This window comes from Hemiscyllium ocellatum, chromosome 44 (assembly GCF_020745735.1).
Source record: "Hemiscyllium ocellatum isolate sHemOce1 chromosome 44, sHemOce1.pat.X.cur, whole genome shotgun sequence".
In the NCBI taxonomy this organism is placed as follows: Eukaryota; Metazoa; Chordata; class Chondrichthyes; order Orectolobiformes; family Hemiscylliidae; genus Hemiscyllium; species Hemiscyllium ocellatum.
In genome coordinates, this window is record NC_083444.1 from 33,825,949 (window position 1) to 33,898,037 (window position 72,089).

The window sequence follows — 72,089 nt, forward strand, 5'->3', positions numbered from 1 at the left end:
GGAATCTTCTCTAGTCCACACAATGTTGTCTGTCTCTGTCAGGTTCTCCAATCCCTGACACCCTAATCCCTAAACTTCTCCAGTAGATACTAAACTCCTTCATCCCTGTAAGTGCCGAGCCCTGTCTATCCCATTAAACTCCTCCTACCAATGCCACCCTCCATATAAATATATTTTGTCTCTAACCTCTCCATCTATCCCTATCTGGGTAAACTTCTCCAGCTCTTACAACCCTTCCTTACCTGTGAAAAAAATTGTAACCTCCTTTTTGTTCTACTAATCTTCGATCTTAATCTATTTAAGCTTCACCCTCTCCCCACCAACCCTCCCGACCACAGGAACCTCTTTCATTTTGTGCAATTTGTGTAACTGTCTTCAACCCGGTAAACCTGGCATTCTCCATTGCCTTCCTATCTATGCAGCCTCCAGAACTTAGAAGCCTTCTTATATCTGTAAACATCTGCAGTCACTACGAACTTCCATATCTCTGTAAATATACACAATAATCTCCTCCTGAAACACTCCCTGTCTGTGCCTCTCAGTCTGCCTGCCTCTCCTTATATCCATCCCTATCCGTATATCCAGAATCTAATCCAGCTCCCTCTACCTCTGTAAATTACTCCATTCCGCAAACCCAATTGTCCCATGAACATTATTGCCTAGATTTAGCTCGAAAATCCTCGAGTCACTGTAAGCCTCCCTATCTCTGTAACCTCTATCCATCTGTTCAACCCCCCACTACTGAGGAATGTTCTCCTCTCAAACACATGTAAGGCAAATGGAATGATAATGAACAGATATGCTGGAACCGTCATTGTGGAGATGTAGCTGCAGAATGACCATCGCTGGGAAGGGAATATTGAAGGGTTGTTGGGATCTAGGCAGGATAGGCACCAATCTAACAAGTTGTGAAGAAAGTATGAGATTAATACATTAATGAGATAGCCACGTGGAACTGAAGATCAAAATTTGGAATCTATTTGGATGGAGCTGGGAATGAATAAGCAGCAGTAGCAATCATTGGCTGGATTTTTTTAAAAGGAATCAACCAGTGATGGGAATGTCAATATGGTTACAGTCAGGACACTGAATGTACTTGTAGCAAGGGCAGTACAGAAACTGTGTGTGACAGTGGTCTCCATCCCGACTAGGTTAACTATTGAGTATCAGGGCTGTAATGGATGGAATCCTGGATTGGATACGAGATGGTTTTATATAACATCATATCAAGGAGCCAGCAACAAAAATGTCCATTGGAGTTCAAATGCTGTGTAATAATAAATATCCAATTGTCCCATTTTAGAGGAGTTTTGTGAGGAAAGACCCATAGTGTTATAATGCAGACATTGAGTTCGAGTTAAGACCATAAGATGTTGGAGCAGAATGAGGCCATTTGGCCCATTGAGGATGCTCTGCCCTTCAAGCAGATCACAGCTGATCTGATACTCTGCAACTCTACATTCCTGCCTTTTCCACAAAGCCCTTGTTCCCCTAATCCATTAACATCTGACCAGCTCTGCTGTTAATATTCTTAATGACCCAGCCTCGACAGCTCCCTGTAGTCAGGAATTCCCACAGATTCCCTACCCTCTGAGTGAAGACATTCCTCCTCATCTCCATCTTTAATGGCTGAGCTCTTGCTGAGATTTTCTGTCGTCTGGTTACACATTCTCACACAATTGAAAGGGAAGGAAGTGGCAAAGGTAATTATTGCAGATGATATGAAAATTGGTGGAGTTGAGGTGAACGAGCAAGGAGATCCAAGGTTGCAGGAGGTTACTGATCAGTTGGAAAGATGTGCAAAGAAATGACAAATTAAGTTTAATCTGTACAAGTGTGATGTCTTATCAAATTCAAGAAGGAAGTTAGGATACTGAGGGACATTGAAATACAGAAGGATCTTCGTGCACTGAGTGACAGGTTCCTAGGGAGTGTCACTGAACAAAGAGACCTTGGAGTCCAGATTCATAGTTCCTTGAAAATAGAATCCCAGATAAATAGGATAGTGAAGAAGGCGTTTATTCTGCTTGCGTTTACTGATCAGAGCACTGAGTAGAGGAGTTAGGAGGTCATGTTGTGGCTGTACATGACATTGGATAAGCCACTTTGAAATATTGCATGGAGTTCGTGTCTCCTCCCTATCGGAAGGATGTTCTATTAATTGCAAGATTTCAGAAAAGATTTACAAGGATGTTTTCAGGATTGGAAGATTTGAGCTAAAGGGAGAGGTTGAATGGGCTGGGTCTACTTGAGGCTGAGTGATGACCATATAGAGATTTGTACAATCATGAGAGGCATGGATAGGTTTCACAGACAAGTTCTTTTCCCTGAGGTAGTGGAGTCCAGAACTGGACGGCCTAGGTTCAGGGTGAGAAGGGAAATATTAAAAAAGGAACCTAAGGGGCAACTTTTTCAGGCAGAGGGTGATGCGAGAATGCAATGAACTGCTAGAGGAAGTGGTGGAGGCTGATACAATTACTGCATCTAAAAGGCATCTGGATGGGTATACGAACAGGAAGGGTTGAGGGGGGATTTGGGCCAAGTGCTGGCAACTGAGAAAAAATTATATTAGCGTATGTGGGCAGCGTGAACGAGATGGGCTGAAGAGTCTGTTTCTGTGCTGTACATCTCTATGACTAAGTGTTTTACACTGTCCATTTCCAGCCACACACTTCACTGTTTCCCCTGATTACCTTGGTCAGTTCTCCTCTCAAACACATGTAAATGGCTTTGGTTGTGATTGAAGGGTGTGCTTTATGGTCACTTTAAAAATCCATCATCTCACAGAATTCCACTACACTGCATTTTCCCAGAGGATATCTCAGTGTGACATTGCTCCTTCACTCAGCGTCATCACCCAACGGTCGATCTGAGATAGTCACGTCCCTGGCCATTTATGCAATGTGTTATTCAAAGAAAGACTGAGACAAACACTTGAAAAGGAGTTCGGAGAATATCATTTTTGACAAAGATTGAAGTCTCCCAAAATGATCACATTGCCTTTGCATGACACAGGAATTCAATTGGAAAGTGTAACAGTGTTGACTAATGAAATGCTGTCAGGCAGCCTAAAAACTGTTCTCCTGCTTGTGTTTCTGACTCGTGTTACACATAATCTGCATTCAGGCTGATTCAGCTGCATAATTAGATGCCAAATGCTTTCTCTGTAATGTTTTTGTTACCCATTACTGTCAGGATTACCCATTCTGCACTCCCTGAGACCCCTCAAGGATGTGTACAATTGTTCGACGTTTTGCTTCTCCTCTAACCACATCTTCCTGTTGACTAAATCTTATTTTTCTCTGTGTCACAAGTCTATTACCTCATTGCAGATACTTTGTCCATTCCAAAAAGAGAACATTGTATTTGACTTTTTCCCAGAATGTTCTGTCACAGCCTAATTCATTGATGTACAGTTTTAATTAAACTCTGTCCCTTCCTGTTCCATTCTGCTTGTCTTCAGCCCCATTCCCATGCTGTTACAATGTGTCCCCTTTTCTCTTTGGATTTGGAAAGCTCCTTTCACCTGAACTCTGTCCCTGCATCTTCTCTGTCAATTAAAGCACTGTCCATAAACCCACCGACATGATTTGCCAAGACACTGGTCCCAACTATGTTGTTTTAATTCACTCCATGGGATGTTGTTGTCTGTGGCTGGCCAGCATTTCATGCCCACCCTCGAGCTGCCATTGAGCTGAGTGCCTTGTGAAACTATTAGAGAAGGCAGTTTAGAGTCAACCCCATTGCTCTTGGTCTGGAGTCACATGTAGGTCAGACCAGCTGCCTATCGCAGATTTCATTCCAGAAAGGATATTGTGCACTCAGATGTGTATCCCTGTCACCGACATTAAATTCTGGACGAACAGTCTAGTGAGAGTAACACTAGGCCATCGCCTGGCCCCCTGATAGCACCCTCGTCCCTGAGTACTGATCCCAGTGCACCATGAATCAAACCCCCTTTTACCTGACCGTGGTTTGATCCTGATGCCTTTTTGCAATTTGATGCTATCACTCAGTCTCACTCCATGTGGGATCTGTCACTATGAGGGTCTAATCGCAGCCAGACTACTGCGACCCTTAGGACTCATAACAGCACACAAGCCAACTTCCACACTCAGACAACAACTCACTAGAACAAAGGACCCAATAGCCAGCACGAGCCAAACTAACGTAGTTTACAAAATACCATGCAAGGACTGCACAAAACACTGTATAGGACAAACAGGAAGACAGCTAACAATCCGCATCCATGAACATCAGCTAGCCACAAAACGACACGACCAGCTATCCCTAGTAGCCATACACTCAGACAACCAGGAACATGAATTTGACTGGGAAAACACTACCATCATAGGACAAGCCAGACAGAGAACAGCCAGGGAATTCCTAGAGGCATGGCATTCATCCACAAACTCCATTAACAGACAGATGGACCTGGACCCCGTATACAAACCACTACAGCTGAAACTGACACCCGGAAGCGGCAAGAACATCCATCAACAGGCACATCGACCTGGACCCCACATACAAACTACTACAGCTGAAACTGACACCCGGAAGCGGCAAGAACAAACCACTATAAATACGGAAGAAACATCACAGCAGCGCTTCACAGGAGGCTCCAATAGCACTGATGATGTTCCCTAGCCAGGGAACGAAACGTTTGCAGCAAAAACTTCCAGCTCGGCGAACAGAACCACAACAACGGACACCCGAGCTACAAATCTTCAACCAGATTTTAAACTGCAGTTTTTGTAGTTACTCCAGATCCTGAGCCAACAGAACTCTCCACTCCAGAGAGACGCAGCAGCACAGACCAGCGATGGAGACTGGGGTATTCCAGATCTCTGTGGTACTCAGCGCCATTCTCCCTGTGCAACCCTGACTGCATCAGTCTGATTTCCCATTCTGTCTATTTCTCTGCCTCCTGCAGGTACTCAGGATATTCCTGACTCAGTAAACCTCCCAATTGCTGGGTGTTTCATTTATCATCTCATTGAACGCAATTGGTCAGCCAGAGGACAGGGAGATCTGGTTTCTTCAATAAATCCTACAGCGAAGTAAGATCACTCACAGTGAACAGAGCAGAGCGAATTTAAGGGATTGAAGTTTAGTCCGGAAGACATGACACAGATAGAGTGTTGAAGCTTGACTACAGAGCATGATGAGTCCAGACTCAATCCACACTCTCTTGTTTACTTTCATCACTGCTGTACTGAGCCTTCCTCTGACAATATAGGAAGTTCACAGTTGTCAATCCAGGCCTGTGCTGCCTTAGTGAGGATCAGGACAACAGAGGGGAAAGCAGGCCTCGCTTAAGAAGGTAGTATTAAAACCTGGGGTCTTTCTGTTCTATATTCCCCCTCTCACAGTGTCACTTGTCGTGTGATAGAGTCATACAGCAATGAGACATACCTTTCTGTCCAACGCATCTGTGCCAGTGTCTTGAATGGTTGTAATTTCCAGAAGAGTTCCAATTTCCGTAATCTCCACCCCTCCCATAATCCTGCTGTTTATTTGGAACCTACTCCAATGCTGACGAAGCTCCCTATGTGTAATTTGCTCCAAACTCGGTAACGTGCCCAATCTCAGTCACTTCATCTTGCACTCAATGCAATAATCTCTATTTCTGTAGTTTTTCACAATAACTACAGTCCACCCTGTCTCTGTAAAATCCTCCAGCCTGGACCAAAGTACCCACCTGTGTACTTTCCCCAAGCCCCAAATGAACATGATATCACTGTAACCTTCTGCAAGCCAGATCACATTCCTGCCTCCTGGCCTATAGCACCAGATGAACTCTGTAACCATCTCCCATCCCGACCGGACTCCTTATCTATATAAACACCTCCAGACCCTTTTCCAGCTGCAACAACACTTCCCAACTCTGTGTGCTCCTCCCTGCCCCTCAAATACTCTCTCTTTGTGTGGCTGTGCAGTTTGGGGTGATTCAGTGGTGAGCACTGCTGCCTCACAGCGCCAGAGACGCAGGTTCAATTCCAGCCTCGGGTGACTGTCTGTATGGAGTTGGCACATTGTCTCCGTGTCTTCATGGGTTTCTTCTCACAATCCAAAGATGTGCAGCTCAGATAAATTGGCCATTCTAAACTGACCGAGCGTTAGGTGCATCATTCAGAGGGAAGTGGATCTGGGTGGATTACTCTTTGGAGAGTTGGTGTGAATGTGTTGTGCCGAAGTGCCATTTCCATATTGGAGGGAATCTAATAAAATCTAAACTCTCCATCTGCGTTCCATATTAATGACCCTAAAAATATCCCTCGAACAATTAAACAACTCCAAACATCCCAAAATCTGTAAACTACGATAGCTCCAACATCCCTCCTTATCGGTGTAACCTCTTCCTGAAAACCTCTCAACATGTGGCGACCCCACAATCCTCCCTATCTATGTAATCCAACAGGTCCCTGCATTACTTCTGATCTGTAGAACCCAATCCAATGCCTGTGACTCTCCCAATCCAGTTGCTGCAAGACTCACTATCTGTGTAACATTCTCCCGTTACTATCACCCACCCTGTCAATGTAAGCGCCTCTAGTATCTCCTTCCATCTAATCATCTCCATAACCTTCTCCAGCTCTTGTACCCTATCTAGTAAATGCCATCCTCATCTACAACCCTCCCTACGGTAGGAACCTTTCGACAGATTAGTCACCTTCTGGCTGAATAAATTCCTCCAGATCTCCATTCTAAAGGGTGGTCCCTTCACTCTGAAGCCGTGCTTTTCAGCCCTGGTCTCTTCAGCAGTGAAAACATCTCCCCACCTCCGTCCACTCCATCTAGGTCCCTTAGTATTCTGTAAGTTTGAATGAGATGTTGCCACCACCGCCTCTGAAAATACATCAAGTACAGGCTCAGAGACGTCACCAGCTGCTCATATGATAAACATTTCATCCTGGGCTCTTTCTTGTAAAACTAGTTCTTGTACCCCCTCACATCCTTTGTCCAGACTGTTAATCCATAACATGTACAGCGTGGCCCCAACGCTGACCTCTGCGGAGTTCCTCTCGTCACCAGTTCCCATCGTGAAAACGACCCCTTTATACCTACTCTGTCTTCTACTAATCAGCCAATCCTCTATCCATGCCAAGCATGTTGTTCTGAAACTGAAATTTCCTTTCACAAACCCTGCTGGATTTGTTTTTCTGTCTGGCTGTGAATAAGCAGAGTAGATAAAAGGGAGGAATGGTTTGTCGGGATTTTCAGAAATATTTCAACAAGTCCCACGGAAGAGGTGGATGCGAAATATTGGCAAATGTGGGATTGGAGGGAATGTACTGGCATGGATTGGGAATTCTTTAATAGAAAACTAATTGGGAATACATGGATTAGTGCTTGATCCCTAACTATTCCCAAAGGGATTCGATGCATTTGATGGATGGACAAAATCTACTGCTTCCATGTTTGTTGCTGACACAGAACGAGATGGGAATGTGGGTTGTGTGGAGGAAGCAAAGGGGACATGAACAGTCCAAGAGTTTCCCGTGTACAAATACATTGATGAGATGTGGCCAACACTTGCTTGGACATCATTACCTTTCCAATTGTAATTCCCTGGCGAATGTGGTGGGGAGCTGCCTTCTTCACCCACTGCAATCCTTTAGGTGTAGGGATAGACACAGTACTAGGAGGATGGAGTGTGGCTTGGAGGACACCTTGAAAATGCTTAAGTTACCGTGTACCTGGAGCTTCTGTCCTTCCAGGGTATAGTTTCTCCAGGGTTTGTGAAGTGGTGCTGAAATGGCCACCCTGAGTGACCTCAGTGCTGCTTGTAGATACTTTATTTATTTATTCACTCGTGGTTATGAACATTGCTGGATGCATTGTTGATTTGGAGTTGTCCCTGAGAAGGTGGTGGTGAGCTGCCTTCCTGAATCACTACATCAGTCATTGGAACTATTGTTATCTGTGTACCCTTCAACAGGCGCTACAACACTCCTCACATCTGTAACTGCATACATACAATGCAACTCTTCCTGTATATGTGACGTCCTCCTCTGCCGACAACTCTTATTGTTCATCAGAATGTCTCACCACCTCCATTGCCATCTGTGCTAGTGATCTCTCAAATTTCTTTATTCTTGTTTAAACTTCTGATCACCTATAACCTCTTCCTTTCTAAAATTGCAAGTCCTCAGTATCCGTAACGCTCCATATAACTGTATTCAATGACAGTGCAGGTTCCCTTCCTTAAATCTCTGAATTACAGCGGCTGGTTGTGCTAAATTGGTACCTTTCATCCTGCTTATCCATATTAGCTCTTCCAGCCCCGACAATCCCACTATTTGGAATGTTCCCATTCTCTGTACCTCCTTACGTTCTGAGGGTCCTTGAACACCACGAGTGCTTCAAACATTTGTAAACCTCACCCCGCCCCCCCCCACCCCATTACTGCGAGTCTTATAACTCTGTAACAACCAACAGTCTCCAGTGCCACACAACAGTCCCTGGCTGTCAATTTGAATTTGTTGAAGTTTTCACATCTCAGTAAGCAGCTTACAAAAAAGCCCTTTAGACTCTACAAGGCCCCGTCACCATGTCTCTATTTCCTTTGCCTCCCTCAGTGCCTACAACTTTCCCTGTATCTTCCAGTAACCTGCTTTAGGCACTGCAGGTCTGCCTACCTCCCCAGATAGCCTGTTCCATCCCCAACAGCTCCCTCAATCAGTGTAACACCCTCTGCTCTGTCTAATCCTTCTCTTTTCCACTGTCTTCCAGGCACAGCGGTGATCCTGTGAGTGACCAGTGTGCAATGGGATGTTATACATCTCAGCTGAGGCTTGAGGCCTACCATTACCTGGGAGTCACAACGGGAGAGAACCTGAGAGTGAGCAGCATAGAGCTGGAGGAATATTAATCAGCATTGAGGATCGAGGCCGACTGGGACTTGGAGTTGGAGAAACAGCAGAGCAGGCGGCTCGAATTCAGCACCGAGTCACAGAGGGAGTGACCATGAGAGGGAGTAACTTGAAGCAGGAACATGAGGTTCACTCACGCCTGGGAGTTACAGAAGCACCAAAGTGAGAGGATATAAATCAGCACTGAGGATCGAGGCCTAGTCATACCTGGGAGACACAGAGACAGTGAGACTGTGAGGGAGCAGAGTGGAGTGGGAGCTGGAGGATTACACGTCCCTGGGAGTCACAGAGACGGTGACCCTCTGAGGGAGCAGAGTGGAGTGTGAGCTGGAGGATTACACGTCCCTGGGAGTCACAGAGACGGTGACCCTGTGAGGGAGCAGAGTGGAGTGGGAGCTGGAGGATTACACGTCCCTGGGAGTCACAGAGACGGTGACCCTGTGAGGGAGCAGAGTGGAGTGGGAGCTGGAGGATTGCACGTCCCTGGGAGTCATAGAGACGGTGACTCTGTGAGGGAGCAGATGGAGTGGGAGCTGGAGGATTACACATCCCTGGGTGTCACAGAGATAACTTTCTGCTGCTGGGACCTGCCTGCACTGAGTTTGAAACAAGTGCAAGAGCCATCACAGAAAGTACTGTAAGTTCATTGGCTGATACATTCACTGTTATTATCGACTGTCAGTTGTTTGCTATAAGTTAGCAATTATTTTTCAACTTCTGAAATAAGGGTTGAACACAGAAATAAGAGGGAGAAGTAAAATTGTGAGCGAATATAATAAATTACCCTCAGTAAGCCACAGTTGAATAAGGGATTTAAGCATATTGTTATTTCCTGGATGTTAACTTCATTCTAAGTAATTAATTAAGAAACTCAAGACAAAATGATTTTAGGACATGTTTGTCAGATGGAAAATGTGTTCTGTCATAGTCCCTGTTCGTGTCCTAGATGGATACTGGGTCATGGAGCTCAGACAGTGACTAGAGACTCTATGGGGCATCTGTAATGCTGAGAGTTAGGTGGATAGCGCACACACACACACACACACACACACACACACACACACACAGAGCAGGTCACCCTGCATACATGACGGCCTGGAAGAAAGAAGGGTCTGGGGACTAGGCAATCGGAGAGAAACAGTCAGGGAATACAAGACTATCCTTGTTCCCAGTTTGGAAGCTGATGAAGGTGTAGGCTACTCAAGTGAGGGCAGTCAGACTCATGTCTGTGGCACCATAGCAGCCTGACTGTACAGGAGGGGAGGGAGAAGGAAGGAGGGGCAATAGTCACAGGGGAGACAGGGAAGTGAAGAAGGTGTCAGCGTGTCTGTAATTCCAGGATAGTGGGGTTAAGAACATTACTGTGTCTGCAGGGCATTTGTCTGGGGGACAGTGAGCAGTTAAAGGTTATGTCCATGTTGGTAGGAATGACCTGGGTAGGAAGGGAGATGTGGTCTGGGAGTCAGAATTTAGGGAGCTAGGTGGATGGTTAGCAAGCCGGTCCACAAATGTAGCAATTTCAGTGCCGTGTCTAAGTGAGAACAGGACTCAGAGTTTTAGGTAGATGAGAGTGTGACTGGAACGATGGTGCAGCAGGAAGGGCTTCAGATTCCTGGGACATTGGGACTGGTTCTGGGGAAGGCAGCAACTGTACAAGCTGGATGGGATAACGTGACAGAGCTGGGACTGGATTTCTTATGGGTTTTTTTTGGGAGGGATTGTAAATCACTTGGTGTGTGCTTAGGATCCAAAAAGAAATAGTAGAGGAGAATACCAAGATTCTCAAAGTAATGGGAGATACAGTTGGTAATAATTTACAACACGATTAACAGTGGAAGACGGAGTGAGAAAGAAAACTTTAATCTGAGGTATTCTGCATGAACCTGAATACTGGGAGTGTGCGGAGTTACAGACACAGTTTGGTGTGTGAAAATCTGATGTACTGATCACCGAGAGCTGGCTCAAGGAATGGCAGGACGGGATGGTAAATATTGCTGGGGATAAAATATTCCAAAATGATTGAAGGGAAGAGAAAGGATTAAGGTAGAAGTATTGGTTTAGATTAGCGTTAGTTAAGGAATCCAAGAGAAAGAGGATCCGTTCAAGGACAGAATGAATTTGGCTGGAGCTACAGAATAAAAAGTATACAATTACACTGTGAGGTACAGTCTGTCAGCCAGCAACCAAAGAAATGATGGAGAGAATAAATATGCAGGTGCATTTGAGAGCGATGACAGTATTACAGATTAGTTATAATGAGAAACTTAATTTATTCAGATATTGACTTGGTTACTGGTGGTGCAGCGTCCTGAGGGACGAGTGTTCCTGGATTACATGGAGGAGAGCTCACTTCAGGAGTATGTGTCCAGCCCAAGAGAGCATATACTGTTGGACCTGGTCCTTGGGAAGAAGTGGGGCAAGTGGATCCAGTGTCAGTAGGGGAACGTTTTGGGGGGGCAGCGATCATTTTATTGTAATGTTTAGGATAATGATAGAGAATGCTATGCAATAATTGAGAGTGAGAAACATTAGTTGACTGAGAGCAGCCTTCAATGGAGCAACAATGAAGCTGGGAACGTTTCAGCGATGCCAGTGAAATGTTAGCTTTAAACAGTGTAAACCAGTTCAGGTGTAGCTGCGATTATGGAGATGGGGTTGCAGTGTGACCATGACTGGGAACTGGATAATTAAAGGTTTTCTGCATTTCTACAGGAAGGATAAACAGGCCAACGCAGTGAAGTAGCATTGTGTATAAAGGATGGAATCAGTATTATTGTGATGCTAATCAATTCACACACTGCTCCTCCCTGCCCTCACCCTCATCCCTGCATATTGATCCTATCAGATGTTGGTAACCTTTGAATACTTCAGAAAATAGCAGTATAGACAAGATCAATCTGTCCACTGTCTGCATTGGACAAGAGGTAACGTTGTTTTTTAAAGTCCTAGTTCTGTCTCCCCGGATACTATCGGACTTCAGCTGCAGATCCCGGCACCTTTTTAAAATGGTTTGAGAGTTTCTGCCTCTACTCCGCTTCCCTGTGTAACTCCCAGATCCCGACCATACTCTGGGTGAAATAATAACTTTCCTCATCACTTTTCTGATATTTCAGTCAATTATATTAAATATTCACCACTGGTAAAGCAGTTTACCAACAGGAACAAGATGTTATTTCCCTCTGTACGCAGGCCCCTGACAGCACGTGGCACCCCAATCAAATCTTCTGTCAGCTTCCTCCATTCCCATCTTTCCTCAGAACTGCACTTCCACTGTCACTCGGTGAAGAATCTCCTCTGTACCCTCTCCAGTCCAACTCCATCCTTCCATGTGATGGCGTGACCAGAACTGCACACGATCCCCAAGCTGTGACTGAGCTCATTACTTATGCAGTTCCAGCATACGCTTCCTGCTCTTCTGCACTTTGGCTGATAGCATCATTTCCTCTATTTGCTACATTAACGAGATTATTGAAGTTTCCAGCTTCCTTCATTTATCCGCCCACACTGACTATGCTCTCATTTATTGTGTATTCCTCTCTATTGTTGCTGTCCCCAAATGCCTTGCCTTGCACCTCTCCGGGTTGTTTGCTCCATTCACCTGGATCCGATAGTTTCTGTTTTTTAAACCGTCTGCCATGGGATCTCTCATCATATCCAAGTAAGTCCCATGCAGTTACAGGTTACTGCCTCAAACCGACACAGTCAGATTAATTATACACGACCTCGCATGAACAAATCCAGACCGACTGTCCTGGAGTCGCTGGGACTTCCTCAGTGACCATTTATCCACTGGCTCAGAATTCCAGCCGCGACATATTCAGTCAGTCCACATTAAACAAAGTTGTGGTATTAGCCATTCTCCAGGCCTCCGGCACCATTCCAGCATCCAGTGAGGTTTGGATAATATGGGTAACTATAAGGCAGGGGATTTTCCCCGGCTCCTTTTAACAGTCTGGAACATTGTATTACCCCTTTTTAAAGATTTGAATCTCCTGTATAATTCTCCGCTCCAAGTTTGTTGCTCCCAATATTTCACATTGCATCCCTACTTTGATTCAGACAAACAGAGGCCTAACCCATCTTATGATTCGGTCAAATCTCATTTTAGTCAGGTTTTATGGAGGGTTTCTCTCCACAAGATGAAGTGCATTTTCTCTTGACACCATCCCCAACCTGCCTCATTAACTACCTTCCCTGCCCACGTGGTTATCTTCTCATCTGACACTAACGCAATGATTTTCCCCTTCGTCATAACAACTGTCCACTGCCTGGATATCCCAGAATGCACCGGCCTCCCTGTTCCAGGTGCCATTAGTAAAAAGTCATTACACTCTTACATTGCCAATCCGAAACTGCCCGAGACATGGCAGAGGGGGTAAAACTGGGGCTTCACTTTGAGACCAAGCCGCTGAGGTTCTGATGGATGGCATGGTGCACGAGAGGGATATTATCTTCCTCCAGGACTGGCAGGGGAGGCCATGATACTATACCCTTCCAGCTTGGTTGGTGGTTGACCTCTGTGTCAGTGAGGTGCCAGCCTGCTAGGTGAATGCCCAGCAGTGTTGGAGGGAGGTCAGTGACCTTCTCCACTCCACCATGGTATGTACCACCATCTGCACTTTGTGAGCTCGTCCTCACTGTCTCTCTGTTACTGCACCCACCTCCAAGAAAGGCTCATGGTCTCCCACTCTCTCTGAATGCAGCACCTTATCTCGCTCTGTACCAGTTGTAACAAACAATTCCACCTCCCTTAATACCGCTTGGTAATTGTCACATTTCGAAAGGAACCACCCCACACGAGAGGAGAAACAGGGAAGAGGGATAGGGGGCTTCCAGCATTCTGCTCCTCGCCCCCTAACTGGGGAAGGATCCTGACCTTAACAACCACGAGAGGCTGTCTGACCGTGTCCAAGCTCCTGGACTGGGATCTGAGACTCCCCCCGAGTCACTGTGCTGGGCACCGTGACTGACCGTGTCCGAGCTCCCGGACAAGGATCTGAGCCTCCCCCTGACTCATTGAGCTGGGCACCGTGACTGACCGTGTCCAAGCTCTCGGACTGGGATCCGAGACCCCCCTGACTCACTGTGCTGGGCACCGTGACTGACCGTGTCCAAGCAGCCGGACTGGGATCCGAGACTCCCCCTGACTCACTGTGCAGGACACCATGACTGACTGTGTCCAAGCTCCCGGACTGGGATCTGAGACTCCCCCTGACTCACTGTGCTGGGCACCGTGACTGACCATGTCCAAGCTCCTGGATTGGGATCTGAGACTCCCCCTGACTCACTGTGCTAGGCACCGTGACTGACTGTGGACAATGATACCAAGCTTCCTGGGTTTGTGTCTGCGCTAAACATTAAGACAATGCAGCAGGCGTGTGAGCCCGTTAGCTCTGGCTGACGGGAAACACTGCTAAAGGCAGGGTAAGGCAAGGCAATAATTCTTGAGCATTCAAGTCAGCTCAAAGTGAGTGTGTACAAACACGGAGTGAGCAGCCCAGAGGGACGGTCCATGAGCTGGGTGTGTGTCCCTGAGCACAGTGTCCTTGCAGCAGCATTGAGTGTGTACAAACACGGAGTGATCAGCCCAGAGGGATAGTCCATGAGCTGGGTGTGTGTCCCTGAGCACAGTGTCTTTGCAGCAGCATTCCAATGAGAGTTGTCAGTGCACCATGAGATGCAGCATTGAAGTACAGAAGCGTATTGTCAGTGGGTCAGAGATGTGCTGGGAATGCATGGTGAAGCTGGCATGTGTCAGATGTCAGCATTGGTGGGTGTTCATGCAGTTTCCCCCGAGACGTTGGTGTCCAGGATAGAAGTCTGCAGGAGCGAGCAGCGAGATGGAGTCACAAAGTACCAGGTCTGACTTTCATGTCAAATTCTCTATATTGAGTTTCCCCGGGGCGGGGGGGGGGGGGGGGGAACGATATGAAGCTGCAAGTTGATGGGGGAAGGGGGGGGCGGATCCACAATAATGTGACTATTGATCATCAGTAATCATTCAGTGAGCATCTCGCCACTCCCGCTCTCAAATCCTCTCATAAAGAATAGTCCAGTACAAGAACAGACCTGTCAGCCCAGCAAGCCTGTACTGACATATGACGCCTTTCTAAAGTTAAAACAAAAGTTTTTGCTCCGACACCCTCTATGTCATTCTGTTCCCTACTTACTCATACTTGTGCCAAGATCCCTCTTAAACCTTGCTATATTGACTTCTTTCCCTCTATCAGTGCATTTCAGGCACTTTCATATTCTGTCCAAAAGCAAAAAAAAACGCTTACCGATCACATCTCCTGAACATTCTCCCTTTTTACCTAAAACCTCCGGTCCTGAGTAATTGATATTCCTACTCTGGGGGAAAAAGCCAAGAACTGTCCTTCTCTCTCTATTCCTCTGATAATTTTGTAATTATCTATCCGGTTGCCCCATAGGCAATGATGCCCAGGTGCAAACAAACCATGTCTGTACAATTTCTCCTTTTGGTTGTAACGTCGAAACCAGACGACATGCTGGTAAATCTTTTCCGTACCCTCTCCAACACTTCAACATCGTGCGGCAACCAGTACTCTACACAATATTCTAAATGTGTCTCGAACTAAGTTGCTCTACAGCTGCAATATGACCTGCTAATTTTCATACTGTATGCTCTGATGCATGTCTGCAAGTTTACCATCAGTCTTCTTGATCACCCTATCCCCCCGTTTTGCCACTTTCAGGGAACTGTGGAGCTATACACCTTGATCCCTTCAGATGTTGATGCAATCAGTATTTTTCCATCCACTTTATACTTCTCTCCAGCATTAGACCTTCTAAAATGCATCACGTCGCAATTGTCCAAATAAAGTTACATCGGTATTTTCTCTGTCCAAGTCTGCAGCTTACCTATATCCTGCTATATTATCTGGCAATCATCCTCACAATCTGCAACTCCGCCAATCAATTTGCAGATCTCCAGTCACACAAACACTGTTCCCTCACTACTCTCTCTTCTATGGCCAAGTAGTTCTCTATCCATCTTACTAACTGACCACCGATACAATTTCACTTCACCTTCTGTATGAGCCTGCCATAAGGAAGAATATCAAAGGCCTTGCTAAGGTCCAAACGGCCAACATCCAACCCCACGCCCTCATCAATAAATTTTATCACTTCCTTGAAACATTCAATCAAGTTTGTGAGACATGATCTTCCCCATGCAACTGTGTTGCCTGTTGCTAGTAAGTCCATACTAGAGAGCTGTTGGAGCTGCACTCATTCAGACAAGTGATTATTCCATCATATTCCTGACTTGAACCTTGGAGAGTAGATTAGATTCCTTACAGTGTGGAAACAGGTCCTTCGGCCAAACCAGTCCACATCAACCCTCCGGAGAGTAACCCACCCACACCAATTTTCCTATGACTAAAACACTTCGCAATTGAATGTGGCAAATTCACCTGACCTGCACATCTTTGGACTGTGATAAGAAACCATGCAGATGTGGGGGGAATGTGCACACTCCACAAAGTTAGTTACCCAAGGCCAGAATCGAACCAAGGACCTTGGCGCTGTGAGGGAAGCAGCGCTAAACACTGAGCCACCATGCCGCTCTTGATGGCACCCGTGGACTGGGAAGTATATTGGGCCGTGACGGTTACTTACAGAGGGAGGTATGTCGGGCCGTGATGGTTACTGTACAGAGGGAGGTATGTCGGGGTGTGATGGTTACTGTACTGTAGGAGGTATGTCGGGCTATGATGGTTACTGTACAGTGGGAGGTATGTCAGGCCGTGATGGTTACTGTACAGTGGGAGGTATGTCGGGCTGTGACGGTTACTGTACAGTGCGAGGTATGTCGGGTCGTAATGGTTACTTTAGAGTGGGAGCAATGTCAGGCCGTGATGGTTACTGTACACTCGGAGGTATGTCGGGCCGTGATGGTTACTGTACAGTGGGAGGTATGTCGGTCCAGGAAGTTGCAGACTGTATGTTTTGTACAGAATATGATGCTGCTGCCGCCGCCAATGGGCCAGTGTACCGCATGGATGCATCGTCATTAGTTGCTTAACCTGTTTAAAGTCAGTACCATTCAGTACATATCATTGTGTGGAGGGTCTGCAAAATGTGAAGATAGCCTTTGCTCCCTATAAGGTCTATGTAGTGACCATTCATACAGATATATGAAATAGACAGGTGTATCTAGAGGAGACAGATCGGTGACAATGCGGTCGATTATAGGTCTCCCTTTTACTGATTCCAGCAAAACCTGCTGCAGAGCAGTCACAGGACCCAGCATCAATGCTGAGCACTATGATTAGAATAGATTCCCTACAGTGTGGGAACAGATCCTTTGGCCCAACCAGTCCGCACTAACTCTCCCCAGAGCAACCCACCTGGCCAATTCACCTGAGCTGCACATATTTGGACTGTGGGAGGAAACCCACGCAGACACGGGCAGAATGCGTAAACTCCACACAGGCAGCTGCCTAAGGCTGGAATCGAACCTGGATCCCTGGTGCTGTAAGGCGGCAGTGGTAACCGCTGAGCCACCATGCTGCCCTATATGCCAAGGACCTACCCTCTTCTGCCTGGCTGTGTCCTTTACGTGAGACAGAACCTGCCAGAGAGGGTGGTGATGTTGCCTGGGACATATTCCTGTTCACATAATCTTGCTTTCCAGGCAATATTGATTGTTACTTGATTAGTCTGAGGGAAATATGCAGCAGGTCAAATTTACATTTTGTATAGTGAAGAGTTAATATCACTTTATGTCTTACATATTTTAAAATAAACCTAACATCAATATTTTTCAGTTGAAAACAATTGAAGCAAACAATAATTGAAATACCAGAGTGCACACCTAACTATTACACAATTCAGTGACTGTAGTAAACAACTGATTCATGTTCAGATCAGTGAACACACCATCTTGCAAGCAGCAAAGCTGTTGGAAATGACTTTGAGGAAAAGCCTGAATTCAGACACAGTGTTACTGGCCCGCACCATGACCTCCAAAACACTGGCCATCTCCAAAATCTGTCCAGAGAGCTTCCAAACTGGAACTGGGCAGTAATTCACACAATCCGTCACAATAGCCAGGTTAGAGATACACCTGAACAACGGGGAGATGTGTGTGGGGCAGACTGCTCAATGGACTCGCACATGGCGCTGGTCCAGACGCAGTTCAGTATTTATAACAATGACCTGTAAACAGCCATGTCTTGCAAGTATATTTCTTCCGGTGTGTCCCTAAACTCTGTAATTCTGCACCTTGGATCCGATCCTGAATGAAGGTGTTATAAAGGTGATGGTCTCCCGCAGCACATGGCAGCTTACATTGAACCATCATAACCATATCCAGTGTATGTTAGCCCCACAATGTTTGCATCCAAACAGAATTGTACAGCCCCATTGATGGCCAGTATGATCCCAGCCCAACTTCCTTGTGTGTGACTTGAGCTGGAAATCTCTCTGTAAATGTTTGCAGCATTGTTCTAACCATTAACAGCAAAGTCTCTTTACTGAAGTTTCGACATCCTTTCATAATACCAGATTTTAGATTGTCCAATATGCACAAAATCCACCCATTTATTCTGTTCACTTTTATAACAACAATATGATGAAAAACGTGCCCAACTCACAGTAAGGAACATTGAAATGATGAATATCATTTCCCACAACCAAGACCATATTATTATTAAGTGCCATAACTTTGAAAATATGCAATTATTTTCCTTTGTGTTAATGTTATGAACTAATATTAGTTCATATTAGTGGGCGGCACGGTGGCACAGTGGTTAGCACTGCTGCCTCACAGCGCCTGTAGACCGGGTTCAATTCCCGACTCAGGCGACTGACTGTGTGGAGTTTGCACGTTCTCCCTGTGTCTGCGTGGGTTTCCTCCGGGTGCTCCGGTTTCCTCCCACAGTCCAAAGATGTGCGGGTCAGGTGAATTGGCGAAGCAAAATTGTCCGTAGTGTTAGGTAAGGGGTAAATGTACGGGTATGGGTGGGTTGCGCTTCGGCGGGTCGGTGTGGACTTGTTGGGCCGAAGGGCCTGTTTCCACACTGTAAGTCTAATCTAATAGTCAAATCTCCTGCTCCTCAGATGCTGGCTGTGCTTATTCAGAACCATATTTTTTTTACTCTGATCTTCAGCATCTGCAGTCCTCACTTTCTCCCTGGTAATATTCAGTCATAATCATTTTTGTGGTAACAATTTCACTGTGTGTTTAAGCACGTTAGTCAGATATGAATACATTTTGAATTACTTAAGTCTGTCTCAGAGCTCAGTAATGTTGGGTGTGAATGTCAATGTCTGTGTGATGCTCGGTATGTAGGCCATGCCTCTGAGAGACTGACAGGTTATCCATTCAGCTGTTCACAACAAGCAAGTTACGGACTGAACCCAACCAGACTGAGCTCACAAAACCCAAAGCATAGTGTCTAGCATTGGGCATGTTTGGACATTATTTTTCATTTTACTTTATTCATAGAATATGATTGGGCCAGTATTTATTGTCCGTCTCTTGTTGCCCTTGAGAAGGTGGTGGTGAGCTACCACACTGAACCACTGCAATCCATGTGTTGTAGTTAGACTTACAATACCATTCGGGAAGGACATTGAAACAGTAACACTGAAGGAACAGCAATATACTTCCCAATCATAATGGTGAATGGCTTGGTGAACGCGAACATGGTGGGGGTCCCATGTATTGGCTACCCTTGTCCTTTTTGATGGTCGGGCTTCAGAAATACGTTGTAAGGAGACTTGGTAAATTTCTGCAGAGCACCGTGTAAATGGCAGGTGTTGCTACTACGGAATGTCAGTGGATGAAGGGTGAAGCTGCACTCACCCAAGGAAATGGGTGAGTGTGGGGGGGGGGGTGGGTTGGTATTTCATCACACCCATATTCAACATGTGTCTTATTGATAGGGTACAGGCTTTCGGAGATCATGAAGTGAGTTATTTCTGCAGGATTCCTAGCCCCTGGCATATTCTTGTGGCCAATTAATTTACATACGTCAAAGTGTGGCGCTGGTAAAGCATAACAGGTCAGGCCACATCTGAGGTACAGGAGTGTCGATGTTTTAACATAAGCCCTTCACAGGAATGGGAAATGAAATCATATGGTCAGTCCAGTTCTGGTTAACGGTAATCCCCAGGATATTGCTAGTTGGGTGTTCAGTGATGGTGGTGGCATTGAACGTTAGAGCATACGGTTCAATTTTCTATCGTTAGAGGTAATCGTTGTCTGCCATATTTGTAATGGAAATGGTACTTGTCACTTTTAAGCACACACCTGCATATTTCCAGGTGTTGTTCCATTTAGACATGGAATGCTTCAGTATCTGAGTAAGTCATGAATGGCATTGAACATTGGCAAACATCAATGGCAAACATCCCCACTTGTGAATTTACATTGTCTGGATGGTTATTTATGATTGGGCCTAGGGCAGAGATCACTCTTATAGCTCACTGATACTGTCCCTCTCTCTGATTTAGGAAGTTTGCTTCTGGTTCCACCTGCTCCAGAGGTGTTTCACAACATATCTGAATGGAATAATATTACAATATCTACTACAAGGAGCTGAGTGAGGACTCGGTTAGCTCAATCAGTTGGACGGCTAGATATTAATGCCAACAATGTGGGTTCAATTCCTGCACTGACCGGGGTGACTAAAGGACTGTCCTACTCAACCTTTCCCTTACTTGAATCATGATGACTGTCCAGTTAAACTACCACCAGTCGTATCGGTCTAACGAGACAGCAGCCTGATCATTCCATAGGAGTATGTTGCCTTACCTTTCCATTTCTGATTTACGGGCTTACCCAGAAACCTTCCCCTGGAGAATTGCTGCAGAGCTGTCCTGGAGTTGAGATGGCTGCTCTCCACCAACCCCAACCACCGTCATTTGTACCAGGTATAACTTCAGCCAGTGCAGACGAGACTTATTTGCTCTAGTTTTGCCGTTAATCCTGGATACGACACTTGGTCAAATGCAGTTATGATAATGTTAAAAATGCAGTCACTGTCGCCTCACCTGTAGAATTCAGCCATGTATTTTCTTGCTGTACATCGTTAAACCAAGGCTTCAATGCGCCCAAGGGATGAGTTTCAGTGAGCAGCTTCGTGCTGAGGAAGTGCTACTTGATCCCACTGTAGATTCCAATAACATTGCAACACTTTATTAGTGATAGGGTTTAGAGCAAAGGGGCAGTCATTGATTGTCTGATGTTTTGTCTGTGTGTGTACAGGACCCGCCTGGATAGTTTCCCAGATTGTCAGGTAGGTCCCAGTGCAATATCCCTGAAGGCACAGCTTGAATGGAATGTTCTCAGGGCCCACAGGTTTTGCATTATCCCATCCCTCCAGCCACTTGGAGATACCATACAAAAATGAATTGAATTAGCTGACGACTGCCATCTGGAGGAGACTAAAATAGATAATCCCGTCGATACTTCTGTCTGAACATTGTTGTGAATGTTTCAGCCTTATCTTTTCTATTGTTGTGTTGGCCTCTTCCATCACTGACGAAGGTGATATTTGTGAGTCCTCCTCTTCCGGTGAGTTGTTTGATTGACCACACAATTCGCACAGATTTCATGTGACAGGATTGCAGAGACTAGATCTGATTTGTTGGTTAGAGCTGTCTGTCACTGGCTGTTTATGCTATTTGGTGAGTAAGTGGTCCTGCAGGCTAATGTCACCTCATTGTGAGGTGTAGCTGGTGCTGCTCTTGACAGGCCCTCCTGTATTCTCCATTGAACAAGGGTTTATCCCCTGGCCTGATGGGCAGGGTAAAGTGGAGCAAATGCCAGGTAGTGACAGTGGAATTTGTTTTAGAGTACAATTTTGCTGCTGTTGGTAATGATCTGAATCACCTCACATAGGCCAGTGCTGAGATCTAGATCTATTCGAAATCTGTCCCGTTTAGCATGGTGATAGTTAGTATCTCCAACATGTGTGTGCATATATGTGTGAAATTGTCTCCCGGAATACTGTGTGAGGTAGTCACCATTCCCAATATGGTCATCAACAATGTATCTGCAGCAGTAGGTTGGTAAAGATAAGGTCAAGTGTGTTTCTCCCTCTCCGTCCTTCCCCCCTGCCCCGGTGCAGACTCAGTCTCGAAGCTATGTCCTTTTAGACACGACCATCTCGATCAACAGTGCTGCTGCTGATCTCCACTTGGTGGGGTTTGAAATGGCCCACCCAGTATACATTCACCAGCTCTGTCACCCTCTCAGTGCGTCCTCCGCGTGTTGCTCAATGTGGAGGGACACTGATCCATCAGCAGAGGGAGGGGAGTCAGAAGGAGGTTTCTGTGTCAGGGTTTGATCTGACACCATGACGCTGAGGGAGGGGAGTCAGCAGGAGGTTTCTGTGTCAGTGTTTGATCTGACCCCGTGAGGCTGATGGAGGGGAGTCAGCAGGAGGTTTCTGTGTCAGTGTTTGATCTGACCCCGTGAGGCTGAGGGAGGGGAGTCAGCAGGAGGTTTCTGTGTCAATGTTTGATCTGACACAATGAGGTGTTTTTATGTCACATTTTTGTTTAAGCAGTCTATAGGACACCTCTCCCAAATCAAGCCCTTTCCCCCAGACATTAGGAAGGAGGGATTTCCAGGATCTGCAGGGCTTTTTATTTGTGTCGCTGTCAACTGAAGGGCCTGTCCTGTGCTGTATGACACTGACTCTATTTCTCTCGTGATTGGACAATCCAAGGTCTCACTCCTTCAGTTCCTCCCAGTGCCTTGTCTATTCCAAAGATTTCTATAATATTTTCTCTATTAAGACATCGCTCAATTCCATTTATAAACTAGCTACGTGTATGTCTGTATCTTTCCCTGTCATCTCCTCCAGCTGATGCATCCATCTGTATCTCAGTAACTCTCCATATCTCCACAATCTTTGTCTAAAACTCCAGACCCATCGATCGCTGTAAATTCTGCCAGCCCCTACACCTCTCCCCATCTCTATAACTTCCAGCTGATACACCTCTCCCTGTGTCCTGTGACTGAATTTTAAAATGCCTCACTAACCTGTTCTAGCATGCACAGGCCACGCTATCTCTCGGCCAACTCGAGCCATGTTTTCCTATCTCTGAAACATCTCCAGCTCTGCTGTCCTATCGCTGTAATATCTCCAGCCTTGCTTTCCTATCTCTTTAACATCTCCGCCCTTGCCTTCCTATCTCTGCAACATCTCCAGCCTTGCTTTCCTATGTCTGTAACATCTCCAACTTTGCTTTCCTATCTCTGGTAAATCTCTGGCCTTGCTTTCCTATCACTGCAACATCTCTCGACTTGCTTTCCTCTCTCTGTAACATCTGCAAACTTGCTTTCCTATCTCTGTAACCTCTCTGGATTTGCCTTCCATCTCTGTAACATCTCCAGCCTTGCTTTCCTACACACCTCAGTGAATTGGTTATATATCTTCTCCTGTATTTTCATCTTTCTGGGGCTCTATAAAATATCCCCAGCAGTGTGTTCTGTCATCGTTTTGATCCTAACCTCGGTCGATAAACCCTCATTTGAAGACACTTCCAAGATATTGTCCCTCCTTACTGCAGTAACTGACTCCTTAATTAATAATACAACACCACCTTCGATTCAACACCCTCTCATGTCCTGCCCATATTTTACAGTATAACGGAATATTGAGTTCTTAGCCCTGACCTCCTTCAAACACGTCTCTGTGATGGCAAAAATGTCACACGTCCACATATCAATTCATTCCCTTACCACATCAGTCTGTCTGATAATATTCCCAGCATTAACGTAAGCTGGAATATACTCTGCACATCGGAGTTTTTTTTTTAGATTAGACTTACAGTGTGGAAACAGGCCCTTCGGCCCAACAAGTCCACACCGACCCGCCGAAGCGCAACCCACCCATACATTTACCCCTTACCTAACACTACGGGCAATTTAGCTTGGCCAATTCACCTGACCCGCACATCTTTGTGACTGTGGGAGGAAACCGGAGCACCCGGAGGAAACCCACGCAGACACGGGGAGAACGTACAAACTCCACACAGTCAGCCGCCTGAGTCGGGAATTGAACCCGGGTCTACAGGCGCTGTGAGGCAGCAGTGCTAACCACTGTGCCACCGTGCCGCCCACCCACTGTGCCACCGTGCCGCCCACCCACTGTGCCACCGTGCCGCCCACCCACTGTGCCACCGTGCCGCCCACACGTGAATGACTGAGTTCTTCAGTCATTCACGATTTCTTATCAGGCTGCTCAAACCATGAACCAAAATTATAACTCTGGCACTGAATGAACATTTGTTGAACTTCAATTTCTTTTTTTTAAGAAAATATATTCATCAAGTGCAACTTTCCAGAACTGACCAATCAGCTCCACATACAATGAAGCTTTGATGGTTAATTCCCTGCTCCGAGTGCAGAGGGGACAGCCCTCAGTAATGTAGAAAGTGAGGACTGCCGTTGATAGAGATCAGAGTCGAAAAGTGTGGTGCTGGAAAAGCACAGCAGGTCAGACAGCATCCGAGGAGTAGGAGAGTTGAAGTTTCGGTCATAAGCCCTTCATCAGGAAGGCATTGGTATATTCCTTTTTTTCATTCTGTGATTCAGAGGACATTGGGAACCGTACTTACTCAGGCAGGCTGCACTCTATGTAACACTGAAATGGAAACAGTGAATCAGTTGGTTGGACAGGGTGTAGAAAAGCTTATCAGAGGTACAGACTGATTGAAGTACAAACATCAGAATAGATAAATGACCTGGATGAGATGGGGTATACCCGAGGTTTCTCCAGGAATTGATGGGAGAGATTTGTGTGCCTTTGGTGATAACCTTTGCATTGTCATTGTCCACTAGAGTAGTGTCAGATAATTGGAGGATGGCAAATGCTATTCCCTTGTTCAGGAAAGGGAAATAGGGATAACCATGGGAATGACAGAATTGTCAGTCTTACATCAGTGGTTGGCAAAGTATTGGAAACGCTTCTGAGAGGCAGGATTTACAACTACTTAGAAAACCATAGTTTGATCAGAGATAGTCAGCATGGCTTTGTGAGGAGCAGGTCACCCTCAGAAACCTTATTGAATTCTTTGAAGATGTGAAAAAACACACTGATGAAGGTAAACTAGTAGATGTGTTGAACAACAATTTTAGCAAGTCATTTGATAATGTTCCCCATTGTAGGCGCATTCAGAAGATAAGGAGGCATGGGTCACAGGGAAAATTGGATGTCTGGACATGGATTTGGCTGGCCCATACAAGACAGAGGGTAGTAGCAGAAGGGAAGTATTCAGCCTGGAGTTCAGTGAACAGTGGTGTTCCACAGGGATCCGCTCTGGGACCTGTGCTCTTTGTGATTTTTATAGATGACTTTGATGAATAAGTGGAATGGTGGGTTATTAAGTTTGCTGATGACATAAAGGTTGGTGGAGTTGTGGATAGTGTGGAGGGTTGGTATAGGTTACAAGAGGACATTGACAGGATGCAGAGCTGGGCTGATAAGTGGCAGATACAGTTAAACCTTAAAAATTGCAAAGCAATTTATTTTGGAAGGTTGTATTTGCGTACACCACACAGAGTTAAAAGCAAAATTCTTGGCAGTGTGAAGTGACAGAGGGATCTTTGGCTCCATGTGCATAGATCCCACAAAGTTGCCACCCAAGTCGGCAGGGTTGTTCAGAAGGTGTATGGCGTGTTGACTTTCATTGACAGGGGGATTGAGATGAAGAGCGGCGAGGTTAATGCTCAGCTCTATAAAGCTGTGGTTCAACCACACTTGGAATATTGGGTTCAGTTCTGGTTGCCTCATTATAGGAAACATGTGGAAGCCTCAGAGAGTGTGCAGAGCAGATCTATCAGGATGCTGCCTGGATGGAGGACATGTCTTAGGAAGAAAGGTTGAGAGAGGTAGGGCTTTTTTCACCTGAGTGAAGAAGGATGACAGGTGACATAATAGAGGTGTACAAGATGTTGAGAGAATAGACAGTGTGGATAGCCAGAGCCTTTTCCCATGGCAGAAGTGGCTATCAACAAAGGACATAACTTTAAGGTGATTGGAGGAAGATTTAGAGGAGATGTCAGTGGTAGTTCTACATAGAACATAGAAAAGTACAGCGTAGTACAGGCCCTTCGGCCCTCGATGTTGCACCGATCCAAGCCCACCTAACCTACACTAGCCCACTATCCTCCATATGCCTATCCAATGCCCGTTTAAATGCCCATAAAGAGGGAGAGTCCACCACTGTTACTGGCAGGGCATTCCATGAACTCACGACTCGCTGAGTAAAGAATCTACCCCTAACGTCTGTCCTATATCTACCACCCCTTAATTTAAAGCTATGCCCCCTCGTAATATCTGACTCCATACGTGGAAAAAGGTTGTCACGGTCAACCCTATCTAAACCCCTAATCATCTTGTACACCTCTATCAAGTCACCCCTAAACTTTCTTTTCTCCAATGAAAACAGCCCCAAGTGCCTCAGCCTTTCCTCATACTATCTTCCTACCATACCAGGCAACATCCTGGTAAACCTCGTCTGCACCCGTTCCAGTGCCTCCACATCCTTCCTATAGTATGGCGATCAAAACTGCACACAATACCCCAGATGTGGCCGCACCAGAGTCTTATACAACTGTAACATGACCTCAGGACTCCAGAACTCAATTCCTCTACCAATAAAAGCCAGTACACCATATGCCTTATTCACAGCACTATTTACCTGGGTGGCAACTTTCAGAGATCTGTGTACATGGACACCAAGATCCTTCTGCTCATTCACACTACCAAGTATCCGACCATTAGCCCAGTACTCCATCTTCTTGTCACTCTCACCAAAGTTAATCACTTCACACTTAGCGACATTGAACTCCATTTGCCACCTTTCTACCCAGCTCTGCAACTTATCTATATCCCACTGTAACCTGCCACATCCTTCCTCACTGTCAACAACTCCACCGACTTTCGTATCATCTGCAAACTTGCTCACCCAACCTTCTAGCCCCTCCTCCAGGTCATTTATAAAAATGACAAACAGCAATGGTCTCAAAACAGATCCTTGCGGAACACTACTGGTAAACTGCACTCTAACATGAACCTTTACCAGCAACTATTACCTTCTGTCTTCTTCCAGCCAGCCAAGTCCTAATCCAAACCTCCAACTCCCCCTCAATGCCATACCTCCGTATTTTTTTGCAGTAGCCTACCAGGGGGAACCTTATCAAACGCCTTACTAAAATCCATATACCCCACATCAACCGCGTTACCCTCGTCCACCTCCTTAGTCACCTTCTCAAAGAATTCAATCAGGTTTGTGAGGCACGACCGGCCCTTCACAAAACCATGCCGACTATCCTTGATCACGTTATTCCTATCCAGATGTTCATAAATCCTATCCCTTACAATTCTCTCTAAGACTTTGCCCACAACAGAGGTAAGACTCACCGGCCTATAGTTACTAGGGTTATCCCTACCCCCCTTCTTGAACAAGGGAACCACATTTGCTATCCTCCAGCCTTCTGGCATTATTCCCGTAGACAACAAGGACATAAAAATCAAGGCCAATGGCTCTGCAATCTCCTCCTGTGCTTCACAGAGAATCCTAGGATAAATGCCATCAGGCCCAGGGCACTTATCTACGTTCACCCTTTCCAGAATTTCCAGCACCTCTTCCCTACATATCTCAAAGCCATCCATTCTAATTAATTGTGACTCAATATTGACATCAGCAACAATGTCCTGTTCCTGAGTGAATACTGACGAAAAGAATTCATTCAGTGTCTCCCCAATTTATTCAGCCTCCACACGCAACTTCCCACGCCTATCCATGACGGGATTACTATCCTAGTCATCCTTTTATTCTGGACATACCTATAGAAAGCCGTTGGGTTTTCCCTAATCCTATCAACCAAGGACTTTTCATGCCCCCTCCTTGCTGCTCTTAGCTCTCTCTTTAGATCCTTCCTGGCTACCTTATAACTCTCAATCGCCCCAATTGAACCTTCACGCCTCATCTTTACATAGGCCGCCCTCTTCCCTTTAACAAGGTATTCCAATTCCTTATTAAAGCACGGCTGCCTCACACGACTCTTTCCTCCCTGCCTGACAGGTACATACTTATCAAGGACACTCAGTATTTGGTCCTTGAACAAGCTCCACATATCGATTTCACCCTTCCCTTGAAGCCTACTTTTCCAAGCCACGCATCCTAAGTCATGCCTCACCGCATCATAATTGCCCTGCCCCCAGCTATTACTCTTTATTCAGAGAGTGGTGCGTGGGCGGAAAGCACCCCCAGCGGTGGTAGTAGGATCAGATACCTTAGGTATAGTTAAGAAGACTCTTGGATCGGAATATGGAAGTTAGTACGTTGAAGCGTATGTAGGTTAGTCTGATCTAAGAGTAGGATAAAAGGCCAGCAAATCATTGAGGGCTGAAGGGCTCTTACTATGTTGTACTGTTCTGTGTTCCAAGTTTCTCTCAGTTTGTGGATTCTCATTAATTGGTGATTGTTTGAGGGAGTGAGATGTGCTAGGGAGAGAGGTGTGCAAGGGAGTGCGGTGTGTGAGGTCAGGAAGCCGGGGTGGGACGTTAGACCAAGACTTCCTGTTTTGATGTGCTTTGTTACATTCACCTAAATGCCAGCACAATATGCGTGGTTACCTAGACCAGACAAAATCCACCAGGTTCAGTTATTTAAACGATTCTTGGCTTGCTGTTTGCTCCTGGTTTCTTAAGATACATTCTGTTTGATGACCTATGAATTAGTATCTGACCATCCACAGGCATGTATAATTTCATTTTGGTGTTGGTGAATGTGAAGGTACAGTTTCAGAGGGTTCACTGTGAGACACAAGATGCTGCAATAGATTGTCAATTGTGAACGTTTTCACCCAGTGTCTGGTTCAGGGGGCAGATGTATGGAGTATGGGGGACATGCCAGATGTCATCACCATAAGTAACTTGTGCGATGTGATTCTGAGACTCCATGTCCATACAGTTGCTCCATGGGCCAGGCTCTAACTGAGGATAAATTTGTAAGACCTGGTTCCTGGTCAGTCGCTGGTATCTAATTTAGACAGCATTTGTACCTACGCTGAGAGCAGTGATAGACTGTTGGCTAGTTTCCTGCTGCTGAAGGTGGATTCCAAATGATTCTCTGTGAGGGACTATTTGAATGACTGCCCTGAGTCAGGTTGGAAACTCTCTGGACAGATTCAGGAACAGGCAGTGTCTCATTCAGTGCCACAGGCAGCTGTGAGGTCCAGTAGCACTGTACCCGAATTCAGGCCTTTTGGAATCCACTTTTAATGTCGGTGTTGATGTAAAGTGATGGGTTTACTGACCTGAACAATGATCAGGAGTTTGCCATGTTTGTGAATTGGGAAACAATAAGATATGAGCTACAATTATTCAGCCGAACAATAACTGCATCATGTCTGAAAACAATTAAGTTGATTCTATATTGATGGAATTAAATTATTAATACGAACAAACTTTGATGATACAAAAGTAAAGAATCACATTTTGTTTTGTATCGAAAAAGAACATGTTGTTGGCTATTTTGGTGATCGCAATTACACATTGAATCTTAGTATTCAAATACATACATTGTCGCTCTATCATTTGTAAAGTGGTTGACCTCTGACTGATTGCATATTCAGAGTGAGCAAATGATTGAACAATCAAATCGACTTATCATTCTTATACATTTAAATATAATCGATCGATTTAACGTCTCACTGAAATGTGTGATCTCTAGCTATTTGCCAAAAAAAACTGTTAGTTTTAAAATAATGATGGAAAAGGATAGACTAGATGAAAAAGTTAATGTTCTAAATTGGAGAAATGCCAATTTTGATGGTATCAGGCAAGAACTTTCAAAAGCTGATGGCAGCAGATGTTCACAAAGAAAGGTATGGCTGGAAAATGGAAAACCTTCAGAAATGAGATAACGAAAGTTCAGAGACAGTATATTCCTGTTAGGGTGAAAGGAAAGGCTGGTAGGTATAGAGAGTGCTGAATGACTAAAGAAATTGAGAGGCTGGTTCAGAAAAAGAAGGAAGCATATGACAGGTACAGGCAGGATCGGTCGAGTGAATTCTTCGAAGAGAATGAAGGTAGGAGGAGTATACTAGAGAAAGAAATCAGGAAATCAAAAAGGGGACACGAGGGAGTTTTGGCAAATAGAGTTAGGGAGAATCCAAAAGGACTTTACAAATACATTGATTACAAAAGGGTAAATAGGGAGAGAAGATCTTCAAAGATCAGCAAGGCGGCCTTTGTGTGGAGCTGCAGGAGATGGGGGAGATACTGAACAAGTATCTTGTCAGTGTTTACTCAGTAGAAGAACATGGGAGTTGTAGATATACAGAGTAATAGATGGTGACATATTAAAAAATGCCCATATTGCAGAGGAAAAAGTGTTGGATGTCTTGAAATGCATAAACGTGGATAAATCCCCAGGACTTGATCGATCAGGTGTTGCCTAGAACTATGTGGGAAGCTAGGGAACTGATTGCTGGGCTTCTAACTGAGATATTTGTACCATTTATAACCACAAGTGAGGTGCCAGAAAACTGGAGGTTGGCGAACGTGATGCCACTATTTAAGAAAAGTGTTAAGGGCAAGCCAGGGAACTATAGACCAGTGAGCCTGACGTCAGTGGCGAGCATGTTGTTGCAGGGAATCCCGAGGGATAGGATGTACATGTATTTAGAAAGGCAAGGACTGATTAGGGATAGTCAACATGGCTTTACGTGCGGAAAATCATGTCTCACAAACTTGATTGAGCTTTTTGCAGAAGTAACAAAGAGGATTGATGAGAGCAGAGCGGTGGACGTGATCTATATGGACTTCAGTAAGGCACTCGATAAGGTTCCCCTTGGGAGAAAAGTTAGCACGGTTAGATCTCATTGGAGTACAGGAAGAACGAGACAGCTGTATACAGAACTAGTTAAAGGTAGAAGACAGAGGGTGGTGGTGGAGGGTTGTTTTTTAAGATTGGAGGCATGTGACCAATGGAGTGTCACAAGGATCGGTGCTGGGTCCTCTACTTTTTGTCATTTATATAAATGATTTGTATATGAGTATAAGAGGTATAGTTGGTAAATTTGCTGATGACACCAAAATTGGAGGTGTAGTGGACAGCGAAGAAGGTTACCTCAGATTGCAAGAGGATCTTGATCATATGGGCCAATGGGCTGAGGAGTGGCAGATGGAGTTTTATTTAGATAAATGTGAGATGCTGCATTTTGGGAAAGCAAATCTTCGCAGGACTAATACTCTTAATTGTGAGGTCCAATGGAGTGTTGCTGAACAAAGAGAACTTGGAGTGCAGGTTCATTGTTCTTTGAAAGTACAGTCACAGGTAGGTAGGTTAATGAATAAGGCATTTGGTATGCTTCCCTTTATTGGTCAGAGAATTGAGTTCAATAGTTGCAAGGTCATGCTGCAGCTGTACAGGACATTGGTTAGGCCACTTTTGGAATATTGCATGCAATTCTGTTCCCCTTTCTATCGGTAGGATGCTGTGAAATTTGAAAGTGTTCTGAGAAGATTTACAAGGATATTGCCAAGGTTGGAGGGTTTGAGCTATAGCTGGATGTTGAATGGACTATGGCTATTTGCCCTGGAACGTTTGGAGACTGAGGGGTGACCTTAAAGATGTTTATAAAATCATGAGGGCCATGAATGGGGAAATAGACAAGGTCTTTTCCCTGGTGTGGGGGAGTCCAGAACTAGAGGGCATAGGTTTAATTTGGAAAGGAAAAATATAAGAGACGTAAGGGGCAACTTTTTCCACACAGGGGGGTAGTTTGTTATGGAATGCGCTGCCAGAGGAAGTGGTGCAAGTTAGTACAATTGCAACATTTAGATGGCGTCTGGATAGGTTTATGAATAGAAAGCGTTTACAGGGATATGGGCTGAGTGATGGCAGATGGGACAAAATTGGGTTGGGATATTTGGTCAGTATGGACGGGTTGGACTGAAGGATCGTTTCCATGCTGTATATCTCTTTGACTCTCTGACTGTAATTTAGAAATGACAATAATTTGATATGCATTGTCAAATAAATGGTTTATATCATTAAATTGTAGCATACAATAAGTTGAAATCTTACTATTTTTAGAATGAAAGATAAAGAACAAAGAACGTTCCTACACAGGAATAAACCCTTTGGCCCTCCTAGCCTGTGCTGATTAAGATCTTCCTATTTTCTAAACCTCTACTTATTTTCTAAGAATCTGTATCCGTCTGCTCCCTGCGCATTCATGTATCTGTCAGATACATCTTAGATAACTCTATTGTTCCTACCCCTATCTCATCCACTGGCAACACATTCCAGGCTGCCACCATATATGTAAATAACTTCTCACATATATCTATCCTAAACCTTTCCCCTCTCACTTTGAACTCATGACCCCTAGTAATTGAGTTCCACAATCTGGGGAAAATGCTTCTTGCTATCCATCCTGTCTATATCTCTCTTGATTTTGTAGACCTCAATCAGATATTCTCCCACCCCTCAATCTTTGCCTGTATAATTAAAATAATCCTAAACTACTCAACCTTTCTTCATAAGCAGCACCCTCCATTCCAGGCAACATCCTGGTGAACCTACTTTGCACTCTAGTCAAAGCATCCACATCCTTTTGATCATGTGGTGACCAGAAATATATGCAGTATTTCAAATGCAGCGAAACCAAAGTCCGATGCAACTGTAACATGACCTGCCAACGCTTGTACTCAACATCTGATCCAATGAAGGAAAGCATGCCATATGCTGCCTTGACCAGTTTACTGACCTGTGTTTCCACCTTCAGGAAACAATGGACCCAGGTCTCGCTGTATGCCAATTTTCCCCAGGACTTTTCCATTTACTGTATTATTCGCTCTTGAAATGGATCTTCCAAAATGCATCACCTCACATTTGCATAGATTGAACTCCATCTGCCATTTCTGTGCCCATCTCTCCAATCTATCTATATTATATTCTCCTGCATTCTCTGACAGTCCCCTTCACGATCTGCTACTCCACCAATCTGGGTGTCACCTGCAAAGTTGCTAATCAGGCAACCGATACCTTCTTCCAAATCATTGTTATAAATCACAAACAACAGTGGACCCAGCATGGATCACTGTTGCATACCACTGGACATAGATCTCCATTTTGAGAAATCTCCTTTCACTGCTACTCTCTGTCTCCAGTTGCCCAGCTAGTTCTCTATCCATCTATATAAAATACCCTGGACCCCATGCAGCATCACCTTCTCCATCAACCAACAATGGGGAAACTAATAAAAAACCTTACTCAAGTCCTTCAGTATCTTCTCCAGCAGCTTCCCTACCACTGATGACAGACTCGCCGGTCTATAATTACCTGGATAATTCCCGCTATCCTTCGTAAACAAGGGGACAATATTAGCAATGCTCCAGATCTCCGGGACCTCACCCCTGTACAAGTATTCTGCAAAGATATTTGTTAAAGTCCCAGTTATTTCCTCACTCACATCCCTCAGTAACCTGTGGTAGATCCCATCCAGACCTGGGAACTTGTCTACATTTCTAGCTTTTAGAATATTCAAAACTTCCTCCCTCTTTATGTCGACTTGACCCAGAGTATGCAAAGATCTATCCCTCACTTCAACATCCGTCATGTCCCTCTCCTTGGTGAATCCAGATGCAAAGTACTCGTTAAGAATCTCACCCATTTTCTCTGACTCCATGCATAACTTTCTTCCTTTGTCCTTGTGTGGGCCAAACTGTTCTCTAGTTTCCCTCTTGCTTCTTACATATGAAACGTCGTCTATGGGATTTTCCTCAACCCTGTTTGCTAAAGATATCTCATGAGCACTTTTAGCACTCTTAATTCCTCGATATTTACTGTGAAATGTGGTTAGTGTAAAGAAAATAAGCATTTGTTCGTGCGAGTGGGAACTCATACCATTTCACGGTGTTTTGTGCCAAAACATATTTGAAATCCGGCTTCTTGCAAATAAAAAGCAAGAGAAGAAACCTCTTGGGAAGAGTAATTTTCAGCCATTTTCCCTCCAAAGTACTTCTGAGGTAGAAAATAGTGATGGCTTGTAACTGGGGCACAATTTTAACTATGGGTGGTTAGAACATGCAAATTGACTCAATTAATCAACTTGACAGTGATATCCTTGAACAAAGATTCATGAAGTGCATGAGAGATTGTTTCTGGGAGCAGGATGTAATGGAAACAACCAGAGAATGGGCTCATTTAGATTTGATATTATGCAAGAAGGGATGGTTTGTGGATAAGCTTTGTCTTGGAAGGAGTTACCGCAACATGGTGGAGTTTCACATTCAGATCGAAGGAGTAAAGACTGAGTCACACATGAGAGTTTTAGTGATAGGCAATGATCATTTCACTGGCCTAAGGAAGGATTTGGCCTGGATGGACTGGGGGATGGGTGGCAGTGGGAGAAAAGAAAAGTCAAATGCAGGGCAGATGAAGAAATGTGGAAAGTAATTAGGGAGATACTGAAGACTGAGCAGGAGTTACATAACGGGAATTAAATCATCCATATCTTGATCAGATATCCTTTCGGTAAGGAAACTACCATTCTTACTGTAGATTCACCACTCTGAGGCTGAAGGCATTTCTCCATACCTCTGTCTAAAATATCATTTTTTATCTAAGACTATGTTCTTGAGTCCTTTCTCTCCTAACCACGAAAACATCTTCCCAACATTTACTCTGACCTGACATTCAGTATTTTGTATGTTTCAATTAGATCCCCCTTCATCCTAATAAACTCCAGTGAGTATAGACCCAGAGATGTCATATGTTAAGTTTTTCATTCCTAGGACCATTCTTGTGAAGCTCCTCTGAACACGCTCCAGGGGCCGTACATCCTTCCTGAGATATGGGCCCCAAACGGCGCACTATCCACCAAATGTGGTCTGACCAGAGTCTCATAGTGCCTCAGAAATCCATCCCTACTTTAATATTCAAGTCGTCTCAAAATAAATGCCATCATTGTATTTGCCTTTCTGACCGGGCGGGCCACCTGAAAGAATAATCTTACGATGGGCAATAATAAACTAACCATGGAGGTACAAAAATGAACAATGATTAATGCATGCTGGGAAAGGGATCCCAGCCTTGACTAAAGTCTCTGTGCTAATCCACATGCTGCAGAATCCAGACAGGCTGCAGCTACCCACAGATGGTTTGCAAACAAACCTGACAGCTCCAGACCCTGTAATACCAACCTGAATTTGGACCTGAATGGGACAAGGGAATGTTGCCCTTGAGCCAACCCATGGTTGAGTCTGATTGATCAGGGTAAATGAACCTGATCATTCCATTGACAGATCCTCCTTACCTTCGCTAAAGGTCGTGAAGACTTCGAAGCTTAAAATCACCACAAACCCCCACACAGTGCCATAACTCGAGAATAACCAGGGAAAGAGAAGACACCTGCAAGATCATCAGAAGAACAAGAAGATATCACCAGGTCAAACTCTAGTGGGGTGGTTTGTGATCATCCATAGTTAAGGTAAAGCATAAGATAATTTGTAGCGTTTATCATTGCGTTCTAATACATTTTATTGTTATAATATTAATTGCGTTCAATAAACAAATAGTATTTGAAAGAGTTAACTCAGTTCTTTTGCTGAATATAAGATTTCAAAAACATTGTGCGCCAGATACAAGACCTTCCTAATTGCTGACTCAACCTGCAAGTTTATCTCAAGACAATCCTGGACTGGAAATCTCAACTCTATTTGCACTTCAGACTTCTGATTTTTCTCTCTACTTATAAAGTAGTCCATGCCTGTCTTGTTCCTACTAATGTGCATCACCTTGCAATTTCCCAAGTTGTACTCCATCTGCCACTTCTTTGCCAACTCTCTTAATAGTTATTCAGTTTCTCATGTATCATTCGTTCGACATGACTATCTCTTCAGCGTCATTTTCCAGTGCCCCAATATCCACTTCTGCTTCTCTTTTGCCCTTTTTATGTCTAATGAAACTCTTACAATTGTCCTTTATATTGCTGGATAGCTTAACCTCATATTTAAACTTCTCCATCCTTATTTCTTATTTTGTTGCCATCTGTTCTTCTTTGAAAGTTTCCAAATCTTCTGGTTTCCCACGGCCTTTTGCTATGTTATCTTCTTTCCAATTTTCTTTTACCCTAGCCATGACTGTCCCAGTCATCCGTGGTTGTCTCATCCTTGCTGTACAATGCATCTTTTACCTCGGGATAAATCTCAGCTGTGACTCCAAAATTGCTCCGAGAAACTCCCGCCATTATTTTTCCACTGTCTTTCCTGCTCGGCTCCTCTCCCAGTCAATTCTACCCAGCTTCTCCCTTGTGTCTTTGAAGGTGCCTTTATTCAGCTGGAATATTAACTCCGATTCTACTTTCTCCCTCTCAAACTGAAGAGTAGGTTCAATCATATTATGATCACTGCCTCTGAAGGGTTCCTTCACCTTAAGCTTCCTTATCAAGTCTGCCTCACTGCACAGCTCTAAATCCAGTATTGCCCGTTCCCTCATTGCCTTCACCATAAGCTGCTCCAAAAAGCCATCTCATAGACATTCCACAAATTCCTTTCCTTGCAACCCACTTCAACTGATTTTCCCAGTCCATCTGCCTATTGAAATCCCTCCAGTCACTGTAAATTTGCCTTTCCTACATATTGTTTCTATCTCTTAGTCTATCATGCGCCCCAGCTTCTGATTACAATTTGTAGACTTGTATATAACTCCAACTACGGTTTTTCACCTTTACGGATCCTCAATTCTACCCACACACATTCCAAACCATCTGACTCTATTTTAAGCAATGGAATTGAGTGATGCGACTGTAAAGCACTTTAGCATTGTCTCAAATTTATAGTTTAGACATGGAGTAATAATATTTCATTGTCAACTACTTTGCAATATGGCCACAGTGAATTTCTTTGGCCAAATATTCTGTTTGTAGTAGGGACGAATACAAACTTGGAACTGTTCTAGAAGGAAGATATGAAGAGGACATGAGACTATAAGAAGGTTAAGGTGGGTCAAGTGAACAGCCAAGTATTGGTGCATGGAACATAGTAGGAAAAATGTGTCTGTGCAAAAAGATATTGGCGGGTTGAATGGAAATGTAGTGTATTATTTCAGTGGACAGATTGGCTTTGGGCACAGAAGAACCGGGCACCTGGATTACAAAGCAAAATCTTTACGTGTACATCACATTCTTCAGGAGGTAGGATAAGTGTTGAAACGTTCTGAAACAGAATACATTTAAAAGTAGTGACAATTTTCTACAGATTTACAATGTAGCGGTGTATCCACTTCGAGAGAGCGATGGCCACAATGATATGAAATGCAATTCATACAAGATTCACTCAGTTGACTCCTGAGAGGAGCGTTCATTTTCTCCTGAAATCTTGAAATGACTGGCTCTTGATCTGCTGGGATTTAGGCGAACAACATTTGATCTTGTTTAACCTCAGAATATTCCAAGTCGTCTTTTCAAGTTGAATTCTAAAACAATATTTCAGCTTGTGTGAGAGATTACCATGAATGGATGGACTATAAAACTGAAAAAATGTCTCTGTTAAGCAAATGGTGATTTGGTGTCATTCTCTCAGCGTGTTGTGTCTATGTACAATTGTCTTCCCAGAGAACGATGGAGGATAAGATATTGAATATTCCTAAGGCAGAAGCAGGCAGATTCTTGACTAAGAGTGATGCACTAACATTTGAAAGGCAAAGGAGGAATGTGTGATTGAGGTCACAATCAGATCATCCACGACCTTATCACACGATGGAGCTGTTTTTATTCCTTACTCCTGATGCTTGTTTCTACATTTCTGTTGTCTTTAGGTGCCGATAAAAATAACACGATTGTCACGAACACGAAGACTTTTCCTTTCAGATTATTGGGCACAGCTTTCCATGTGTGACTTTTAACCGGCACCCAAAAGCACTTGGGAAAGACTCATGATGTTGTAGCGAGGTCAGGGACACAGGACAAAGGGAAAACCTCGTTTGAAACTGTTTTAGAAATCAGATTGGGTCGAATGGATAAATTTAATACAGCAGATCCTTTTCCGTTGTTCTTGTGAGGTGTGTTTCATTACCAAGGCCAGCATTCTGTTGCCTGTTTTTAATTTCTATTCAAAATATGGTGATAGATCCCTGTGGTTCTTGTGGTGCAGGAACACTAACAGGTATTTTACAAAGAGAGAAACGGGGTTCTTAACACTTTGATAGCGAAGGGACAATGATATAGCTTCACATCCTGTGTGTCCTTGGAGACTGTATTCCTCACTATTTGATGCTCACAAGCTATGGAAATAATGAGACTTCATTCTCTGTTTCCAGCAATTAAAGTGGTAGACTCATACGGCATACGAACAGGCCTTTCAGCCCAATACATCTATGCCAGCCAGAAAACACCAAACTACATTATTCCCAGTTACCTGTAGATCTATAGCTGACTCTTCCCTGGCATTTTGTGTTTAAATGCTTCATAACCTTGTATCTGTGACATGAGCTTTTGTTTTTTCAATATATGCACGAAATGGTTTCACAGAAATAGATCACATAACTTCAACGACAGCGACAAACTCATCGGATCAATAAGATGTCCTCATTGTTTAATAATTATCAAAAATCGATTTGTCTTTTTAGTTTATTTGGAATTTTTATGGCGCTAGACCAGCATTAATTGCCCTTGAGACGTTCCAGTCCAGTTGGTGTTGGTCCATCCAAGTGGCTATTGAGAGGGAGTACCAGCTGTGCATCTTATGTGCCTGTTTAGCTGGGAGTAAATATTACTGCTGGTGGATGGACTGTTACACAAGCCGCCATATTGTGATCTCCAGCTTCCTCATTTCCCCTCCCCCCACCTTGTCTCAGTCGGTTCCCTCAACTCAGCACCGCCCTCCTAACCTGCAATCCTCTTCCTGACCTCTCCGCCCCCACCCCACTCCGGCCTATCACCCTCACCTTGACCTCCTTCCACCTATCCCACCTCCATCGCCCCTCCCCCTAGTCCCTCCTCCCTACCTTTTATCTCAGCCGGCTTGGCTCTCTCTCTCTTATTCCTGATGAAGGGCTTATGCTCGAAACGTCGAATTCTCTATTCCTGAGATGCTGCCTAACCTGCTGTGCTTTGACCAGCAACACATTTGCAGCTGTGATCTCCAGCATCTGCAGACCTCATTTTTTACATGAATAGCTTGCAGGAAAACGAACTCTTTGTCAATGCAAATATATGAGAAGGACTTTATTATTCTTCAGAGAAATAACAACACTACACGAGAAGTCTATATAATAATGAAGCGAAGTCTGTTTCTATGTTATTGGTGTCCTGAAAATAATGGTGTCAAACAGCTGAAATAATGCTGTTTCTGTCGTTGGACGATTCTTGCACTGAACGTGAGAATTAACATGGATGTTTTCAGAGATGTATGGGCTGTCCGAGGCTGAGTAAGTACTGATACTCCATGGGATGATAATGGTTTGTAATCTCGCCACTTACTGAGCACAGTTCGATGGAACAAACCAACAAGTCTCATTGGTTGCTGCTTCAGAATACGTCAGAGCTTTCATGGCTGCCACCGCATGAAATCATGTAATAAAGACAAGGCCCATCGAGTCTGCACCATCCAGTGCAGATACAAGTGCATTATATAGTTTGTGAGGTTTCCTTCTTAAATCACCGTCTCAGGCAATGCATTCAAGACACAAACCATCGTCTGGGTTCCAAACAGATTCCACAAATCCTCTCTTAATGTCTTGTCTTTCATTTTAAACATGGTCTCCCTTGCTTTTGATCCTTTGATTCAGGGGAACAGCTGCTGTGTGTTCATTCTGCTCATACCTCTCATTCTCTTATACGCTTCTGTCAGGTTCAGTTTCCTCACACAGTGTACACAGGTTCAGTAGATACACCATGCTAAATTACCCATCATGTGCAGTTAGGTGTGTTAGCTGTGGGAGATGCAGGGACAGGGTAGGAGTTGGGTTACCTATGGGAAATGCAGGAATGGGGTACGAGGTGGGTCTGGGTGCAATTCTCTGCTGAAGGTCAGTGTCTACTCGATGGGCCAATGTCCCATACAATAACAAAAATAAAGGTTAAATCAAACAAGGAAAGATACTGGGGTTCTGAACGAAAAGGAAACAGAGGGCTGGGGAAACGGAGTAGGTTTGGCAGCCTCTGTCGACAGAAAAACATAGCATTTTGAGTCCACTCACCATGCAACAGACATGAAAGCAGCTGGGATATATTTTACAGTGTATCTGGGTCTGCGGAGACTGTGAGGGAGGACCAGGGCACTGCACTGTCCTTACTGAGATTTCTACAACTATTTCCCAATGGTTTACCATTCCCAGGTGCATAGAGTGAAGCCAGTTTATTTCAACAATGAGGAGATCACAGAGCTGTGCAGTCTCACACCAGGGAGAGGACTGCACTCCAAATGCCCAACAACCATTTTGATTCAGGAACTTGCCTGGCAGGGTTGGTGGACCTATCCATTATTCCAGAGTCCCATCCTCTCACGTATTCACGAGGTGACAGAGACCATCTTTGTCCGGTGAGGAGAATACTTTTGTTCTGTCCAAACAGAAGAAGCAACAGAAAATCGTTTTGGAAGTATTAGAGAACAGGGTGACTGCGAAAGCGAGAAACTTCAGGAAATTTGGAATTAGTAAAGTTGAAATATTGGAAAAACTCATTGCGTTGAAGGTTGGTAAGCTGCTGGAACAGATGAGTGATGAATTTAGAGGGCTACAGAGATAGGGCTGGAGAATTGAGCTTGCATGTTAACTCTTTTCGGAGCTTGTGCAAACAGAATGGGTCAATAGCGTCCTTCTCTCCTGCTTTTTCCTTAATTATGTGAGGGTGGTCAAAGCTCTTTAGATTCTGTAAAGGATCCTGCAGTTTGGAAAGCGACTACTACGACCACACATATATACAACAGGACGGAGGGTGAAAACAGTAAACCAACTGAGGGATAAGACTGCCATGAGTGAGGAAACTATGAGCATTTTTTGTAATTAATGATAAATAGATCATTGGAGAACAATGATATGATTGAGCAGCATCAACCTAGATTCAGGACAGGAAAACTATCTTTGAAAAACGTACTGGAGTTTGTGGAGGATGTTGGTTCTGACATCGACGAGTGAGAACTAGGGTGAACGGTGTATTTGGATTTTCAGAAGAAGGTTGAAACGGTTGCTCATAGTAAGAAAAGTTACAGTCCTTGGGTAAGGAGATGTCCTACATGGATTGAGAATTGTATGATGGAGTGAACACAGAGACGAGGGTCCTCCTTTGGAGAGAAGGCCACGACTGATTGGGTATCACATGCATCAGTGCTTCGAACACAGCTATTTGTAACACAAAAAAGTGATTTGAACGTGAACAACTCATACAGTCCTTTACAAGTTGTAATTATTAGAAGGTGAGAGGTTGGGAAATGCTTTTGGCAAAATGGACCTGGATGTCCATGGTCATAAGTCACGAACAGGATTCATGCAGGGCATCCAGGAAATGAAATGGCAGCCTTCATTACAAAATATATCATGTGTAGGAGTTGTGGAGTGTTGTTGAGGCTGCATTTGGGCTATTGTGGACAGACTCTCTCTCCTTTATAAATTCTTGCCACAGAGGCAGTGCAAAGCTATTTTATCACAATAATCTTTGGGATGATGGTAACATGAAGAGGGTGTGAAATGATGGATGTTTAATTTGTTGCATGGTGAGCGAATAAGAGTTGACTGCATTGAAACCTGAAGATCATGGACGAGTACACATTCTTTTCATTGAAAGACATTGGTGGCATGAGAAATTGCATTTTCTCCAAGATACGTGCTTCTTGGACGTTTGTGTAACTCTGTGGAGCTCCCATTGTGATTGAGAGGGAGCTTCAGGCTCTGACTGCATTCTCACCACCTCAATGTGCAGTTGGTGTATGACCCTGCACTAAGCGTCACATTGTTCACAAATCTATCAGCAGCTACAATGCCTTAATCTGAAAGAGTTAGCCATTTGCAATAGCTTCTGCCCTCCATCGAGAACACAAGTCTACCTTCTCAGAGATGGAAGATGCTTCTTTGAGACTTAACATGAAACATTTGTCTTCCCTCTTCACTGTCAGCAAACCACGTTGATGTATCAATTGTGCACCATTAGCAATGGAGGCAAGGGGAACAACATGGAGCAGTATATCCGTGCAGTCTCTCCTCTTCATTGGTTTGTCATGTTGTGGCGTCGATAACATCCTCCTATTTCTGTACAAGGGGCTTGAGAGCCTCAATGGCCGCCTCCTGGTGTCAAGGGAGAAGCTCAAGGGCCTGATTGGGCAATCCCTGGTTCCTGTTTAACAGATCAATGTGTTTGACTGGGTTCCTTCTCTTCCTGTGTAACAGGCAGGAGGGATTGAATGGGCTATCCCTATTCTTATCCAATAGTGTTGATGGGCTGAATGAGCTCCTTACATTCCTGTGAAGTGAGCTTGAGGTGCTGAATGAACTCTTCCCTTTACTGTGGTAATGCACAGTGCCCCGCAGTACTGCTGCTTGAATTTTCCCGACACTCTAACAACACCAGCCTGAATGCTGCCTGGGTCTTGCTGCACATGGACACAGACTGCTACAGGAGCTGAGGGAGGACACGTTATTCTGAACATTGCGTGATCTTCATTGACCTTCCCCACTTCTGAGGTTATGATATGGAGAAAGATATTGTGGAGCAACTGAGGATACTTGAACTGTGGATCTCCCGCAGAAATGTTCTGAGACTGAGGTGGTGGATGTCCAAGAACCACAGCCATCTTCTTTGTTTTGAATCACTCCAACCACAGAACATAGAATATAGAACAGTACAGCACAGAACAGGCCATTCAGCTCACGATGTTGTATCGACCATTGATCCTCATGTAAGGTAAACCTAATGTACGAACCCTCAAATTTCTGTGACCATATGCATATCCAGCAGTCTCTTAAATATCCCCAGTGGCTTCGCTTCCACAACTGCTGCTGGCAACGCATTCCATGCTCTCACAATTCTCTGTGTAAAGAACCCGCCTCTGACATCCCCTCTATACTTTCCAACAAACATCTTGAAACGATGACTCCTCGTGTTAGCCATTTCTGCCCTGGGAAATAGTCTCTGGCTATCAACACTATCTATGCCTCTCATTATCTTGAACACCTCAATTAGGTTCCCTCTCTTCCCTCTTTTTCCAATAAAAAATGTCCGAGCTCAGTCAACCTCTCTTCATTAGATAAGCCCTCCATTCCAGGCAGCATCCTGGTAAACCTCCTCTGAACCCTCTCCAAAGCATCCACATCTTTCCTATAATAGGGCGACCAGAACTGGACACTGTGTTCCAAGTGCGGTCTAACCAAAGTTTTATAGAGCTGCACCAAGATCTCATGGCTCTTAAACTCAATCCCCCTGTTAATGAAAGCCTAAACACCATATGCGTTGTTAACAACCCTGTCCACTTGGGTGGCAATTGTATTGGATCGATGTACCTGCCCACCAAGATAGCGCTGTTCCTCCACACTGCCAAGAATCTTGTCTTTAATCCTGTGCTCAACCTTCAAGGTTGACCTTCCAAAGTGAATCACCTCAAATTTATCCAGGTTGAACTCCATCTGCCACCTCTCAGCCCATCTCTTCATCCTGTCAATGTCCTGCTGCAGCCTACAACAGCCCTCTATACTGTCAACGACACCTCCAAACTCTGTCTCATCTGCAAATTTGCTAACCCATCCTTCAATCTCCTATTCCAAGTCATTAATAAAAATTAAAAAGAGTAGAGTCCCAAGAACAGAGCCCTGTGGAACACCACTCACCACTGACTTCCAGGCAGAATACATTCCTTCCACTACCACTCGCCGTCTTCTGTCGACCGGTCAATTCTGTATCCAGACAGCTAAATATCCCTGTATCCCATTTCTCCCGACCTTCTGAACGAGCCTACGATGGGGAACCTTATCAAATGCCTTGCTGAAGTCCAGATGCACAACATCCACAACATTCCCCCTTACACTCAGCCAAGGACATGCATGTCCTTGGCCTCCTCCATTGCCAGACCATAGCAATATGTCGGTTGGAGGAAGAACGACTCATCTTCCGCCTAGGAACCCTCCAACCACAAGGGATGAATGCAGATTTCTCCAGCTTCCTCATTTCCCCTCCCCCACCTTTTCTCAGTCCCAACCCTCAGACTCAGCACTGCCTTCTTGACTTGCAATCTTCTTCCCAAATTATTCGCCCCCACCCCCACTCCGGCCCATCATCCTCACCCTGCAGTCCTCACTTTCTCCTATGTAGAATTTGAGGCAGTTGTGGTTACTATCACCAAAATGCTCTCCCCAAGCAAGATCTGACATCTGACTCGGCTCATTGCTGAGCACCAAATCCAAAATGACCTCTCCCCTCGTCGGCCTGTCAACGTACTGAGTTAGGAACACCTCCTGAACACACCTTACAAAAACAGCTCCTCCAAACCATCTGCTCGAAGGAGGTTCCAATCAATATTGGGAAAGTTAAAGTCACCCATTACAACAATCAAATACATTCACACTCTTCCAAAATCTGTCGAGCTCTGTTTTATTCAATCTCTCTGTTGCTCATGGTGGGCTATAGTAAACCCCTAGTGAGGGGCCTGCTCCCTTACTGTTCCTAATTTCCACCCATACTGACTCAGTAGGCAGACCTTCCATGACATTGGTAAGCTCTGTAGCTGTGGTACCCTCTCTGATTAGCAGTGCTACACCCCATCCTCTTTCCCCCTCCCTATTTTTAAAAAATGTTCTAAACACTGTAACATCCAGCAACCGTTCCTGCCCCTGAGAAATCCATGCCTCTGTTATGGCGACAACATCATGTACCAGGTCCTGATCCATGCTCTAAGCTCATCACTAATATTCCTGATACTCCTTGCATTTAAGCAAACACCTTTAACTGATCCCTTGGTTCTTTCACAGGAAATTCCTTCCCACTGGCTGTGCTACCTCTTGCTATTGCCTCATCTTCATCAACTCTCACCACTGGTATATAGCTCTCGTTCCCACACCACTGCCATACAATTTAAACCCTCCTGAATCACTCAAGCAAACCATCCACCCAGGATATTGGTCCCCTTCCAGTTCAGGTGGAACCCGTCCTTCATGTACAGGTCCCACCTTCCACAGAAGGCATCCCAATTACCTACATATTTGAAGCCCTCCCTCCTACACCAGCTGCTCAGCCACGTGTTAAAATGCGCCCGCTCTCTGTTGCTTGCCTCGCTATCTCCTGGCACTGGGAGCAAACCTGAGAAAACTACTCTGTTCGTCCTGCTCTGCAGCTTCCACCCTAACTCCCTGAAATCAGTTTTTATATCCTCAATCCTTTTCCTGGCTATATTATTGGTACCAATATGTAACTCGATGTCTGGCTGTTTGCCCTCCCCTTTTAGAATCTTATACATCTGATCGGAGACGTGCCGATCTGGCACCAGGGAGGCAACATACCTTTCGGGAATCCCGATCCTAACCACAAAATCTCCTGTCAATTTCCTAACAATCAAGTCTCCTACCACTAGCGCTTTTCTATTCTGCCCACTTCCGTTCTGGCCCACAGGGCGTTGCGAATATATATGGTCACTTACTTTCCTTCCCAGCAGCCCCTCTGGTCCGCGTCACTTCTGCCACTGCTCCCGCTCGTACTCAGGAGGATAAACCCCACTGGCCACTGCCAGTAGGTAATTTTAAAAATCTCCCTTACCGTAGCTGTAGCCTTCCTGGTTTGCCTTACCTTCGCTGTTGTTCCCACTCAAAAAAACAGTGGGGAGATTTTTCCTAATCTCCATTATGTTCCATTTACTTCAGGTTCCTTGATACCATCATCAGTCAAATACAGCCTTGTTATCTGGGCCAGTCAAGTTTACCTGGTGTTCATATATATTTATTGATGTCAGTAGGTCACAGTGTATGTGTGTGGTGTGTTTCCTTCTCACAGAGGGGAGTGATCATCGGGGCTTCTCTATCCCAGAGAGGTTGGGGAGATAGATCATTGAGATAGTTGGGACACAGGGACGGATGGATATTTGACACAGCAGGCACTGCGGGAGGTGGGGCCTACAGCAGATCAGCCATGATCCTATTGAAGCGATGGGCAGGCTGTAGGAGCTGAATAACCCACTCCTGCTTCTCATGTTCTTGCATTCTGTTTTTGGAAGTTTCATCGTTGTTATTTTCCTGGATGTTCTGTGAAGAAATGCTGTAATCAAAGAGACCAGAGGATTTTGTGAGCAATATCTGGGTACAGTATGGGGGCTGTAATCACTGTGAATCTGGGTCAACAACATGACTAATAAATAGAGACAGGAGAACTTCTGTAAAGAGAGAGGAGGAGACCGTTTCACAGTAACACCCACTCTTTTCCCAAGAACGTTTTCCAATTCACACCAAATCATGTCTGACTGTATTCAGTGGCTGAATGGTCTCCTCGATTTTTGTGCACCAGGTCGTAGGAGTAAGTGATCTCCAACTGCTTGTGAGTAGCAGATTGAGGGGCTCAATGGAATGAGGCAAAATAGGACTGAGGAACAGCAGTCGGTCCCTGCCCCACCAGGCACTAAGGGTGTGGTCTCAGCCCCACGTTCCGATCTGCAGTTCATTATCCTTGAGTCACTTTCCCGTGAAGTATTTAACTAACACACCTTTGAATAAATGCAAACACACAGGTATCACAAACCTATGGGGCAGAGAATTCCCACTCAAATGGCCTTTTGAGAATTTCTCCTTATCGTTGTTCTTACTGAGGTTAGAGAGTCATTGCTTCTTTTTCTATTCCGTCCCCTCGGGGCGTCACGATAACTTGTCAGTGTAACTAAGTGTGTGATATGGTAAATGATATCCATCTCAGAATGGGTCAGGTTCAATGTTAGGACAGTCAGACAGGTTTCATAAATTTGTTAAAATAACTAATCTAAAACCAAAGCAAAGTTACTCGAAATAAGATGGAAACATAAATGATATAGAGTTTGGACATTGACAATATGTGCATCAACATTTATTTTTCTATAAATGTGAGACACAGCAATATGCACAAAAAGACACACACACACAGACACACAGACAGATACACACACACAGACATACAGATACACACACATATACACGCAGACACACACACACTCACAAAGACACACAGACACACACACACAGACACACACAGAGACACACAGACACACACAAAGACACACACAGACAACACAAACACACACAGACACATATAGATACACACACACACACACACACATATATATACACACATACACACACGTCTGAAGGTAATCAGAAAAAAAATGAAACTCTGCAGAATATTAATTCGAAAGAGCATTGTCCAAATAACAGTTATTTTCATGACAAAAGCAAAATTGAGATTGTTTCAATTGTTATTCAGCCTCTGAAGTTATTCAGCCTCACAGAAGCTGCTAGCACTGGGTTTCTTCTGGAACAGTTGGATTTGGCTGAATTCCCTTTGCTGCAGGCAGTGGAGAGATTCTAATGAATCTCAATAGGAACGATCAAAGAGTGTTAAAGATGGCTGATTGGTTTTCAGCTCTCATATATTGCTGTAGAGAAGTACAAATAGAGACAGAGAAATGGCCGTTGTTTTTAGGACTGGTTGCATTTGTTCCCTCTCTGATCTGAAGCATGCAATAATTTGACCCAAACACCAACCTGGACTAGGTAAGGTCTGGTTGAACATTCTCCCGATTGAATCACACCATCCCTTTTACCTGCTCCATTTAGGAAGGATTTGTAATTTATAATTTGAAGGTATATTTATATATGTCTGCATAATTTTTGTACAATATATTAAACACTTCATAGTACAGTGTTAAAATGAGTATGTTGTTTTCTAAAATTAAATCCTTAGTTTTATTCTCTAATCCTCAGCTACGTCCCAATACACTTTCCTCAGGGTCTTTTATGGTTCAATATGAACAGCTCTCATACTCAGGCCTGAAGTACTCTGACCTTGTACAGACTATGAGGGGCATGGGGGCGGGATCAGCCAAGGTTATTTTCCAAGGCTGGAGGAGTCCAAACCAGAGGACAAAGATTTAAAGTGAGAGGGGAAAATTAAAAGATACCTGAGTGGTAACTTTTTTCACACAGAGGGTAGTGCGTGTATGGAGCGAGCTGGCAGCGAAAGTGTTGGAGGCTGGTACAATTACAACATTTAAGAGGAAATGGATGGGTATATGAATAAGAAAGGTTTAGAGAGTTATGGGTTAATGTTGGTAAATGATTTTACATCAGATTGGAATATCTGGTCAGTGCAATTGAGCTGGACCGAAGAGTCTGTTTCCGTGATGTATGACACTATGATTCTATCAGGCCTTCATTCTAACAAGGAGTCAAGTGAAACATCTGTGAAAAGCTTCTAAAACAATTGCATATCTTTTCGTTCAATTTCAGGGTTCATTACTACATGCAATACATTCGATGTAGTCTCAGCATTGTCATGTCCAGATGCAGTAAAACATCCCAGTGATTATACCCGATTGCCTTTGCATGAAACAGCATCATTCAATACATTTCCCTAATCACTTGTTGAATCTACCGACTAGGTTTATATGGCTCATGTACTAAGACACAGACATCCCTCCGCACCAATACATTCTGCGATGTTCTCTCCAATTAAGGAGGTTACTGTTATTTTATCTGTTCTGAGCAGTGAATTCCCTTATCCCTTGTTATACTGATTTCTGCCAAATTTGCTCACTAACTTCTCCTGCCGATATCCCATTGCAGAGTCTCCATATGCTGTGAAATGACTATCTTGGTAAATGAAGTAATTTATCCAATCAGTCACCTCATCCAGGTCATTGGTATAGATTGTAAATTGTTGATAATGTCACACTGATCCCTGAGGCATTCCACCAATTACAACTTTACAAGCTGAATATAAACATTTATTCTGAATGTTTATTCCCTGATACTTTGCCAGGTTTCCCTTGTTGCTGGGCAGCAAGCTAGAAAGTTAGGATGGCCTCATCCTCAGCGGGCTGAATGACTTCAATCTATTCCTGTGTAAATCCTTAGCGGGCAGAATGGTCTCCGCCTGTCTCATTATAACGATGCTGACTGACTGAATGGGATCTTTCTTTACCTCTGTAACATTATTGAGTGGTTGAGAGGGCAGCAGCTGGCCATTCAGCACCATTCAGAATGTGCATTGTTGATGTGATTGTGATTAAATATCCCCTCCCTGTCAGTTCCTAATAAGTATGGATTTTCATGTTCATCAAATATCTATGGAACTGAACCTTGCTACTTCAGCATGAGAACATCACAGATCACACAACCCTAAAGAGAAAGGAACATCCCTGTTTCAGTCTGAAATGGGAAGGTCCTTATTCTCAAAATGTGTTTCCCTCAAACCATTCACCAATCATTTAATATAAAAGGAGTCAACAATTAGGAACATATGTCGACCATTCTGCCCCTCCAGCCTGTCCACTTCTCATTAACTCTCCTCAGTCAAATACTTACCAAATTCAGCCTCCACTGACATCGTAGAAAAACAATTCCAGTCACCACAAGATCATATGAGCAATGAATCCTGGAGCAGAATTAGGCCATTCGGCCCATCTTGTCTGCCATGACATTTGATCACGGCTAAAATATTTCTCAACCCCATTCTCCTGCCGTCTCCAACTGACCGTTGATAACTTATTAATAAAAACATATATAGTTCTGTGTTAAAGACAATGTGTGCCTGTATGTGGGGTTATGTTCGTGTGTTTGTGTGCAAACTTCCATATCTACGTGCGTATCTCTGTGGGTCTGTGTTATGCGTGTTAGTATCTCTGTCTGCACTGCTGTGCAAATTTGTTTTTGAAGTAAATAGATTGAAATTGGGATCAAAGTCTCCCTCCTCCTCTTGTCTTTGTCTGTCCCTGTTGTTCGCAGAGGTCGTAGAATTCCTACAGTGTGGAAACAGGCCCTTCGACCCAACACATCCACACTGACCCTTTGAAGAGTAACCCACCCAAACCCGTTCATATGCTATCCTATGTTTACTCATGACTAATGCCCCTAACCTACCCATCCCTGGGCACTCATGACAATTTAGCATGGCCAATTCACCTAACATCCACGCCTTTGGACGTGTGGGTGGGAAATCGAGCACCTGGTGGAAACCCTCGCAGACACGGAGAGAATGTGAAACTCCACACAATCACCTGAGCGTGGAATCGAGCCCGGGGGGCGGGGGGGGGGGGTGTTAGGGGTGGGGTGGTGCTGGCACTGTGAGGCAGCATTGCTAGCCTCTGAGTTTTGTGATTAGATTCATGCAATACTAACCTCTGCTGGCCTCCCCACACCACTGCACCAGCGGCAGAATTTTTACTCTCTCAGAAGATAACAAATCCTTTACTGTGAATCTCTCAAATTGCATGGCCGTTTGATTTTTCCAATAATATCTTTGGAAGCGTAGAGCTGTTTTGTCCGACACTGAGCAATGGTGTTCCTGTGTCATTAGTAACACTACTGGGCCTTTTTCAGGACTTCTCAATACGTTTTCATGTAAGTTTTAAGCATTGCAAGTCACAGAGTGAGACATCAATTCATCTCATCTGACAAAATGGTTGACTCAAAGGTGATCATTTCCATTCTGACAGGCTCAAGTATATTTGCAACCCTCCATCTACTAGCATTGTGTGCCTGAGCCTCTGTGTGTGTGTGTGTGTGTGTGTGTGTGTGTGTGTGTGTGTGTGTGTGTGTGTGTGTGTGTGTGTGTGTGTGTATTCATGGTGCTGTCAGTTTGGATCGTGCTATGAGCTCTCTCACTCTCTCTCCGTCCCAGTCTGAATCCTCAAGTGATGTCATTCTCTGCTGCTGTCACTGCAGTAGGGTGGGGAGGCCAGCAGAGGAACAGATTGTTTCATTTTCAGCACCATAGAGACAGTCAGACCTGCACTTACATATAGATACCCACAGAGTCAAATACAGACACACAGGTACGGGTGGTGGTGGAGAGATGGATATCGGGCACTCCCAGCTTGTCCCTTTCCGACCTATTCCAAGTTGTTTCTCTTGGAATGCGAGAAATGGAGGGAGGGAGTGAATGTGGGAGTGGGGTTCCCTGCTATACGTGCCGGTGTGGGTGGGGGCGTGGGTTGGAGATGGTGATGTGTCAAGAAGGAATCAGTCTATACTGTTGTATCCAAACAGTGTTATTAGTGTGAGAGATATAGTGGAGGGGAAATAGAGAGAGAAGGAAGGTGCCGCATGCAGCAGTGAGAGAGGTGGAGCATGAGCCTTGGTCGGGGGTTGGTGCTATAACAGATATACAGTGAGGGTGAGGGTGCAGAGAGAATACGGTGACCCTTACCCTGACAGAGCGGGGAAGGTTATTGATGCTTTTTCCGTATTGCAGGACATATCTTAAAACTGCAGATTCTACACTGAGCTGGGTGGTGAGTTCAGACCATGCTGGTGGGTCTGGCTGTCTGGCTCCCCCTGGGAAGAGAATGGTCACCCTCTGTTCTTGCCCATCCACCAGGAGCTCCGTGTCCCTGTCAATAAACCATGGTGTAATTGCCCCTTATCTGCCATGCTGAGGGTAAACTGTGCAGGGCAGCTTTAAACTGAGAAAGCTCAACCGTGCGCCCATTGGCACAGTGCCAGGGATCACAGAATTTCCAGGGGTATCCGGGCAATGGTGAGTACCTCCAGCCATGATGGGTGGGAGAATCGGGCTGGTATTGAATGAGATGGACATCATGGGGTGGGGTGGGTAGTTAACGATTTGAGTTCGGTAAGCTAGCACCAGGAAACTAGCTCGGCCTCGTGCGGACGTTCCCTCTGCCACTTTCAATGAAAATGTCACTGAGACAAATTATTGTTAGGTTCAACCCAATGAGTTGAAGGCTCTGCTGACCACAATCCCAGTGAAAATGCTGCAACTGCTTGACCAATGCTCTCCATCAAAGGGAAGGAGCTAAACGTCACCTTACACTTGGAAAAAAAGGCATTGGGGAGGGGGCGGTTGAGATATCAGTGGGGTGCATCAGTGGGGCAAGTCATCATAATTCTATTAATTTCAAAATAGAGATGGAAAAGGATGAACCAGGTCTACATTTTAAAGTTATAAATTGTTGATATTAATCAAGAATTTTTCAAAGTCGATTGGGGCAGATATTCGCAGAGAAGGTGTCAGTTGGGAAGTGGGAAGTCTTCGAAAATGAGATGTCCGGAGTACAGAGACATTATGTCCTTGTTTTGGTGAAGGGTAATGCTGATACCTGTAAGGAATGCTGAAGGATTAGAGAAATTGAGGTTCTGGTCACGAGTAAGAGGGAAGGGTGTGTCAGGTATATACAGCAGGAGTTGAGACTTTGTTTCTTAGTTCATTCACGGGATGAGGGCGTCCCTGGCTAGGCAAGCAACTAATACCCATCCCTAATTGCCCAGAGGACAGTTAACAGTCAACCACATTGCTGTGGGTCTGGAGTCACATGTAGGTTCGACCAGGTAAGGATGGCAGTCTGTTTCCTTAAAGCATGTCAATGAATCAGATGGATTTTTCTGACAATCGGAATGGCCATCATCAGCCTCTTAATTCCTGATTTAAAGTGAATCACTAGAAGAGTCTGAAGGCAACAAGAAAATTTTTAAGAGGGAAATTTGGAGCATTAAAAGGTGACATGTGATAGCTTTAGCAAATTGAGTTAACGAGAAACAAAAGGAACTCTACAAATACATCAAGGAGGATGACTAACTGTGGAGAGAATAGGACATCATAAAAGATCAGCAATGCTGCCCAGGTACACAGGAAATGGGTGAGGCACTGAACGAATATTTTGTATCAGTATCAATGCAGGAGGATATAGAAGCTAGAGAATTTGGGAAGTAGGTAGTGACATGTTGGAAAATGTCTGTGTTACAGAAGAGCTGCTGGAGGTCTTAAAACATACGAAGGAAGGAACTTGTCTTGGCTTTTATTAGATGTATGCTATACTCTATGGGAAGCTAAGGAAGTGATCGATGGAAGCCTTGCTATCATCAGTAGCCACAGGTATAGTGCTGGAAGACTGGAGGTTGACTAATGTGGTGCCATTACTTGAAGGATTTAAGGAGGGTAACAAGGAAAAGCCAGTGAGCCTGACGTCAGTAGTGGGTAAGTTGTTGGTGGAGATTACAAGGCATTGGATTTTCCTGCATTTTGAAAGGTAACGACTGATTAGGGATAGTCAACGTGGCTTTGTGCAAGCAATATTGTGTCTCACTGACTTGACTACAATTTTTTTTGAAGAGGTGACTAAGAAAATTAATTGATGTAGAGAGGTGTACATTGTCGATATGAACATCAGTAAGGCGTTGTGCATGGTCATCTGTTTAACAAGGTTGGTTCATATGAAATACATGGAGAACTAGCCATTTGTATACAAAACTGGCTCAAAGGTCAGAGACAGAGGATGGTGTTAGACGGTTGCAATATCTGGGAAAGATTTGTAATGTTCCCCATGCTATGCAGATAGTCCAGTTTATGGAGTAGTCCACTCGCAATGTCCATCTTAGCCGTTACCTTACCCCAGTTTATGGTGTCTGGGCTGGTTCGATGGAGCAGATTCTGAATTTGATGCAATGGACCATTCCAGTTGATCTGGCAATGTCTCTGTTCAATGTGTGCATTCTTGTGATTGGGCCCTCTGTTGTCTCACTTCTCCAGTTATTCCAATTCCCCCATCTCCTTATCCACATTTTAACCGAATTATCAGTTAATTAATTATTTGTTTTTTCTTCCGTATATTTCCCTGGCCTTGGCTTTTGCCTCACTCGTGTATCAATTGCTGTCATTGAAAAGCTCTGAGACATTGCAATGGTGTCTGTCCAGCTGCCGTTCACTTCCCGATGTCCCATGTGGTGCTCCATGGACAGGAGTGTTCCAGGAGATTTGGCTCACATGTTTGACACTGAATATGCGCTTGTCCACGGAACGCCTCTGTTTGTCTCTCTCAGTTGATTGTGCTGTCAGTAACACGAGGAAGATCCTTGAATATAATTATAAAGGACCAGGCATCTAACTCGTAGCTGAAGGGCTTGCGACTGACTCCTGTTTTTGAAAAGTTAGAGGAGTTGTTGGGCATGGTTTGCTAGAGATTGTGCTGTGAACTGCCTCGAACAGTCCAGGCAACCTGAGTATTTGGTGACCCAACTCTGGCTGGAGCATGGGGACCGTAGCTGCAGCATCTGAGTCTGTAACATGAACAACAAATGGAGCAGAGGTTACAGAGAGGGAAAGCTCTGAGTGAGTGAGTGTCTGTGGGGAAAGGGACATGTTGGGTTTGTCTGTGTCTTAGTCTGGACAAGCACACACTCTCACTCCCCCCGTTACATACAATGATGCACACTCTCCCTATCTGGACTTACACACATTCACACTCCCCTTCTCTCACGTTCCACACACGCACTCCAATCTGTCACACATGGATGCACATAGAGCCTCTCTCTCTCCCTCCCACACACACGCACACTGCACCTCACTCTCTCTCACAAACGGAATGTGTGTCTCTTTTCCCCCTTCACACAGAGATGCTCCCTCTCTCACAGTTACGCACACACACTACTCCTACTTTGTAAATAAAACCGGTCTGACTCCAGGTCAAGACACAGACAGTCCAACCAAGACCTCACGCTTAGAATACATTGTCTGACCACAAGTGTTACCTCATTTACATCGAGTACCTGAAGGTATCTCCAGGCAGTGACTTGAAATAAATTCTGTGATTTGCATGTTAACCAATCAAACTCGCACCTCCATTCTAACTGATTAAGTACTTAAGAGCCATTTTAAGTGTATGAACAATTCATGTGCATGAGTTGTACAACTCTTTGATCTTGGCTAAAGATGGCTGGAAGTGAAAATTTAATGGTGGGACCGTTAAACAGTGGAAGGCTTTCAAAGCAATTTTCAACATTCTCAGCAACAACATGTAACAGTGAAATGGAAGGACTGTAGGAAAAGGGTAATCTGCCACAAATGTCTCTGGAAATAAGGGAGACTATCAAATTAAAATAAATGGCATAAATAATGGCAAAGACCAATGGGAAAGTAGAAGATTGTGAAAACTTTAAATGTCAAAATAATGTCAAAACCCTTAAATGTCAAAATAAAGCAACAAAAAAGGTATTACGACACATCAGATAGGTTATGACAGTAAACTACCGCAGAATATATAGACATAGCAAGCTATTCTGTAAATATACCAAACAAAGTGAATGGCTAAGGTAAGCAATGGTCTTTTAGAGGGTGAGAAGTGGGATCCAGTAATAGGATATATGGAAATGGACGAGGAATTGAAGAGTTATTTAGTCGGTCTACACAATGAGGGACACTAATAACATGCCAGTAATTGTCAAAGAGTGGAAGGTAAGTGAGTACCTGGAAACAACCATTCCCAAGAGAGAGATAGTGTTGGACAAGCTAATGGAGCCAAAGGTAGATAAGTCTCCTGGCCCTGATGGAATGTATCCCAAGGTACTAACAGATGTGATGAGCGAAATAGCAAATGCAGTTGTGGAAAGTTTTCTGAATTTAAAGGACTCTGATGCAATTCCAGCAAATTGGAAAACAGGAGTTCAGACACCATTGTTTAAAAATTGAGGTAGACAAAACGTGGGGAATTCTAGATGAGTTAGCTTATCAACTGTCGGGGAAAATATTTCAATCTGTAATCAAGGAATAAATGGCAATGCATCTTGATAGAAATTGTCCAGTTGGGCAGACACAGTGTTGGTTCATGAAAGGTAGACCATGTGTCACTAACCTACTGGAATTCTATGAAGACATTACAACTGCGGGGACCCAGTAGTTGTGATGTACTGAGATTTCCAAAAGACATTCGATACAGTGACGCCAAAAAGGCTGCTGCGTACGATGTGGCATTATGGGTAATGTATTAGCATGGATAGAGGATTGATTAACTAACTTGAAGCAACGAGTGGGAATACATGATTGTTTTTTCTGGTTGCTGATCAGTGACTGATGGAGTGCCTCAGGGATCGGTGCTGAGACGGCAAATATTCAAAGCTTACAAAGATGGTTTGGAGTCGGGAACCACGTGTACTGTCTCAAAGATTGAAGACGATAATAAGATGACTGGCAGAGTAAAGTGTGCAGAGGACGGTTAAACTTTATAAAGTGACATAAAGAGTTCAAGTGAGTGGGTGAAGGTCTGCCAGATGAAATACAATTATAATAAATGTAAAATCCTCAATTTTTGGAGGAAATAATAGTTACGAGGACTCTTATTGGAATTGTTAAAAAATGCTGCATGCTCTTGTGCAGAGGGACCTGGGTGTCCTTGTGCATGAATCACAGAAGTTGGTCTGCAGGGGCAACAGGTAATTAACGAGGCAAATGGAATTTTTTCTTCCATTGTGAAAGGGATTGAGTGTGAAAGTAGGGAGGTTATGTTGCAGCTTTACAGGGTGCTGGGGAGACCTGCAGTACGTGCAGGTTTGGTCTTCCCATTGTGAAAGGGATTGAGTGTGAAAGTAGGGAGGTTATGTTGCAGCTTTACAGGGTGCTGGGGAGACCTGTAGTACGTGCAGGTTTGGTCTCCCCATCTGAGAAAGGAAATACTGGCACTACAATGGATGCAGAGGAGACTCGCAAGGTTGGTTCTAGAGGTGAGGTGGGGTGGTATTAATGAAGAGAGACTGAGTAGATTGGAATTATACATTGATTGGAATTTGAAAGAATGAGGGAGGAAAGAATAGAAACATATAAAATTGTGAAGGGAGTAGATAAGATAGAAATATAAAGGGTGTTTCCAGAAGCACGTGAAACTAGGATAAAAGGGCAAAGTCTCAAAATTAGATGGAGCAGATTTAGGACTGAATTGAGAAGGAGCTTCCTGACTAAGAGGGTTGTGATTCTGTGGCATTTTTCGCCCAGTGAAATAGTTAAGGATTTGTCATTGAATATGTGTGACCTCAGATAGATAATCTTTTGAACAGTAAAGGAATTAAGGATTATGGTGAGTGGGCGGGTAAGTGGAGCTGAAGCCATGAAATTATCAGCCATTCTCTTACTGAATGGTGGTGCAGGCTTGAAGGGTCAGATGGCCTACTCCTGCTCCTAGTTTGTACGTTCTTATGTAATGGATCAATGTGAAATGGGAATCATATTTGAGAAACTGACTGGTCGATACATACAGAGAAGAAATGGATGCAATGCATTTAGATTTTCAGAAAGATCTGAAAAAGACTATGGCGGATTGCGCAAACTCAAATGTTAAGGCATTGGGACTAAAATATGAACATTATTTTAGAATAGGAGAATTGACACGAAACAGTGAACAGGAATAAAACAATCTGTTTTGAAGTCGAAGGATCATAGCGTGTTGTAGGGATCGGTGATTGGGCCCCAGCTATTCTCAGTGCTTGTCAAAGATTTAGTTGAGGGAATCAAATGCAATATTTCTCAGTCTCCTGACAGCACTAAATGATGTCCGACTGTTAGTGGGCGAGGAGGATTTAAGAAAAGCTCCAAAGTGATTGAGACAAGTGGAGTGAATGGGCAAATATGTGGCAGATGAAGATCAATGGGGGTGGATGTGACGGTGTGCACTTTGATGGGGACAATGGAACAGCAGAAAGCTGAAAATGTGTTGCTGGTTAAAGCACATCTCAGGAATAGGGAATTCGACGTTTCGAGCACAAGCCCTTCATCATTCCTGATGAAGGGCTTGTGCTCGAAACGTCGAATTCCTATTCCTGAGATGCTGCCTAACCTGCTGTGCTTTAACCAGCAACACATTTTCAGCTGTGATCTCCAGCATCTGCAGACCTCATTTTTTACTCTTTACAATGGAACAGCAACCTATAATTTGAAAAGTGATTGAATGAAACATGTTGATCTTTAAAGGGATGTTCTTTCTTTTTTTTCCCCTCCTGCGCAGCCCTCCGTGTCCATGCAGGGCAGTGAGTTCTGAACCCAGGAGTCAATACTGGGAATGGCATTGGCACGCTGACTAGTGTACACAAACTCACCAAGTGGGAACTGTAACATTGAAAAAGATCTGCATCTCCTTGTACACCAGTCACTGAAAGCAATATTGCAAGAGCAGAAAGCAGGCAGGAAGATAAATGGTGTGTTAACCTTAATTTCTAAGGGACTGACTGACAGGAGTAAGGGTGTCTCACTGCAGCTGTACAGGGCCTTGGTATGAGCCCATCTCAATTTTTTTTGATTACTTACAGCGTGGAAACAGGCCCTTCAGCCCAACATGTCCACACCGACCCACCGAAGTGCACCCACCCAGACCCATTCCCCTACATTTACCTTTATACCTAACACTACGGGCAATTTAGCATGGCCAATTCACCTAATCTGCATATCTTTGGACTGTGGGAGGAAACCGCAGAGGAAACCCACACAGACACGGGGAGAACGTGCAACTCCACACAGACAGTCGCCGGAGGCAGGAATTGAACCTGGGCCTCTGGTGCTGAGAGGCAGCAGTGCTAGCCAGTGCTAACCATTAGCAGTAGTAATGTTGTGCTGTAGTATGTGTAATTTTGGTCTCCTTACCTAATAAGGGATAAACCTGACATTGAGGAAATGCAGTGAAGGATGACCAGACTGATCTCTGAGATGACAAGCTTGTTGTGAGGGCAGAGTGTGGGACGTTTGGGAAAATGACTTTAGGAAAATGAGTGGAGATCTCAGTGAATCATATAAAACTCTGACAGTGTGAGACGTATTAGATGTAGGTATGATAATTCCCCTGACTGGGACGTATAAAACAGGGAGCCACAGTATTAGGTACAGGAAGGCCAATCTGCACTGAGATGAGAATAAATGTCTGCACTCAGTGACTGGTGACTCTGGAGATTTCTCTCCCACATCAGCTGTGGAACACAAGGCACTGAATATAAATAAGGATTTCTCGACACGAAAGAGAGTGGGAGGCATCTGGAGTATGGCTGTCACAAGCTCTCAGATGTGAGGAAGGAGGCCTCTTGAGGGTCAGCAGAACTGTGTTTCCCATTCCCTTTTCTGATAATGAGGCTGGTGTCGGAAGTTCTGTCCGCTTTATCCTTCCAAACCTCGGAGCAGTTTGATAAAATTTCGTGTCTTGCTTTACCATTTTAGAGACCATTGAAAAGTTTATCACATGCGTGAGTGTCTAGAGTATCTTTTAGGCCAGACCAGGAATGCATGGAATTCACCAGGCCAGAATTCACTTCCTGAAAGTAAATTGATGAAGCAAGTTGGAGTTTGCAATCGACATTGATTTCAGCATCACTGTTACTGATACCAGATTTTAGTTCTCGATATTTTATTAATTGTTATTAACTTCCATCAGCTGCCAGAGCATTAGCCTGGTCTGGATTAGTAATCCTGTGACATTTCCACAACAGCACAATATCCACGTGGGGACCTATTGGAAACCACACTGAGCTGGTTATTTCTGGGCTGTTTGACAGATCTGTCAAAAAGAACTTCTACCAGTTTAACTATCGTGATGGGACTGAGGGCATGGTAAATGATCAGATTGTAATTTTTCTCCTCTTAGGAGCCTGGACATAGCTGAGTAATTTTCCAAATTGACAAGATGATGTTAGAGTTGGAGCTGGAATGAAACAGCTTTCCCAGGGACACGGCTTGTTGTGTAGCACAAGTCTTCAGTCCTGTTGCAGGAATTGTGTCAGGCCCCATTGCCTTTGTCGTATCCACTTTGTTCACCTGTTTCTTCATGTCACTTGCAGCAAATCAAATCGCTACATACACACACCACCCTCTGTGATAATCAATTGTCCCTTAGATTTCTTTTAAGTATCTTCTCTCTCACCTTAAAACTATCCTCTCTGATTCTGGACACACACACCCGGAGGAAATGATCTTGTCTATTCATCCTATCCATGCCTGTCATGATGTAATAAAGGTCACCTCTCAGCCTCCAACACAAAATGAACAAAATCCCAGTCTATCCTTATATCTCAAAACCTCCCGTCTCCGTCACATCATTTCAAATACTTGTGTCCCCTTCCCAGTTTATAACATCCTTCCTATAGCATGGCGACAAGGATAGTTCTCAGTACTCCAAATGTGGTCATCATGGCGAGGGTAAGTTAGATCATTCACTCAACGCGTCTGACGGAGTATCTTGCCAAAACTACATCCTTATCTTTTACACTAATGTACCGGACTGATCCATTATTTAGGATTGGGATAATAGTGGAGCCCTCTCCTCCATGAAATTGTTTAACTATCCATCACCATTTATGGCTGGATGTGACAGTACTGTTGGTTTGCTGGTGTTGGGATCATTACACCTTCTCTATCAGATGTTAGTTCTGCTGTTTGGAATGCAAGCAGCCAACTGTGGTAGCTTCAAAAGGTTGTTATCAGGTTTAGGTACACACGATTGGGACACTGGCACGTTCACCTATGCATCACTGAACCATAGGTCAACTTGGTTAGAATGGTAGATTGAGGGATTATCCCACGAAAAACGCTATAGATTGTGCTTGAATTTAATTCTGCTTCTGCTGCTGCTGTGGTCTGCAGAACCACATCAATGTCAAGAATTCATTATTTAATCAAGTTTGGAGAGTTAGATAATTTAAAGTATTTGCAGAATGAGTTTTGACTTGGAAATGAATTCAGTGCAATGAAGGACTAGTGATGAAGGAGGAGTGAAAGAATCATAGACACTTGGAATTAGACAATATACAAACAGATCTTTTGGCCCAACTCATCAATGCTCATCTGGTTACCTAAACTAAATGATTACTGTTTTTCTTCTTTTGACACAGACCCCTCCAAACCTTTCCTATTCATGTACGCATCCAATTGTCTTTCATATGTTGCAATCATACTCCCCAATTCAACTTCCTCTGACAGCTCGCTACATATACACCACCCTCTGTGAGAATCAACTGTCCCTTAGATCTCTTTTAAGTATCTTCTCTCTCATCTTAAAACTGTCCTCTCTGATTCTGGACACACACACCCGGAGGAAATTATCTTGTCTATTCATCCTATCCATGCCTGTCATGATGTAATAAAGGTCACCTCTCAGCCTCCAACACAAAATGAACAAAACAGTCTATCCTTATATCTCAAAACCTCCCGACTCCGTCACATCATTTCAAATACTTGTGCCCCTTCCCAGTTTATAACATCCTTCCTATAGCAGGGCGACAAGAATTGTTCTCAGTACTCCAAATGTGGCCTTACCATTCTCTTGTAGAGCCACAACATGATGTGCCAATTCATGTAATCAACGCTCTGACCGATGGAAGTCAGCTTGCCTTACGCCTTATTCACTGCCCTGTCAATCTGCGACTCCAATTTCATGGGACTATGTACCTATACCCTGTATCTCTCTAGGAGAAAGCGAGGACTGCAGATGCTGGAGATCAGAGCTGAAAATGTGTTGCTAGAAAAGCGCATCAGATCAGGCAGCATCCAAAGAGCAGGAGAATCGACGTTTCAGGCATGAGCCTGAAGAAGGGCTCATGCCCTGGATCTCTCTGTTTGGCAACACTCCCCAGCACACTGCCTTTTTCTGAATAAATCCTACACTCGTTTGTATAACAAAATGCAACATCTCACATTTATCTGCATGACACTCCTTCAGCCAATCCTCAGCCCACTTGTCAAGTAGATCAAGATATCTTTGTGCTCTCAGATAGCCTTCTTCACTGTCCAACATAACTCCAATTTTGACGGTTTTATCTCCAAATTACTATCCAAGGTTCCGAAGTTCTCATCCAAACAATTTACAAAAACAACGAACAACAGCAGCCTGGTCCTTGTGGCACAGCGCTGGCGACAGACCTCCAATTGGAACAGCAAATCTCTCCCAACACCCTCTGTCGCCTACGGTCAAGCCAGTTTTCCATATAATTGGAAAGCTTTCCCTGATCTCCTGTGATCTAACTCTATTACCCAGGCTACCATGTGGAACCTTGTTGGGCCTTACTAAGGTCCACGTAGACAACGTATGCTGTTTTACCTTCATCTACCTTCCCGATCACATCTTCAAAAACTGCAATCTACTTTGTGACACATGGATTCCCAGACATAAAACCGTGCTGAATATCCCTAATCAGTCCTTGCCTTTCCACGTGCATGTAAATCCTGCCTCTGAGAATCTCCTACAAACACTTATCCACCCTTGACATCAAACTCACTGGTCTGTAGTTCCCTGAGTTTTCCTTGCAGCCAAATTACAAATAATGTAATGACATTAGCTGTCTTCCTGTCCTCCAGGACCTCAACCGTGGCTGTCAATGATACACATAAGAAAGTCAAGAGAACTGCAGATTTCGTAAACCAGAAACTAAGACAATAATTTGCTGGAAAAGCTCCGCAGGTCTGGCAGCATCTGTGCAGAGAAATCCCAGTCAATGTGTTACAACCCGGGGGAAGACCACATCCCACCCCGCGCTAATTTAAACTTGCAACACAGAAAAGATTTAATCCATGCTGTAATCTGTAAAACTTCAGAAGGCCAATAGCCATTCTAAAGGTCACTATTTAAAATAAAAATTAACAACTTTTCAAAAAAGGTCTAACAGAGAATAATTAACTTACAACTATTCAACTTCAAGATATTCAAATTTCAGAACCTGCCAGCTGTCGAATCTTCTCTTTGTGTCTTCCCCTGTCTTCGTTTCTTCTCCTTAGAGTTTCTATTTCACAGGTCATTGATAAATAAAGGTTAGGCGAGCTACATTTCGGAGAGCTACTCTCCGGGCAGTCTGCAGATGTTGGTGCCGTGCCAGTTCTCCCCCAACTGATTTTTTTCTCAGCTTTATACCCCATAGCATTGGCTCATTTTATTTTTTTATTTAATATTGCCAAATCAAATTTAATCTCGATTGTAGTTTAGTTTCTTGGGATATAATTTAAACCAATTGACGAAATTTGATTTTATTTTTTGTCTCAGAGCAACCCAGGTACTGCCAGCTGCTGGACCACATGTTACATTGTAAAGTTTCCAGAACTCACTGAGCTTGTAAATTCCTTAACTCTCTTAAAGGTACACGTTCATAACACCTTCTCTCTCAAAAAAGAACCATCGTAATTAAAACACAGTCTCATTTGCTTTTCTATTCTTTAAACACATTACCATAACATGCAGTTAACCTAACTCTAAGTTCACCTTACTTCTTCCCATATACCAATACTTAACATTGGATAAATACAAATCTCATCTAAACTTTATCAGTTAAATCTGTGAGAACGTATCTTTGATTACATTTTTACAACACGCTGCATGTCCAATTTTTAAATTAAAAGTCTGTAGCATAAGACTCCAATGAAATAGTCTTTAAAGCATTCAAGGAATGTAAGCAGATTGGGATCCGTGTGCACAACCGTCTCCAACACGCTGTTTGTGAGTACACATTAAAATGTTATAACTCTAATACCAAACTCAATAGTTCTTTCTCGATCATGGAATATTTTCTCTGGTGGATGTTGAGTTTCTTTTAAAAGTGCAATCCCATCTCATCGTCCTGTAGCAGTATAGTTCCAACTCCTTTGTCACTAGCATCGATGGCAACTTGTAAAGGTTTTGTAACGTTTGGTGTATCTAAAACTGGTTTGGTGGTTAATATTTCTTTTTAATGGTTGAATCCTCCTGGCATTATTCTGTCCACCGAAACTTTGTGCTCTTCTTCAGCAACTCGGTTAATGATGCCACTACACTGCTGACGTTTGGAACAAACTTCCGATAGAATCCACTGACTCCTCAGGAGTGAAGCACCTTTTCCGTCAAGGCTGGTCGTGGAAATTCCTGGGTAACTTTTGCCTTTGTGTTCCATGGGGTCAAATTTCCATGACCGATGTGTTGTCCCAAGAGCATCACGTCTGCTTTCGCGAATTCAGTTTTGTTTAATTTTATCACCAGTTTTGTTTCTCGTATTTATTCAAAGATCTCTGCCAACTGTACCAAGTGATCTTTCCAGGACTTAGTAAAGATCACTGCATCGTCCAAACGGACTGCACAGTTTATTAATCAGTCTTCAACTCTGTTCACGAGTCTTTGGAATGTGTTGGGCATGTTCTTCATTCCAAAGGGCATCACTTTGAATTGATATAGCACACTTGGCATTAAAATTCAGAAATTTATTTTACCGTCTCTGATAAAGATACCTGCCAGAAATCACGCAGTAAGTCCAACTTTGTTATGTAACGGACTCGTCCAACTTTCTCGATCCAGTCCTTCGATGTCGGTATTGGATATAAGTCTGATTTTGTAAGTGTTGACCTTCCAATAATCCAACCAAAATCACTGAGTCCCAGCCGGTTTGGGAACGAAGATGATCGGCGAGCTCCACTCACTCGGGCTTGGTTCGATGATGACCTCATTGAGCATGGCCTCCACCTCCTTCTGGATCTGTCTGGCTTTTAGAGAATTAAGCCGATAGGGGTTTTGATTTATCAGAATTATATTCCATATGTCTACTTCAGGTACAATAGCATTAGTTCTCCCCATATGATTCTTACTTATGTCCACATTGGCGATAACAAACTTTTCAACTGCGTTCTACGCTCCTGAGGCAGATTGTTTACAATCCTATCCCACTGCTCAAGCACATCTACAGTTTTAACATATTTTAAGACACATCAAAATCCACATTTGGAATTGATTCCTCACTCTGTGGGGCAGAAACTCACACCTGTTTCTCCAATTCTTTCTCTCCTGTACATTTCTGGAGGGAACATTCATTTATAAGTCACATGAAGGGGATTCTGAATGTGGGATTTGGCGGTTGAGGCACTAGTTTCATTACTGCCTGTGGCCTACCTACTATTTGGCATGTATGTCACGAATGCCAGAAGTTAAACATATCTTCGTGCATTCCAGGTCAATAAAAATGTTTTTGTCCCTTAGTCTGAGTCTTTCATACCCTTCGGTGACCTCCCACAGGTAGTTAACATGCTACCATAACACTTCCTGTCTCTATGTTTCCGGCAACACAATCTGGTGCACTTCAGCACACTACTCATCTGCACTAACCTGCCGTAGTCTCCATTTCCGTTGTAGGATTCTATATTACTGACAATAATACTCAGGAATATCTCTGCCTCACTTTCAAAGTACACATCCACATATATATTTTTTATCATCATGCCTGTCTGTTGCAAATCCCTTAGCGTCTCAGGACTAAACACCTTTGACCCTCGTTTGTCCATGTTTTCCCTGCACCATTATGTCAAACAGGACGTCAACTAACTGAAGCTTAACTCCATTATCTTATCTTTAGTTTGTGCTTTGCGCCGTGACTTGCGATAGTGGGATCTGGTTACTGTACAGTCTGGGAAAATACCAGGATATTTCTGTTTTAACTCCTCAGTTTCTTGGTCTTCTTCGGCTTCTCCACAACTAGGGGTATTGCTCCGAACTTGGATCCTGCTAAATCATTCTCGAGAACAAACTGGATTCCCAGAACTCACACTCTGTCAGTCACTCCCATGGTTACTTCCCCAGACTTGAGAAGGCACTCCAACCTGATCTTATGGAGAGGAAAGCTAAATTTCTGTCCATCTATCACACAAATTACGACACTCCCGGGTATCAGATCAGAAATACTGCAAATTTGCTCATCTCTTACTATTAGAAACTGGTTAGATCCTATGTCTCTCAAAATTATAACTTATTCTCTTTCTCCCCCTCTTGGTTCTAAGTAAACTTTACTCACCGAGGCAAATCCTTTGTAGAGATCAGGTACTGAGTCCATACCCAGCCTCTGCCTAGGCTTTGCACTTTCCTGCCGCTCTTCGCTCTTGTTGGGGTTTCCTTTCAGACTTTCACTAATGCCACTGGCTTACCTTCTTTTACCACATCTTTTCTCACAGTCCCTTTCATAACGATCAGCGCTGTGACCATACATATCCCTCCTTATGGCAGTGAAAACATCTTTTCCCAATGCCCTCTGAAACCACGGACACTGTAGTTTTCTGTGCCCCACTCTATTACAGTGAAATCACCTGAGGCCTTTCATATCCTTCATAACCTCTTGGTCATCTTCTTTAACCTGTGGTACACTCTTATTCTCTACTGTTTCTTTTACAGTGTAGCATCTCCACATCTCCCAAATTCGATTCTTCACAGGACGAAATTCTGGTTGAAGCTTGGGTTATGCAGCAACGTGTATTCATCTGCTAATTCTCCTGCCCTTCTTAATTTCTGAACTTTCTGTTCCTCCGCGTGAATTCTTATCATCTCTGGAAGTAAGTTTTTTCAATTTCTTCAACAGAATAATATCCATTAGACCCTCATAGCTCGTATCTATTTTTAATACAAGCATGCATCTCTTAAAATGCCTATGCTTAATTATTTCAAACTCAACATAAATCTGACTTGATTACTTCTTTATGTTTATGTCCTGCTGTCTATATGATTCTAGTACCAATTTGTGAGCACTTAAAAGAGCTTGTTTGAAGTCTTGAGAATCTCTTTACCCCTCACCTGACAGCGGAGCAAATACCTCACTCGCCCTGCCTACCAGATTAGTCTGAACTAGCATTACCCATAAATCCTTAGGCGACTCCAAATGCCTACCCAATTTTTCAAATGAGGTAAAGAAGGCTTCAACATCTTTCTCATTAAAATGTAGCACAGTATTGACATAGTTGCATATAACACGACCTTCTCTTTTAATCTCCATCTTTTTAAGATGACTTATGCTGACTAAATCTCCTTTTGGGCAGCTAAGAATCTTCTCCTTCTCTCTTTTTTTTTCTCTCTTTCTCTTCTGTCTTGCTTTCTGCGTCTTCTTCTCTCTCTCTCTCTTTCTCTCCCTTTATTTATATTTAAACTGCATTTTCCTCAATTGGAATTTAAGTTGTTTTCTCACTCTACTGCACTTTTCTGTGTTTCTGACACACCTTAGGTATTGAGAAATTCCTGGTCAATTTCAGCATTACTTTTGTCCTTGGTTAAATCCAAATCCAACATCTTTGCTAATTCTAAAAGTTTGGCCTTTGTCTTTCCATCTAAGATTTTGTGGCAAATTTGAAAATCATCTTCAAACCCCTCTCAACGTTTTAACAGCCATTTCTATCAATTTTAATTCAAACGAACACAAGTCATCAAAATTAAACAGGTTGTCTCACTGACATTTCATTTAAAGATCTTGAAGACTAACGTGCAAATGTTTGAATATATTTTCTTTTTTTTTCATCCCTCAAATCTATTCAAATCTGCCCAAATATCCGACTGGATCTGTCTAAACCTGTTCATATCTTGGACGAAGGCCCCCAAGCTGTTACGACACAGGGTTAACCCCTCTCCTAATTTAAACCAGCCACACAGAAAAAGTTCACCTCATGCCCAATTCTGTTAAATTTCGAGAGGCAAAGAGCCATTTACAGAGGTCACACTTTAAAGTAAAATTAATAATTTTGTTATTTAAGTCCAACAGAGAATAATAAAACAAACAACTATTTAGAACTCCCTTCGGTTAAACGTATCTTTGACCTCCCAGTTTACCAGTCAGCTTTGTCGATTCTCCTTCATAGAGTTTTCTCTCAGTTGGCTTCGATGTCCTGCTGTGCAAACCTCTTATAGACAGGTACCTATATGTCTATAAGAGGACATATATTTAAGGTGAAGGGTGGAAGGTATAGGGGAGTTGTCAGGGGTGGGTTCTTTACCCAGAGAGTGGTGGGGGCATGAAATGCGCTGCCCGTGGGAGAGGTAGAGTCAGAATCATTGGCGACCTTTAAGCGGCATTTGGATACGTGCATGGATGGGTGCTTAATCTAGGATAGATGTTCGGCACAACATCGTGGGCCGAAGGGCCTGTTCTGTGCTGTATTGTTCTATGTTCTATGTTCTATGTTCTATTTTAATAACATCAAGTATTTCAAACTCAATTTGATTTCAGTGTGTTAGGGCAAATTTTAAACTGGCCGAGTTGGAACTAATTTTTGTTTCGTGGCATCTCAGCTATTTATTTCACAGTCAAATGTTACATTTACCTTCTTTCAGAACACTTTGTGCCAGCTTCCAGTCTCTCTTAAATGTAACATATATCTCTACACCTTCATAACCATAACTTTTATCTGCCTTGCATAGCTTCCATAAATTTGATCAACTTAGTAAGTTCACATAATAGTCTTTTCTGTTCCAAAAAGACACGTTTTCTCTCATCCTTCATTTACCTAAATCCTTCTTTCCAGTTACCATTCCAATTACTTACAATGTTACTGGTATTCTTCGACAAGGAATTACATTGTGTGTATGTGTGTGTGTAGATGTGTGTGTGTGTCTGTGTGTGCTTGCATGTGTGTGTATCTGTGTGTCTATGTGTATACGCATGTATGTGTGTGCGTGTATATGTGAGTAAGTGTGCAAAGTATCCAAGCTTTCTGATATCAAAAAAGATGTAAAAACCTCCTTTATTCATGGACTGGGAAAGTGAACAAATGATGTTCACGGACCGAAAAACAGTAATGTAATGAACCTTTACTGGGATCTTTGAAAGACCAAATATTTAGTTTTCTCTTGACAGTGTAATTTCAGCTTTTTTTCAATTGTGTGATGTATACGTTTTTATCAATATGCAATCAACATCGGTGTCAAAATCAGAAGTTGCTGGAAATGCCCAGTAGTTCTCTCAGTGTCTTTGGTGAGAATGCAAATTCAACATAATGTAGTGGAATGGGTCTGGGTTGTTTTGTTTTGCCAATAGTATTCAGCGCTGTGCCGCTTAGGTGCATTAGTCAGGAGTAAATGTAGAGGAACAGAGTAGGGGAATGGGTCGGAATGGGTGACTCGTCAAAGGGTCAGCGTGGACGTGCTGTTTGAAATGACATGTTTCCCCACCGTAGGGATCCAATGTTTCTATGATTTTCTTCATTAAAACGCAAGCTGGTGCCAGGATCAAGAATGTCTCCGAGCATTCTCAGGGCATATTGAAGTGAGAGGGTAAACAGCTCGCAGTCGTGGTTCACATTGATACCAATGACATTAGTAAGAAGAGTGAAAGATTGAAAGACCCTGCAAAGAAAGGTCAGGGAGTTAGGAGCGAGTTTAAAAACAGGATCTCCAGGGTTGTATTCTTGGGATTACTCCCCGGGCATCGGGAAGTGAGACAAGGAAGAGGAAAATAGTCAAGTTGAATATGTGGCAAAAAGCTCGTTTGGGAGGAGGTTTTCTGATTTTTGGATGATTCGGATCGCGTTCAGGGCAGCTGGGAACTGCACAAAAAGGAAAGTGTGCACTTTAACTGGAGGGTCCCTAACATCCTGGAAAGGAGGTGTGATCGCGCAGATTTAAGCTCATGATACAGGAGTATGGGAACCAAAGCAGCAGATCAGGAAATGATCAGAAAGTAAAGGTTTCTCAAATAAACAAGCAGAGCCATTTTAATGACCATGCTGAGGGAACTAATCGCAACAATGTTAAAAATGTTATTTGAAAGTTGGAGTATATGATAGGCTCACTATTATCGAGGATCAATAAATAAGGATGGAGAGCATGTGCACAAAAGTATTAAAAGAGAAGGATAAATCAATAGAACTTATGTAAAAGCTTTTTAAACTAAATGTACAATAGTTAGAATAAAAGAATGGGTTGGTAGCGCAACCAGGGTTAATTAGGTGTAACATGGTGTGCATGACAGAAACGTGGTTACAGGGAAGTCAGGACTGAAGTGTTAAATGTCCAAGGGTACTCAGTATTCAGACAAGAAGGAACACCAGGTGGAGTACCTGTATTGGTTAAGGATTATATCAAGGCGGTATTAAGAAATGATATTAGCACATGGGACAAAACTGATGAATCAGTCTGGTTTGAAATAAAACACGTTTAAAGAAACCTATTAGTAGGAGCATTTCCAACCCACAAGTTACTCTTTCCCACCGCCACCACACCGCCGATGGTTTCAGACAAGGGCACAAGAGTGATTATGAGAATTTGAGCATGCATATTGACTGGATTAATCAATTTGGCATGGGGAGCCTCAAAGAACGTTTCGTCGAATGTATGACGGATTATTTCTTTGATTAACATGTCATGGAATCAACCTGAGAACTGGCTTTGGTATTATGTAATGAGGAAGGAGTAAAAAATCATATTGTAGTACAAGATCATCTTAGAAAGAGCGGACACAACATGCTGGAGTTTAACATTCAGACAGTAACAGTTAAGACAGAGCCACAAAGGAAAGGTTTAGTGTTGGACAATGATAATTATATAGACCTGAGGAAGGGCTTGGCCTGATTGGACATGTCAAAAAGATTAAAGTGCAGGACATTTGAAGAACAGTGACAACTACTGAGGGAGATAGTCAAAACCCCTCAAATAAAATGTAATTCTGAGTGGTAGAGGGATTGTAAATGCGATCCATGTCTTAATCAGGAAGTCAGCAATAAATGAAGGTTCTTGCCTGGTGGTATTATTGCTGACTGCTAATCCAGATAATGTACTGGGGTCTCGGATTCAAATGCTGCCATGGCAGATTTTGGAATTTAAATCCAGTATGAATCTGCAAATTCGAGTCTATTGATGATAATGAATCCATTGCTCATTGTTGGAAACACTCTTATGTTTCATGAATTTTCTTTAGGAATGGAAACCACCATCCTTACCTGCTCTGATCTATACGTGACTTCCAACCCATACAAATATGGTTGATGCTGAATTGCCCTCTTGGCAATTAGGGACAGACAATGAGTGCCGTCTAACCAGCGACATCCTCATCCTTTAATGAATTAAAAACAAATTACTTGACAGCAAACGGTAAATAAAAACAAAATCAAAATGGCTACGAAGGAAAATGAGTAGAAAACTTAAGAAATAATAAAGAACACATCTCCTAGTAGACAAAAAGTAAAAGAATACTGAAAGTAAATGTTGGCCTTTGAGATGATGAAAATGGCGAGGTAATAATAGCAAAACCAACAACTTCCTATTTTCAAAGTGCAAGATAATTTCTTCCCAAAATCTCTTCTGCAAAGGATCATGATGGAAGTACGATGACGATGAAGAAGATATTAGATACATTGATGGGATTATAGGCAGGTCAGAACTCGGCCTGCAGTCTAACATATTATAGGAGGTAACAGCAGAGATAGCGGATGTGTTAGTCAGGATATTCAAAAAACCCTTAGATTCTGGAACGGTAAGAAGTATTGGAAAAGTAAAAGGTGGTACCTGTACTCAAAACAGGAGATAGACAAAAAATCACAAATTATGGACCAGTGAGTTTAACCTCCGTAGTGGGGAAATTGCTTCAGTCAACCATAAAGTAGGAAATAACTGAACACTTGGAGAAACAAAGATGACTTCACCATGTCAGCACGGTTTCATGGTGGGCAGGTTGTGCTTGACATACCTGGTGGGGTTCTTTGAGAATGTACCTAACAAGCTGGTTAATGGGAATGCAGCAAATGCTGTACATCTGAACTTCAGAAGGCATTTGACAAGGTGCTGCGTAAAGGACTAATCTAGCAGGTTAGATCCGAGGGGTTAAGGGTAGAGTATTGAATTGGATGGAGGATTGACTGACTAACAGAAACCAGAGCATCGGGATAAATTGTCTTTCTCTGGCGAACAGAAACGAGTGAGGATTCAGTTTTCAAACTTCAATTGTTTACAATCTGCCCGAATGACCTGGAAGGAGAGACAGAGTGCAGTAACTAAATTCACAGATGGTATTCAATTAGGTTTTCAAACAGGCTGTAATGAGGAGCTAAAGAGTTTACAGCTGAATTTTGATGTGCTTAGAAAATGGGGCAGATTGCTATATCTGGCAGACGGTGTTTAATGCGGATAACTGCACCGTTGAATTTCCTACTGCCACTCCTATTTCTATTGGTCCATCGACAGTTCTTTGGATTTTATTCACCGTTGGTGGCTGGGGTAACAGGTGTCGAGGGGTTTGGTTGACGGAGATGCAGGTTGCTCTGTGTGTAGGGTACATGATGTCAGCGTGGAGAAAATAACGCAGTCAGGCCTTGTTGATTCCCACAGCAGGTCTGGCAACCAGATGGCCTATCCCTGTTCTTACCTCCTGATGTTTAATTGCCAGGAGTAAACCACATCGAAATGTTGCAGTGAGACAGTCAGTCCGTAATTAATGTGCCCATTTCGTAATAAAGGAACAAATAACCATTTAGATCAGAAGTAAAGACTTGGCAATTCTTTTGAGATGTAATGACTATTTGGTGTAACAGCAGGCTGGAGCTGGGTGATG